The sequence below is a fragment of the Euphorbia lathyris genome, chromosome 9 (assembly GCF_963576675.1).
Source record: "Euphorbia lathyris chromosome 9, ddEupLath1.1, whole genome shotgun sequence".
In the NCBI taxonomy this organism is placed as follows: Eukaryota; Viridiplantae; Streptophyta; class Magnoliopsida; order Malpighiales; family Euphorbiaceae; genus Euphorbia; species Euphorbia lathyris.
The window spans coordinates 71,652,028-71,724,116 of NC_088918.1; the positions used below are offsets into that span (position 1 = coordinate 71,652,028).

Here is a 72,089-nt window from a genome sequence, read left to right on the forward strand (position 1 = left end):
ATTTTGTCATTTGACGTGAACCAAGAGATGCACATGATGTTGATGTTTACATTGGGTAAATTTGATATGTAATGTACAACATTTGTTTCATTTCATATTTTGACGTATAACCTTTAATTCACGTTTCACACTTTGGTAAATAGCATATAAAAATGACCGGTCAACATCATTAATAAAAATGGACCTATCATGTGCAATTACTAAAATATCTTTTTATGGGCTTCCTTTCTAAATAGAAAAGATATACTCTTTCCTTCATTTATTTTCTCCAAATATTCACTCTCTAACTTTCTCTTTCTCTTTCTAACTCCTGTCTCTAATAGACTCGAATTAGAAGCAACTCAAGTAGAAAAGATTTCACTGGACTTTTTTCTCTACGCAGCAATTTATAAAAATGAATTGAAGATCAAGCTCAATAGCCGCTAAGTTCCTAGAACTTTTATCACTAACTAGAAAATGAACTCAAAAGCTCATCGGTTTGTTTGTCTCTCATCAACCTTGCTGCACAGCTCGTATCGGTCACTATCATGCATAATCGGTATATCCATACCCAACCAATTGTTACAGGTGATCAATCCATTTCAACTGAAAAAAGAAAAAACCCAAATTGTAGCAAAAGAACATAAGTGTGGTAAATGGTTCACATTATCAGGGCTAATTACAAATCTAGCCCAATTAAAAGGGTTCATTTACATATCTAACCCACTTTGCTTCAATATCACCAAATTAGACACTTTCATCCACTTTGGATAAGAATACCCATATTTCTATTCGATCCATTCTTCTTCTTCGATCGATTCTTCTTCTTCTTCGATCGAATCTTCTTCTTCGTTCGATTCTTCTTCTTCTACTTTCTTCTTCGATTGGTTCTTCTTCTTCTTCTTCGGTTCATGTTCTTCAATTTCTGATACCAATCGTTAGTGATTATTGAAGTATTATGTTCAATTTCCCGTAGAAATGGTATGTTTTTAGCTTATATACATGTTTTTCTTGCTAGTCTTGCCTCTTTCTTCATCTGTAATGGTATTGTTTCAATTTCCTCTATTTTCCACAATTTTCCGTCAATTTCCTCCATTGTTGTCGCATTTATGACGAATTTGTCGCATTTCATCACAAATGCGACACCACTTCACAAATGCAACAATCGCTGTCGCATTTTGTTGCAAATGCGACAACTTGCTGTCGCATTCCGTCGCAAATGTGACAACCATTGTCGCAGATGTGACAAATCTTGTCGCATTTGCGACGAATTCGTCACAAATGCGACATCATAGCAGTTCAATTGTTAGATTTTTTTTCTTTCTTATTTTTTAAGATTTCCTTCCTAATCCTCTTCCGCAGACACTAGTTCTTCAAAGGTTGAACGAAACAAAATCTCTTCTCTCTATAAACCACCGTCTTTTCGTCCGTTTGGGATGACGAGAAAGACGTTCAAAGAAGATGAATTGAAATAAAGGTATTCTTGTCCAAAGTGGATGAAAGTGTCTAATTTGGTGATATTGAAGCAAAGTGAGTTAGATATGTAAATTGACCCTTTTAATTGGGCTAGATTTGTAATTAGCCCACATTATCATGATCATGAAGAGAAATCCAATCGCAGGAATTGAAAAAGCCAAATCATAGCAAAAAAAACACAAGTGTAGTAAATAGTTCACATTATCATGATCATGAAGAGGAATCGAATCGAAGGGAGAATCATCTTCTTCTTCGTCTTCTGCTACTAAATCTATCTTCTGCTACTAAATCTATCAGGAATTCCGATTTGTATGGAATTAATTGGATTTGTAATTTTTGTATTTATTAATCAACAAATTGTTATATAAATTCAATTAAAACATGTATTATACTACCTAAAATAATAATATAAAATTATTTAATATAGAAAAACACGTTTATTTATAACATATATCTTTAAAATGCCTAAACATCAACATTTAAACAACAACATCATTAAAACAACTCAAAAGTGAATTGTAATAAAGCAAAAAAATCACAATAAAAAACGTTTTTGCTCATCATCGCTTAAATGGCGCTTAAGCGACGTCTAAACGGCCTAGACAGAACACACAGTTAAAAATTGCATTGGGCCAAAAAAAAGTTTAAAAAGACTAATCGGAGAAATCAAGGCATATTCTCGATTTCGAACGCCTGGGAAGAGCCTTGGTGAACCAAATGGCCTTGTTTTTTAACAGTTGCAGAGTTCCTCTCCCCCGCTACTTCGGCACGAAGAGCATATCTCTTCATATTTCTTAAGAAGGGGTTTACTTGTCCTTCAAAGCTTCCACCTCACTCTTCTTCGTCTTCTCTTTGGTGGAATAAGACGCATTGAGTTTAGCTAGGGTACTTTTTAGGTCCTTCTAAAGGGTTGTAATGCTAGAATGGGCCACCTGAAGGAAGTGATCTTAAACGGACAAACTCTTTCGCTAGTCTAGGGAGCTGGTCCGGGGAGCATTGAGCAGCTTTCTGTAGTGCAAGGAAGGACTCATGGTGGCAGAAAAACCCTGAAAATTAACCAAATTATTAATAATCAACGATTTACCGATTATTAGAAATATTTTCGAAATGGTATAATAAGAAATATTTTCGAAATGGTATAATAAATGTTAGTCAACTCGTTTTGAGTATAAAACACTCAAAATGGTTAAATCACATCATTTCATAAAATCTTTTAATTCATTAGAATTCTTAGGTTACAATTATTTTGGAAAAACATTTATGTGGATACTTTGTTAGGTATAGTCAAAAGAACTCATGTGCTTTCATATTTTGTCAAATAAGTACCAATGGTTAGGGTTTTCGTTTTACTAAAAAATGAGGACCTTTTAGTGTTACACTATACAAAAAAACTGTTAACGATCTCAAAATGAAAAACTCCAAGAATTAAAGTTGTTTAAAACCATATTTACTATAGAACAAAAAAATTTATTTTCCAAAATCATCATTTTCAGAGCTTTTTCTTTCTAAACATTCACTTTCAACCTCCTTGCCAAATAACACCTAAATGGCCTCAAAATTAAACTAAGTTACTTGGAATATCATCAAGTCTTTGAATGTTTTCAATTTTGAGATCGTCAACGCTCATTTTAATTTTGAGATCCTTATTTTCAGCAAAGCGAAAAACCTCCGTCATCTCCTAATCACCAATCCTATATTTTTGGTACAACCAGTTATAATTTAAAACAATTCAAAACCTAATCCTATATTTATTTTCAAAACATCTCTTAATTTATCCTTTGCAATAAATAACTTAATAATCCAAATTAAATTTCTAATTCAATTTAATACCATTGAAATTATTATGTTGTTTACTACTTATATATGTATATAAGTAATCACTCAACTATACGCAACATATAATTAGCCATCATTTTACTATTTTTAAAGGTTTCTACTAACAATTAGAGATACCAAATAATTCGTCGGTCAACTCACATCTCATCTTCACAGCATATAATATAATACCAAGCAACACATGATACTTTTTTCCATTATAGTAGCAGTGGAAATTTACAAGTAGCCAAATAATCTAAAAGTTTAAGCTATTATTTTTGTTAGTAAAGCTTGGTAATGAAAAACAGAAGAAGGTTGACATCTCAACTAAGTTAGAACCCAGACCAAAAATTTATTAAAGAAGAATTGACAAAATAATATAAAGAGTTAAAAAAAACAAAAATAGTAAAACAAAACTAAGCAAACCGATATAAATCCTAGCCGTTAACATTATCGCTAGAATAAGAAGAACAAAAAGGTGGATGCGAGTCCCACCATTCCAAATTCGCGGCTAGTGGCGAATACATGATTGAGTTAGGGGGTGCGATTTTACACGTGGTGTGTAAAAAAATAAATTTGCTAAATCGAACTTGTTCAAATTTTTTTCGTATATATATGTATTATAATCTGAGTGGTCAAGAACCAATTTTTAAGTACAAATGTAAACTTCTCAAAAATTAAACTACATTGTCAAAAAAAAATTAAGCTACATTGTAAAAAAAATTGTGTCTAATAGAAAAAATCGGATTTAAAGAGGGCCTAATAGGCCAAAAAAATTTAGAAATTTGGATTTAAGAATAGCCTAACAGACAAAAAAAAATAGAATTTTGGATTTAAAACAGGACCAGAGCCAATTTGGGAGGTGCTATCCGATCTAAATTTCTTGGAGACAGGGGGATCGGAACCACCACAGCCTCAAATTTTGTGGAGACAGGGGGGTCGAAACTACTCATGGTCATGGTGGTTCCGGTGGCCGGAGGGGCCCGCCCCCGCCCCTGTTCGCACAGTACGGCCATAATTAACAAGAGCATCTGCAACTTGATTACCCTCTCTATAGATATGAGACACGACAAAGAAGGGAAGCAAAAAGCAGCAAACATTCCTGATAGACCAAGGCACCACCAGTTTCCGAGATTTAAGAAAATGAACGACATAGCTTGAATCACTTTCAATCCATAAGCTTCTCCAATCTCTATTAACAGCGGTATTTATCGCAAAAATAGCCGCAATTAGCTCTGCCAAATATGAAAAAGAAGAGATAAGAGGCAAGGCAAAAGCGCCCAGCGAAAGACCGCTTGAATTTCGGAAAATTCCACCACAACCAGTTGGACCCAGGCAGCCAATAACCGAAGCATCAGTATTAATCTTTACCCAACCGACCAGGGGAGTTTGCTAACGAAGTCTAATGATCTCACTTCTTAAGCTATTATTATCTCTTGACATCCCACATGCGAAATAGAGTTGCCAAGATTCGAACCCTGGACCAATTAGTCTAACAGGTTCTGAAACCATGTCAAAAAACCATTTGAACCATGGGATGAATACAAGATTGCTCAGTAGAACAGCTTTCACCAGTCATTTTTTTTGAGGCAGCCCAGTAGATTGCTTTGGCACCCCCAACCTCCCTTTTCCTGAGACAGGGGGGCCGAAACTACTCCTGGTAGGGGTGGTTCCGACAGTTGGGGTGCCGGACACCCCAGCCTCCTGTCTCCATCTCTAATTTGAACCAAAAGCTTAAATTGATAGATAAGGTCTACAAATAACTTTTATTATTATCTTTGAGATATATGAACTATTGTCTAAGAGATTTTATAATTAATTATTTCTATAAATTTCTCCACTTAAAATATAAACCCTAAAACCTATGAAGCACCGACTCGTGTGCGGGTGCGGATGCGGGTGCCACAAACAGAATTTTAAAAAAAAAATATAAGACACGAGTGCGGCGGGACACGACAAATTTTATATAATTAATTATATATATTACATATAAAAATATATAAAAAAAAAAACTTGATAAATCACAAATTACTTATAAACTATAACAGGATAACTCATTAATTCATCAAAAACAGCATCTAATACTTCAAATAAAATTAAAAATCAAACCAAAGTATTTTAGGTTTTTTGACAAAAATCCCAGGAAAAGAAAGAAGCCCTAAAATTTTAAAATCGCAATAACAGCAGGTGAGAATTTGATGTATTTTAGGCTTTATTGTCAAATTTTGTAATTGAACCATATGTTTAAAAAAAAATTAAAAAAACCCCTAAACTTTTACATTTTTTCACTATTAGCGTGTCCCTGAGTCCCGCAAGTCCGACACCGCCACGGCGACCCCGGGGAAGAGTCCGTGCTTCATAGCCTAAACCTTAAATTATAAATCATAAATTCTAAATTATAAGTCTAGAATCTAAAATATATGATGTGTCATCAAATTATTAGTCCAACATACTACATCATCTGTACGCCACATGTATACTAATTAAAATCACAATCCCTAGTAAATGGGATGGATCACTTTCTAATTGAATTAAGGGTCAAAATGGTCTTTAAAATTAGCAGTCAGGAACAATTTAGCACAAATTAAAGTTTGAGTACAACTCAACCCTCAAGTTGGCAAATTTGACAAATTAATCTAAATTTTATAAACTTTCGGTATTAAAACTGATTTTATCTTGAGCTAATTTGTTAAACTCTATGAAGCACGGACTCTTCCCCGGGGTCGCCGTGGCCGTGTCGGACTCGCCGGACTCGGGGACTCGCCGGGACACGGATGGGACTCGGCAGTGACACGGTAGGGACTCGACGGGACACGGCAGGGACTCGGTGGGACACGGTAGGGACTCGGCGGGACACGGCGGGGACTCGCTAGTGGTGAAAATATGTAAAAGTTTAGGGTTTTTTTTAAATCTTTTAAAACCTATGGTTCAATTACAAAATTTGACAAAAAAAACCTAAACTACATCTAATTCTCACCTGTGTATCGCGATTATAAACGCTTAGGGCTTCTTTCTCTTCTTTCTTCGATTTGTTTTGTGATTTAGCAAGTTTTTTATTTATTTTATATCTAATATATATATATATATAATTAATTATATAGAATTTATTTTATATCTAATATATATGATTTAGCAAGTTTTCTAAAAATGCCGTTTGCCGTGTCCGCATCCGTGTCCGCACCCGAGTCGGTGCCTCATAGGTTAAAATTTGTCAAACTTAAGAACTGAATTGATATCAAATTGATTCTGAATGCCAGATTCCTTTTCTTCTTTTTTTGGTTACATGCCAGATTCCTTTTCTTCTTTTTTTGGTTACATGCCAGATTCCTTTTCTTTTTTTGGTGTTACATGCCAGATTCCTTTCTAATTGGTGGAAAGACGGATCAAAGTCGGCTTTAAATTTAATTTTATCATTAATTTAGAATTGTTTTTTAATATTGTCGTAATCAACAAAAGTGAAAAAAGATAAAATTAATAGAAAATACGTTGTGTGTAAGCGGAAGCAACTTCTTCAAGCCATTTAATATACATATAATGAATTAAAATATCTACCTTATATGATTTTGTTCTATATAATTATGAAAGCAGTGTAATGGCTTCCATGTCAGTTCAATTGTCCAAAGAGAATGGATTCCAACAACATTAACAGTTGGTTTGCTTCATTTACTTTTCTCTTTTTGATCACTTTCTTTCTAGTTCTGAAAAAGAGGCAATCAACCAAGCAACAACCCCCAGGGCCACCAGGTTGGCCTCTCATTGGAAACATTTTTGATCTAGGAAGCAATCCGCATCGGAGTTTATACGAACTCCGATTCAAGTACGGAGATTTACTTTGGTTAAGACTCGGATGGAATAATACTCTTGTGATTCAGACAGCCAAGGCAGCCGAACAACTATTCAAAAATCATGATGCTTCTTTCTGTGATAGAAAAATTCCTCAATCTTCCACAGCTCATAACTACTACAAGGGATCCATTACTGTGGGTCGATATAACTCCTATTGGCGCATTCTTCGTCGTCTTGTAACATTGGGGCTTGTGACTAAAAAACAAATCCAAGAAACGGTGACCATCCGCCAGAAGTGCATCGACGACATGATACAATACATTCATGAGGATTCAGCAACAGCGCAACATCGAGGAGAATTAGGAGAAATAGAGTTATCTAAATATGTATTTACGATGACGTTTAACCTTATGGGAAACCTTGTTCTTTCTAGGGATCTTGTCAATTCTAAATCGAAAGAAGGAAATGATTTCTTCCATGCCATGGACAAGGCGATGGAGCTTGGTGGGAAGGCGAATTTTGCTGATTTCTTTCCGTTTCTGAAAAGGCTTGATGCACAGAGGATTAAGAAGGACATGGAAAAACATTTGGGACGAACTCTGAGTATTATTGAGAAGTTTGTGATGGAAAGAATTGAAGATCGTAAATTAATGAAGGAACGAGAAAGCAAAGACTTGTTAGATACATTCTTGGAATATAATGAATCAGGTGACGGTGGAAGAGAAGAACATGAAACAATTTCAACTCATAATATGCTCATAGTCATAGTGGTAAACAGATACCAAATTTTTGTTACTGAATTTCTGAGTCTAACATTTTACCATTTTCATTGATCTAAAAGTCTAATAATATTGTGTATTTGCACAGGAAACCTTTTTTGGTGGAACAGAAACTACGACTTCGACTACTGAATGGGTAATGACAGAACTATTCCAGAACCCGGAATCAATGAGAAAAGTTAAAGACGAACTGAATAGAGTTGTTGGACTAAAAAGGAAGGTCGCGGAGAGTGACATAGATCACCTCCCATATTTGCACGCAGTGATCAAAGAATCAATGAGATTACATCCTGTAGCCCCATTGTTAATTCCGCGGAATGCAATAGAAGATACAAATTTCATGGGATATATCATACCTAAAGACACAGAAATCTATGTAAACACATGGGCAATAGGACGAGATCCGGATGCTTGGGAAGATCCATTGAGTTTCAAACCTGAAAGGTTTTTAGGCTCAAATATTCAGTACAGAGGAAAAAACTTTGAGTTGCTTCCGTTTGGAGCTGGAAGAAGGATTTGTGTTGGATATCCATTGGCTCACCAAATACTTCATCTCACTGTTGCCTCTTTGCTTCACTATTTTGATTGGGAAATTGACAGTAAGTCCATCGCAGATGCAATGGACATGAGTGAAAGGTCAGGAATTACAGTTAGGAAGCTTATCCCTTTGAAAGCCATTCCAAGGAAGAAGATCATGGAAGAATAATGATCAATCATAAAGTTAAAAATCTAAATATTTGTTTAAGTTCGTTCGTTCGTTTCTTTTCTTTTTACTTTTGGCCAAACTGGACGTAAGATTGATGAAGCCAGTTTCTCTCAATTGTATAATGACCTTGAAAATTGTATGGAATAAAATAAGGGTTAAAAAAACATCCTTTGTGGTTTTGGCCGATTCAAATAGCTAGGTTACTCTGGAATTTTTGCAAAAAGAGGACTGTGTTTTGTACTGTTAACAAATCGGAGGAATTCTACCCAACACCAACACCAGCCAACACCATCACAAATGCTGAATCAACCCATTCAAATAGCTAGGTTACTGTGAATTTTTCCATTGCAAAACTAGGACTGTGGTTTAGGCAAATGGAGGAATTCTAGCAAACACCGTCACAAATGCTGACCTGACATATGACATCCCTTTTTTTTAAAATCAAAATAACTCATTCTATCTCTTATCTCTTCTTCTCCTCTCCCTCGTCTTCTCCCTCTCCCGTTCTTCTTCCATTGTAGCTATAAATTCAAGCCTATGTGTATATGTAATTCAAAATGAAATTTAAAACAACTTGTTCTTCAACTTCTATATAAAAAAGAATTGGAAAACCTACAACAATTCAAAGTATCCACCATCATAGGCAAGCAATATCCACCGCAACGAAAGATTATTCTATACATTTCAAATTCAACAACTACCCCTAACAAATCAGAAATTCACAGCTTAAACAAAACGCACAGGCAAAAACAGTATAGGTCTGGAGCATATAAAACTTACCAGGCTCAGTGATCATCTAGTCATTCCGTTTGGGCTCAGCATTCACAGGCCTCACGGCGCATCTCCGTCGAATAGATTCACCGCTCCCGCCCGATCCAGACGCCGAAATGAACCAAATTGCGGAACTGAAAACAAAAACTCTAAATACTATTACCAGATAAACCATCAAAAACGAAAGAAAAACATCATTTCCAAACTCAAAAGAATAAAAGAAGAAAAAAATTGAATAATTGATGAACTTATCTTTGAGCAGAAGGAGCTGTGCGAGAATAATTGGCAACAGAAATCTCAGTTGCAGAAGAAGAAGAAACGCTGAAAGCCATTACAGAATCTAAAATGAAAATCTTTTTTTTTTTTTTTATATGTTTGAATGAAGTAAAATGAACTACTAAATAAAAATCAAAAGTTATAATTTTCAGCGACAATTTTACCCTTAACTCGTGTAATTTTACTAGGGCCGAGTACGGTTCGTTAAAATCTCCAAAATTGTATGTCAACTTTACAACTTGGTTCAGTTCTAACGAAAAAGTCAATAGTTTAATCCGGATTTTTTTAGGTATTCGGTCCGGTTCTAGAATCTCCAACATATTTACTCAGTAATATTAAGTCAACGGTACAATTCAGTTCGGCCCTATAGAAGAAGTCAACGGTTCAATCCAATTCTAGATATTTTTTTCGGATATTCAGTCTGGTTCAAGAATCTCCGACATCCATGCTCAGCCCTAAATTTTACCCCTAACTTTGACAGCGAATTGGGTCAATTTCGGATATCATGGTTAAATATAGATATTTTGCTACTTATTCTGCATTACATGTGTGTTAGTTCTAAAAAAATCACATTTTTTTCTATTTTAGTGATAAAATTAAATATTAATATTTTTAAATTTGACGAAATATTTAAATTTTTCTATCAAACTCGTACAAAATCCAGTATGTTAGGAAGTCGGACTTGTTATACGAGGAGGATCGGCCTACGCTAGGAGCGGTCCCCTGAATACACTCCGACTGAACCATGTTGACAGTAGCTTCAAAAATGCACTGGAAATAGTTAATGTCTCATGCGTTTTCTGTTTCAACTTCGAAAAAACCATGAGCAGTCATCGGAAACCTTGAAATGTCTAGTTTAAGGATTCTATGGTCTCCATTTAAGATTCTGGTGTTTGATCCTTTGGGAAAATCACCAAAGTGACGAGCTGCACTTAGCTAAAAAGTAGAAACTAAATTCAACTTTGTAACTTCTTTTCTTTTTATTATTTTTCTATATTTCTGATTTGTTTTTCTTTTATATTTCAATTTCATTTTTATTTTATAAATAAAACTATATGATAAAAATTACCATCCCTTTTAATGGAGTTAAATGCACAATTGGTTACTGAATTTAAATGGTTGTCTCAAAATGTTCACTCGACTTCAATTTGTCTCAATAAAATCATTCAATTTTGAGTTTTGTCTCAATTATGTCACTCTACCGATTTTTGCAATTAAAAGGTATGACACGGTTGACACGTCAACATGAGTCAACTCAGATATCTGACCGAACGAAACGTGACAGCCACGTGTTAGTTATTTTAGTGAAAAAAAAAACAATTTTTTTATAAAAATAACTGACACGGGATAGCTAGGTGGCGCATACATGGATGTCATGTATGCTTCGGTCAGATGTCTAAGTTGACTCATGATGATGTGTCACCTATGTCATTATTCCGATGCTTTTTAATCACTGAAATCGTCAGAGTAACCTAATTGAGATAAAACTCAAAGTTGAATGATTTGATTGAGACAAATTGAAATTGAGTGATCATTTTGAGACAACCATATAAACTCAATGATCAATGGTGCATTTAGCCCGTTTTTAATGTGTATAAATTGAAAATTTAGAATCATCCCCCAATAAACAATTACAATTTTAATATCTTTATTAATCAAAATAACATATAAAACACGAGGGAATATGATAATAATTCTAAATATTCATATCGTTTTCGAGTTAGAGTGTAAACTCTATCCATCCTAAAAATCTATGTGTCAATTTCGTGTCATTATCTGCCAAACTGTAATAATGTATTGTATACTTGAGTCGTGTGTGATTTTGTTCCTCTTAATTCTATATTTTGGTTTCACCAGAAAGTTATATGAGAAATTCTATTATGGTCCTGGTCCATTGGACCTTGCCAATAAAAACGTGATAATTGTGCAATTTCTTTCCTTCCACCAATTATCTCTCAATGAGGTAACATGATTCTTTTTTTTATTGGTTGGGTTCATTGCACCCGGTCCATCGTAGAAATTCTCCAATTATAGTGGTTAGATTTTAACTGATAAATAAGTAATTTTAATGAGTTACTGCTAAAATGAAAAACAATAAAAATGTATTTCAAATCAATAAATAAAAATTGGAATGATAACTTTATAATAAATAAAAAATTAAATAAAATCATAAAAAAATGTAGTTAAAAAAAACCTTGATAACCATTTTTACTATTACAAAACTGTTTTTCTTAATAAAGCTAATTAGTGAAAACTGAAAAATACTCCGATTTCGAAACAAACATCCTTATAATATGTAAAAATGAAAAAAAAAATATGTTGTTTTCACGTATATCATCTTATTTATCTTTCATTCCATTTATGACACGTATTATATTTACCATATTTCACCCAATTAATATCTATATATAATATAAAACAGTAACGATGGAGCTGATGTGTCACTTCTTCATTTTTTACTGATAAAAAATATAATATAGAATATAATATATTAACTTTAGTTATATTATTATATTTATTTATAAAAAGATTATTTTATCCGTATTATATTTAAAAGTTCTACAGAATTTAAATTAATCCATAAAATCTCTCTAATTCTCTGCATATCTATATCTAAAAGTTCTACAGAATCTAAATTAATCCCTAAAATCTCTCTAATTCTCCGCATATCTATATATAATATAAAACAGTAACGATTGAGCTGAGGTGTCACTTCCTCCTTTTTACTGATAAAATATAAAATATAAAATATAATATATTAATTTTAATTATATTATTATATTTATCTATAAAAAGATTATTTAAACTAAATGTGAAAATAAAATAATAGTCCCTAAAATCTCTCTAATTCTCTGCATATCTATATCTAAAAGTTCTATAGAATCTAAACCAATCCCTGAAATCTCTCTAATTCTCTGCATATCTATATCTATATATAATATAAAACAGTAACGATGGAGCTGAGGTGTCACTTCCTCCTTTTTTACTGATAAAAAATATAATATAAAATATAATATATTAACTTTAGTTATATTATTATATTTATTTATAAAAAGATTATTTTATCCGTACTATATCTAAGAGTTCTACAGAATTTAAATTAATCCCTAAAATCTCTCTAATTCTCTGTATATCTATATCTAAAAGTTCTACATAATTTAAATTAATCCCTAAAATCTCTCTAATTCTCTGCATATCTATATATAATATAAAACAGTAACGATGGAGCTGAGGTGTCACTTCCTCCTTTTTTACTGATAAAAAATATAATATAAAATATAATATATTAACTTTAGTTATATTATTATATTTATTTATAAAAATATTATTTTATCCGTACTATATATAAGAGTTCTATAGAATTTAAATTAATCTATAAAATCTCTCTAATTCTATGCATATCTATATATTCTATATATAATAGAAAACAGTAACGAATGAGCTAAGGTGTCACTTCTTTTTTTACTGATAAAAACATAATATAAAATATAGTATATTAACTTTAGTTATATTATTATATTTATTTATAAAAAGATTATTTTATCCGTACTATATCTAAGAGTTCTATAGAATTTTTATTAGATTATATTTTTGTTAATATTTATATGGTAAGATGAATCCGTGCATCGCACGGGTCAAAAACTAATTGGTTAACTATAACTCTTAACCCTAATAATTTAGATTAAAGTATGATAAGTATGTCACATATCATGAATTGAGTGAGAGAGAAATAATGGGATTGTTTGTTTGAGGGGTTTGAGGAATGCGTAAGGGAAATATTAGATTTCATCCGTATTTGTTTTACTAATGCAATAATTCATTTTATCCTTTTTTTAAGTTTTTGGTTTACCTTAAATTCTTCTAATCTTATTGCCCCAACATCTCTCTAAGGTTTTCTATTTCCTTTTCCATTGATATCAGATGAATATAAGCATGTCTACATGACGCTTATAAAGTCTGAACCACCACCCGAAAAAGATGACATGTGCAGTTATTACAAAGAACCTATTCTCGCTATGATCCAGTCTTATAGTTTTGGCTCGGAAAGCCTCTATAGATACCATACAGAATCAGAGAGTTACAACAATCATACCTAATTCCGTGAATTACGGACCAAGTGGGTTTGAAGGATATTGAACCCCGATCCACGGGCACATGTTCACCTATCAAGGAATGACATGTAGCACGACCCGCTCCATAATTCATTAACCACCTTTCATAGTCTGATCACAGTATAAATAGAGTAAGACATTTTATAAGGTACAGTTCTTTATTCATTAAGCTTACATTATAGCTTTGAGTTACTGTTGTGATCATCCTCAAATCTCCTTACAAAGCTGACTTAGGCATCGAAGCGGGTTAGCCAAACTCTGACCCCTCCATTTGACCTTGTTTATGTCTTATCACATATTTAGGGCATGTTTGGTTCAGCTGTTAGCTAATAGCTGTTGCGGTTGTTGTTAGCTGTTTGCAGTTGCAGTAAGCTGTTAGCTGTTTGTTATTAACTGTTTAATTATTAGTGTTTGGTAAAATTATATTGAACTATTGCTGTTCGGATTTAAAATGTCTAAAATGGACATGTTATAAATTAATCAACGATGAAATTATAAAAAGGAAAAATATGAAAAAATGCCCATAACGTTTACAACTAGGAATAATTTACTCTTAATGTCTAAAATGGTGCAACTTTACCCATAATGTTAGCAGCTAAGAGCAATTTTACCCCTAACATTGGCAAGTTAGGCCAATTTCAGATATTATTAGAAAACATAGATATTTTATTTCTTATTATACACCAATTGCACATACCAGTGGTTCTAAAAAAGAGATTTCATATTTTTTTACGATTTAATAATAAAATTAAAAATTAATATTTATAAATTCGATGAAATATTGAATTTTTTTTGTCCAACTCGTATAAAAGACAATATATTTTTTTTATTTTCTTAAAAAAATTCACGTTTAATCATATGTTTGTGATCTGTTACTAACGATGATAAAATCGTGCACATGTGAAGTGTAGATGACAATATTCATGACCAAGAAGACAGTTTGATAAATTATTTCTCAAATTGACCCAACTTGTCAATGTTATAGGTAAAATTGTTTTTGGCTGCCAAAATTAGGGGTATAATTGCACCATTTTAGACGTTAGGGTAAAATTGCTCCTAGCTATAAATGCTAGGGCTATTTTTGCACCTTATTATATTATAAAATAAAAAATGTGTTACACAAATTAATAAAAATAATCTATATAAAAAATAAAAAATTTATTAAACGCAACAAAACCTTGGTTTTCCGATAATTATGTTCTAGAAATATAAATAATGTTAAAGAATAAACATATTTTGTGGAAATAAGAAGGATAATTCTGTCAATAATAGCTAACTACAAACAACTGTTTATGAAAAGCTCCAAAGATGAGCTTTTCGTGAAACGATCCAAAACGCTGCAGTTTCCAGAGAAAATGCTAAACGCTGTGGTTATATAAACCTAACCAAACGCTATATTTCCTACGGTTTGGAGTGAAACGCTAAACGCTCCTCCGAAAAGCTGAAACAAACGCCCTCTTACAAGAGAGTTACATGATTCAACCATACCAATCTTTTACTACCTTTCAACTCTATCGTCCTCATAAAAATTCTACTTTAGTTTCTATTTACTTTTTATTTTTCATTTGGTTCTTATACTTTTTTTACTTTTTTCTCGAAAAATAGTTTTGACCATTTTTTTATTTTATCTCCAATTTAGGTCTCGATAACGGAACGTGACACGTCGTTAAGTTCTGATTTCTCCCTCCACGTACAATTGATAGAATTTAACGGAGTAATATGAATGACGTGTCACGTTCCGTTATCGACACCTAAATTGATACATTTTTTAAACGTTAAACCTATATTTGTGTTGTTTTGTACGTGTAGGCTAAATTGATGCTTCTAAATTATTTGTTTTAAATATGATTTTTATGCATTTTTTTTATTAATTTTGTTAACCGTCTTTTGATTTTAATGGTTGAAGTAATTGATTTTAGGACAATTACAAAACTAGCACCTTTTTGGGGGTTAGTTTTCATTTCTAACACACTTTCAAAATCTCACCAAAACTAACACATTTCATTAACTAATTTCTAACCTTACCCTCATCTCTAACAGTCCGCTCCCGCTCTTCAATATTCGAACTTCCATAACTCTAACCTAACACCCCTCTATTCATCTCTCTAACTTTCCGGCGATTCATTGGCCGATTCTGTACATTTCATCCGGCGAATCTCTGTTACTTGGAGTTGACATGGTGAGAACACAAAGCTCAGACAACGAATCGAACTCAGAAGGAAGAACGAAAAAGAGGGTAAATAACTTGACTTTACATTTGCGTTTCTCTCTTCTATTGCATGTACATTTGTTGTGTTTGAGAAGGAATATTTCGTTTCGGTTCGTTTCGTTTACTGCTTCTGGTGTTAGGGTTTTTCCTGGGTTCGTCTGTTGTTAGGAAGTCATTCGGTTTGGTTGAAATTCGTCGATGTGTATGTTCATCGGCAACCTAATTGTAGATAGTACATATTCATAGACAGCCTAATGGCCGATAGAACATCCATAACGACGATATACTGCCGAGATAACATTAATATCGTCGATCAGTTTGCCGATAGAACATTGATATCGTCGATCAGTTTGTCGATAGAACATTCATATCGACAGTATATTGCCGATAGAACATGCATATCGACGTTATATTGCCGATAGAGCATTCATATCGACGTTATATTGCCGATAGAACATTCATATCGACCTAGCTCATCCTAGGTCCACGTTATAATTAGCTTGATTTTATGTTCCCTGATGATATGTCTACAACATTTTTCAGCATGATCGTGTAGACAAGAGGAAGAGAGATGAGCATGCCTCTCCGTCGAAGAAGAAAGCCAAGAAGAAACCTGCATATAAATACAAAAAAGCATTTGGAACGGAAAGCATCATCACGGTTAGGTGTAACCTAAAAGCAGCAGAACAGATAAAGGGGTTGTTAACATCAGACCAACTAAATCTCTTTAGGAAGAGTTGCTTCGGCCAGTATTTGGAAATGACCAATACAGTATTTGCAGGAGTCCTATGCCACACCGTTTTAACAAGGGAGATCATACGTGAAGACATCAAACCCAGGGAGCTTTGCTTCAGAGTTAGAGGTGTTGAGTTAAGATTTGGGGATTGGGAGTTTGGACTCCTAAGTGGGTTACGGTTTGGGGACATGGAAGCATTTCTGGAAAGGTTCAGTGGGATAAAGAAGCCATATAGATTTAGGAATAAGTTTTTTCCAGGCATCCCTACACCATCCTATAAAGACGTGGAAACAATTATGCTGCAAACTGTTTGGAAGGATCAGTCTGACCAGGATGCAGTTTCATTTGCTATGTTGTATTTTGCCATTGGCTGTGTGTTGGATAACACTCGTGAAAAAAAAGTTCTTCGTTGGGTGTTGGAACTTGCTGAATTTCCAAGATTGTTTAACGAGTTCCCGTGGGGTGTTTGTGGCTGGGATGTGACCTATAGGTCTCTTGTTAATGGAATAGATGGTGGAAAAGACCGAATTGATCAATTGATCGCTTATAGGCAGAATTTAAGGATTAACCGTGTCTCATACAACCTATATGGTTTTGCATACATATTTCAGGTATGATGTGTGTATATTCTTTATACTAGAAATGTTGGTCATAGGCATAAATAATGAATTGGACCTTTGTTGCAGGCTTGGTTGTTGGAAGTATGGGATGCCACCCGGATATGGTATGAGAAGAAAGGCAATCGCATCCTACGATGGCTACGATGGAAAAAGAACGCTATCGCTCAATTGCCCAAAGTCCTAACCATTTTTGAAGTAAGTTGACCAAGCATTGTGCCTACATGTGTCACTATTGTGTTATACATCTGACTGGTTTGTTTATTTGTACATTTGTATTGTATTTTTAGTCGGGTGTAAAACCAAATGCCACAAAACTTACAGCTGAAGACACCGAGAAAGAAAGCTCATGGTATGATCATCTAGTAAACCATGTGGATGGTCTGCATTGTAATTATGACCATGTCTTTGCCGATTTGGAAAAGGTGCAAGAGGAGGAAAAAGGGCAAGAGGTTGCAAAGGGGAAGGAGGTGGAAGAAGAGGGGAAAGAGGAACAAGAGGATGAAGGTATGGAAAAGGAGGAACATGAGGGATTGGGTACATATGAAGGCGGATATGTTGATGTAGAGGATGGCAGTGAATCTGATACTGATAATGATGAAAATGCCTTCATTGTCTCACCTAGAGTACCTGTCCAGAAGAAGAAACACTCTGGTATTGAACGAGTACTGAGGAGGATGTTTGATGAGCACGAGAAGAAGATGAATGCCAAGTTTGCTGAGCAGGAGAAGATGATAACTGAACACTTTGGTCAGCAAGATAGGAAACTGAATGCCCTTGTAAATAGATTGTCCGTTGTAGAACGTGATGTGCAGGAACTGAAGTCACAACGCGACGTTGATATGTATGATATGGGGATTGGAGGACAAGGTCTGGATGACCAAACTGTTCAGGAGGAGAGGGAGAATAGAGAAAATGAGGAGAAGTTAGACCAGGAGGAGAAGGAGAAGAAAGATCAGGAGGGGAAGGAGAAGAAAGAGTAGGAGGAGAGGGCTAAGAAAGAACAGATGGAAAAGGAGAAGAACCAGCAGGAGGAGAAGGAGAATAAAGATCAGGAGGAGAGGGCTAAAAAAGAACAGGAGGAAAGGGAGAAGAAGCAGCAGGAGGAGATGGAGAAGAAAAAGCAGGAGGAGAAAGAGAATAAAGATCAAGAGGAGAGGGCTAAAAAAGAACAGGAGGAAAGGGAGAAGAAGCAGCAGGAGGAGATGGAGAAGAAAAAGCAGGAGGAGAGGGCTAAAGAACAGGAGGAAAGGGAGAAGAAGCAGCAGGAGGAAAGGGCTAAAGAACAGGAGGAAAGGGAGAAGAAGCAGCAGGAGGAAAGGGAAATTGTTATAATGATTGATGTAAGTTTGTTTTTAACGTTTAAGGTGGTGCTTTTAACTGAATTCACAATGACATAATCTGTGTCTGTATTTGGTGTTTTAACAGGATGAGAGCCATGACGGCCATGATGCTGAGATCGATCATGGACAGCTTACTCTTCTGGTTAACCAAGTTGTCCAATCGTCTTTACCTATACGTGAAGACAAAGGTCCAATAGAAGATTTGACTATCGAGGTTAAACATGAGGAGGAAGGGCAGGGTAATAGAGGAGGAGGAAGAGGAGGAGGAGGAAGAGGAGGTGGAAGAGGAGGAGGGAGAGGGAGAGGAGGGGGGGTAAGGGATACAGGAGGAAGGGATGGAGTGGGAGGAAGAGGGACAAGAGGAGGAAAAGGGACAAGAGGAGGAAGAGGGAGAGGTAGAGGAAGGGATGTAAACATCAAGGAGGAAAAGGTGAAACCAAGACCCCAGCGACAAAAGAAACGTGGGAAAGACGTTCAGACACCATTCACTGATCCTCGGATGGGACATCACTTTGATGATGATGATGATGCAAAGTACCCCATGGAACAACATGATGGTCGCGATCGTATAAAAGGACACCTTCTAGAATCATATGACGACTGGAAGAGGAGTACCCCCCGCGATCAGCTGAGGACGTTAGGTGGAACCGATTGGGGTCAGACTGTATCATGGTTTGAAGAGGTAGAGATAACTGGAAAGTATATAGACAGTCAAGTAAGATATTGGTCACTTTCCAAGTTATTGGTTTATAACTGGAAAAAGACCGCTATCGCTCAATTGCCCAAAGTCCTAACCATTTTTGAAGTAAGCCCATGATTCATTACATTCATTTGGCCCAATTCCGAATGCAAGAGGGTAAATTTGATTATTACCATCCTTTCCAACTGCAACATATAGTACCCCGCCATACTTAACCTTTAAGTGTGTTCCATCTACACATATAACGGGGCGAATATGTGCCTTAAAACCCCGGATTGAAGCACCAATGGCCATGAAGAAGAATTTGAAATTATCTTCATCGTCCGTTTCAATATGTGTCACCGTACCTGGATTAACAAATTTCAGTGTCTCACAATAATCAGGTAACAACATGTACGATTCTTCAGGTGTACCACTCGTGCTATCTATCGCCCAACATCTTGCTCTCCAAGCTTGTATGTAAGATAGATTGATTGAAAATAATTTTTCAATCTCCCAAATGATGTGACTTAGACGGTACACCCGATTCTCCATGTCTAACTTCTCACTAAGTATGATACCTGCTACTCGTTTCCCCGCTTGTCTGTGATGTGGCAATAGTTGTCCACCCCTATCACAAGTGTGACTGTCCATACTGTCAATTCTCCGAAGTATGAACATATCTGAACCGAGTATGACTCCACCTCTAGCCCGCCACTTGCATGTGTCAACATGCTTGCATCGAACCTCAAACAAGGACTTAGTTGATCTGTGCACCTTCCATTCGAACATATTATCAATTGAATATCTCCCAAGTGCATCTTGTAGTTCTCGTTTGCTTTTGAACATATCATGCGCCTTCAACCCATCACCCCCGGAAGATCCTCTACATTTGATCGGAATGTCTACATCCTCTAGTACTTGTGGAACAAAACGAAATGGATCCGTTCTACTTCTCATTCTTGCATCATCAGCAATCTCATGCAAACTTGGTTGAACATTATCAATCGATGGTTCTGAAACGGATCTTTGGCGATGATCGTTATCATATACGTGATCATCATTGTCAAATCCATTGTAGTCGTTATCGTATCCATGGTCATCGTTATCACATCCATTACCATATCCTTGATCCAATGTAATATCGTCTAGCCCAAGAGGAGATTGGGTATATGGATTCATGACATGTTTTGCCGGACCACGAGTCTCAATTTCTATGTTAGGCACATAATAACTTATTCTGGTTGCCTCTGCTTCAGCAACATTTTGTGGAGTGAATTCACCAACAGTTGGTCGTCTTACTTCTGCACCAATTGGTCGTTTTACTTCCGCAACGTTTTGACGCCTCACTTCAGCAACCATTGGTCGCCTTACTTCCGCAACACGGATTCGAGAAGTCATAGTCACATATAATGGCATCACATCGGGTTTATTCCATCTACAAAACTCAACGAAACCAGCTATATCACTGTCATCCACAATTTGTGCTAATCGTCCAAAAAGTTTATTTGGACCGTATGTTGTGTGCATTGCCATTTGTATGTCAAAACAGGTTGCATCAACATTCAGGGAAGCGTGAATTCTATCTCTCAAAGTTTGGTAATCAGTTGGGGTTGAAAAATGGAGCACCTTAGATTGACCACCAACGTATATCATAGTGTCCATTGGCACCTCTTTTTTCCATTCTCCATCCCACGAAACCATACACAGACAAATATTCGGGGTGGACATATTTCTGCATTACCATAAATACATAAGTAAATAATATTAGTATATTATTGTAACTAAACGAAGAAAGTTAACGAAATAAGTATTGGTATTCACACTTCAAACTATGAGATATGCCGATATATGTCGATGCAACTTGCATAAAGACACATATCGGCGCATATACGTCGATATGGCTCATATATCGACGTATATCGACGGAATATGAATAGCCGTTTTTCTAGAATGATCTGTTAAGCGGTGCCTTAAATGCATGTAATGATGACTTTGACTATCAGGCTAAGCATTAAATACGTCGATATATGCCGATACAAAAGAGATTTCGACACCTATCGGCACGTATCTGCAAAGTATTGTCGGTATGAATGTCGATACAGCTTATATATCGACATATATCGACGGAATATGAATAGACGTTTTTCTGGAATACTCTATTATTGAGCATTAAATGCAGGTAATGATTAATTTGACTTTCACTCTTCTTCGAATGTCACTCTTATTCGAATATCACTTTATAGTCTGTTGAGATTCCCCATGCATATTACAATTCCTTCATCTATAAATAGACTCATTACCTGTTCATACTTTATTATTCATTCTAGTAAACTCTTCAGTTCTCAAGTTTATCTGTAAACAATGGCAGCGTCACCACCGGGATCACCACAGTCGCCACCACCACCACCACTACCTCATCCTATGCCTGAGTTCGAAGAACTCATGGCTTCTTTCGTCCTCTCCTTCCGTCACGGAGACACGGACGAAATCGTCAGGTTCATGAGGGGCATGGCACAAACCATGTATTGGGCTGCAGAAGAGACCTCTGACCTTCTGGAGTCAGTCATGGCCCAAAACAGGCGGCTCAGGAGGACAGTAAGGCGCCTCAAGCGGGACTTGGCGAAGGCCAAAAAGGACTACGCTGAGGTGTTAATGGGTACTGAGTACCAATAATTGTGTTTTTTTTTGTTTTTTTTTTGTTTTTTTGTTTTTTAATGTTTTATGTATTTCTTTCTTTCTTTTTAATATATAATATAAAAATTATCTTTATGTTTTATATGCTTTGTGTTTGAATTTTATGATTTAGAATGGAAAATCACACAGTCCTGTATGTCGATATGAATCTTGTATCGACATTCATATCGACATTATCGACATTCATATCGACAGTATCGACAATAATCGACACTGTCGAGAAAATCGCAGATTGAAGTTCCAAATCAAATGCATCTTCTTACATTGATGTCACTGATTTTAGGGTTTCGCACGAACAGTAATAGCATGAATAGACGACAACAACGATATACATTGGGTTTCAAAGAAACAAACCGATACATCAACAATGAATAGGACGAAGCTTTAAATATTGTAAATTCATGAAAAACTTACATGATTGTGTATAAAATCTTGAAGCACACACTATGGGTTGGATTGATTGTTGATCGTTAGCTGTAAATTGATCCCGTTCTTTAAAGAGAGAGAGAGACAGAGAGAGAGAGAGAGCGCGGGGGACGAAAAGAGAAAAATAGGGGGAAGACAACGTTATTAAAAGGTTAGAGATGAGGGTAAGGTTGGAAATTAGTTAATGAAATGTGTTAGTTTTGGTGAGATTTTGAAAGTGTGTTAGAAATGAAAACTAACCCCCAAAAAGGTGTTAGTTTTGTAATTGTCCCTTGATTTTAACTCCTATTTTTTTTTTTTTTTTTGGTAAGAAAGGAAAGGAAAAAAACAAAACCAACAAAAAACCTACACCGGGATCAGTCTAGGAAGGCTGACCCCAATCCTATCCTCTAGGAGAGAAGGCAAAAGAAAAGAAGGAGGAACAGAGAGGGTAGAAACACCTAACATTCTCCCATGCCCAGCAGCTGCTAAGCGATCCACCACGTGGTTTTGCTCCCTAAAAATATGGGAGAAATTAAGATACTCAAAGGCAGGACGAAGCCTCAAAATAGCTTTGATGAGATTCTGGCTCTTCAGACAAACAGCCTGGCTATCTGAAATCCTGTTAATAGCCTCCAGATTATCAGATTCCACCGAGAGCTTTTTAACACCCATGCGAATGGCGAGTTTAATACCTGACAAGATACCCCAGAGCTCCGCAGAAAAGGAGGAGCCCGTCCCCAAGTTATGGGTAAACCCCGCCATCCAATTGCCACCAGCATCCCGAAGAACTCCTCCAGCAGCAATTCTGCCATTGCTAAGGCAGGAGCCATCAGTATTCAACTTAGCAAACCCTTCTCTAGGCTTACTCCAGCCAACTAGCAGGATCTCTTTATCCGGGGAGGGGCGAACAAGGGAATCTCTTTCAAAGCTTTGAGTAATAACAAAGAGCTTCTTCGAGAAGAAAAACAGTAAATCAGGAATAAGGACAACCTTACCCGCAAATAATTCTTCATTCCTCCACTTCCAGATTTGGTGACAAGTAATAGCAAAGAGGATGGCACCGTGCTCCATGTTGGCCAACAAGTTCCCCTTGGCTCCTTGAGAGAACCAGTCCCTTTCAGAAAAGGCCATGAAGGAAGGGAGGATGTGATGAGGGAGGATCCCTTCCCAGATCTTCTTACTATTTGGGCAATCCCTCAAGGCATGGCACAAGGTTTCCACATTGCCTCTGCATCTACTACAGGCACTAGACTCAGTCAAGTGCCTTCTGTGCCTATCCGCATTCGTAAGGAGCATGTCTTTGATACCCAGCCAAAGGAAGCTCCTGATACGGTAAGGGATCTTGAGGGACCATATGGACTTCCAAATCTCCAAGGGAGGATCAGCCCTATTAGGGGTAAAAGCTTCATAGGCCGATTTACAAGAATAAGTACCATTATTCGTCAAGGCCTAGTAATGTCTATCCTTATCCTCCTCTTGATTGCTAATCTTCACTCCTCTAATGTTAAGAAGGGTCTCCAGACTAAAGAAAGAGTCGAACTTTGACCAGATCCAGTCTCCCCCCGAGTCCACCACATCAGCAATTTTCCAGGAAAGGAGATCAGCCGACGGAGGGGCATTACACACATCAATCAGCGGTTTATCACCAATCTAGGTGTCATACCAAAAGCTAATAGATCTACCATTACCCACCTCCAGGCCAATCCCCGTACAGAATTCAGCAAACACGGCCCTGAGCCCTTTCCAGAGGAAGGAACAGCTAACAACCCTCTCCTTCGGGCCACCAAAGATTCTATCTTTCCGATACTTCCCGCACAAGAGACGGACCCAAAGGGAGGAGGGGCATTGCCACATTCTCAAAAGAAGTTTCATTAACAGGACTTTATTATTGTCCTTTGCCTGCCTAATACCAAGACCCCTCCTGTTTTTAGGCTGGCAAGCTTCCTTCCACGGGACCAGGTGAACCTTTCTCCCATCTCCAGACTCACCCCACAGGAAACGCCGATTTATCTTATCCAGGTCACTAAGGACAGGCTCAGGAAGCTTACAGGCCTGCATGATGTGGTTCGGAGCAGCGCAGTTAACTGACTGGATCAAGGTAAGGCGACCTGCAAGGGAAAGAGAATTAGCTTTCCAACTAGCACACAAACTATTAGTTTTGTCCAAAATATCCTTGAAAGAGGCTTTGGAAACCCTGTCACTGTGAAGAGGAACCCCAAGATACTTCCCCAAAGAGTTCGTCAGAGGTATGCCAGAGAGCTCACTCAGTCTTCTGCACAAGCTATTGTCCATATTTTTGGAACAAAGCATACGGGACTTTTGGATGTTAACCTTCTGGCCAGAAGCCTCGCAAAAACAATCAAGGATATCCATAACTGTTTTAATTTGCTCCTCATTACCCTTAACGAAAAGCATGACATCATCAGCAAAGAGTAAATGGGTAATAGGGGGCAATGTCTGTTGATAGAAACAGGGTGGAGAGTCCCTTTGCACACCGCCTCTTGGATCAGGTGAGACAGTCTTTCCATGGCAATAACAAAGAGGAAGGGACTCATAGGATCTCCTTGACGAATTCCTCTGGAGGGAGAAAACTCATCCGACATGTCCCCATTGATCATGACCTGGAAAACAGGAGAGGAGATACACTTCTCAATCAAAATCCTCCGGTTCTCCGGGATGCCAGCTTTGGCTAAACTATCTAGAAGAAAGCTCCAGTTCAATCTATCATAGGCTTTCTCCAGATCCAGTTTGAGGGCCACAATCCCTTTCTTACCTTTCTTAATCTTCATAGAATGGACAACCTCCTGGGCAATAACAACGTTATCCATCAATTGTCTACCAGGAACAAAGCTCCCTTGGTTCTGGCTAATTATATCTGGAAGGATCTTCCGGATTCTATTAGCCACAATCTTAGTAATAGCTTTATACAAAACATTACAAAGACTGATGGGTCTCATCTGGAGGAAGGAGGAAGGCTTAACAACCTTAGGAATCAAGATAATGAGGGTTTTATTAACCGACCTGATATCGTTAGAGCCACCAAAAACACCTAACACAAAACTGTATATGCCCTCCTTAACAGTATCCCAGTGTTTATGATAGAAACTAGCGGGGATACCATCAATCCCAGGAGCCTTAGTGGACCCTATGCTAGAGAAGGCCAGATCAATCTCTTCAAGGTCAATAGGATGGAAAGCATCTTTAATAGCCTCCTCCCCCAAACGAGGAAAGGAAATACCAGAGTGGGCACTCTCCAAGTCCACAGCTTCCTCTCTAAACAGGTCCTTGTAGAAATCAAGGGCTGAGCGACGAATGTCTTCCTCCTCAAAAATCCACTCGCCACTAGCGTCCTTGATAGCATCAATCCTATTCCTCTGTCTCCTAATGATCGTAGAGAGATGAAAAAACCTGGTATTTCGATCCCCGTCTTGAATCCAGGCCTTCCTAGACTTCTGGAACCAAAGAAGCTCTTCCTGTCTAAGCACAGCTTCCAACTCGTTCTGGAGAGCTCTAAGGTGACCATTTAAGCTATGGTCGAAACGAGCCTCCAAGCAACACTGAACGCCTTCCATCCTCCTCAAGAGTTTATTCTTCCTCCTGATAATATGGCCAAAGATGTCTTTATTCCAAACAACCACCTTCCTTCTGAATTCCTCAGCAGCGAGGAGAACATCAGAGTGGGGATGCCAATTGGTTTTCACGAAATTCCTAAAGTCGGGATGAGAATCCCAAGCCACAAGATATCTAAAGGGTCTGTTACCTTTCAGCCGGTTACTTTTGACCAAATTAATGAGGATAGGGCAATGGTCAGAGTGACGGAAGGGGAGATTCAGCATCTTGACCTCAGGAAACCTACAGATAGCCGCAACATTAGCATACACCTTATCCAACCTCACAAACAAGCTATTTCTTTTCCAGGTAAATTTGTGGCCAGCAGCACCCAGGTCTGAAAGCCCACACAGATCCATACTACGCTTGTGGTTAAGGCACCGGTTCACATAATGATTACCCCCTCCTCTCTGATCACTTAAAAGGGCAATATCATTAAAATCCCCGGCCACCAGCCAAGCCTCTACCATGTTAGAGCTAATAGAATGAAGGATCTCCCACAACCTTGTACGATTAGAAAGAACAGGATCGACATAAACAAAGGTAACAAAGAAAGGTTTATTACCAGGGTAGCACACCTTACTATGAATGAACTGACAGTCCATACTAACAATATCAATATTAACAAGACCTGGCTTCCAAAAGAGCCAAATCCCCCCAGCCCGGCCAGTAGCCTCCGATCTGACACAATTCCAATTCTTAAACTTTCTAACCACCTCGTCTGCTTTGGCTCCACTGACCTTGGTCTCTAGAAGAACAAAACAGGAGGGGTTAAACTGTTTAATAAGATCATTAACATGAATGCGGGTTGCCTTGCTCGCCGCACCTCTAATATTCCAAACAAAGAAATCCATCAGAAAGGAAGACTACTAACACAAGCCCAAACCCTAGATCAGGTATTTATTCGGGGCTCCTGAGAGCCTAGAGGAAGTCCCAGAAGGTCCCCTTTTAGCCCAAGAGTCTAACCCATTAAGGTTCTTCTTAGGTTTCACTTTAAGTTTCTTCATGTTCATCTTACTCACTCCTATAGCTTTTCCAATAGGAGCATCCACAGGAGGATTCAGAGAAACAGCCTTACTACTCGACCCTTCCCCTGTAGAAAGGTGAGACTGGAAGCTCCCTTTATCCTTAGCATCAGAGACAAAGAGGGGATTAATAGATTTACCCCGACTAGAAATAGGCTCGACCGATTCCAGACCAGGCATGCTCAAATCAATCTGTTCATTGAAAGGGTCCGATTCCCGACCTTCCTCCAGGGACAAGACACCGAACCTAGACCCCGAGCCAGAAGCTGAGACCACACCAGCCTCACTCCTCTTCTTGATATCCGGGGGTCTGACCTTGATCTCAGGGGCAATCTGGAGCGTAGTCATCTTCCGACTAATATCTGGCGGATGAATAGAACTAACATTAGCACTTGGCTTCCTTCTCACTGACCTCTTGGCCAGCATCCATGGCCCAAAACTCCTTTCTTCCCCTTGACTTTTCTCAGCTCCACCTATGATAGGTTGCATCAACTCATCCACCTCCTTCCTCTTCTTAGGACATCCCTCAAATGTATGGCCAAACATACCACATTCAAAACAGATATTATGTATACCTTCATATTCAATATGAAAAACCTTATTCTGAATACAGAATTGAGAAAGAAGAGGCTTAGCAAGATCAATATCAATACAGACCCTGGCAAACTTGCCTCTTACTGCCCCAATGGTAGTCTTATCGACATGGTGGACCTTACCAACCAGGCTACCAATCTTGTTCAGGAATCTATCACTATAGTATTCAAGAGGAATGCCTGGGAACCTAACCCAAGTAAGGATTCTGTTAACAGAGCAGTCATGGGGGTCAAAATTTGGGACCCAAGGTCTCAGAGCCAAAACATGATTGGAGATAATATACGGTCCACCATTGACCACCGCATTGTAATCCTCAGCCCTTGTGAATCTAATGACATAATAGTCATTATCAAGGTCAGTGATGGTAACCTTCCCTTTCTTAGCCCATTGAGCCTGAATCCTTTGGGCAAAGTAGTTGAAACTGATTCTTTTCCCCAAAATAGTGACAATTAATGCCAATTTCCACTTGGATCTCATGACCCGCTTGTCTTCTGAGGAAAGACGGATCCTAGGACACAAAGGGTTCTCAGGCTGACCATCCTCAGAATCGGAATCGGAGAGAAAATCCCCATCATCGTTCTCAAAAGTATCCTCCTCCATCATGGGTTCCTCCTCCACCACCCCTAACAACTTATCCCTCCAAGAGGGAGCTCCCCCATCCTTTTGATAACATTGGGCATGCTGGCCCTGAGTAACTCGAGTGCCTGGGGATGAAATACCTTCCATAGTTTGTCCCGAAAGTAAAAGACTTAAGTCCCCCGGCACAAATGCCTGCGCGGCTTGCGCGGCCTGCGCTGCCTACGTGGCCTGCGCGGCCAGCGCGGCCTGCGCAAGCCGCAAAGAATACCCTGCTTGTGCGGCCGGCACTCCCAGAGCACCAAGCGCAGGACGCGTCCCCCCCATCACAACGTTCTGCTCAACCACACGGTCCACAGCCGAAAACATCGGACCTTCTCCTTCCCCAACGCCAGACGCGGCAGCCGCAGAACCCTCCCTTCCTTGATCCAGATCGGCCACCCCAACCACCGAAACAGGCACCGAATTAACCAGATCTGCCTCCCCACCATCAGCCCACTCCGATCTACTACGATCCCTGGACCGATTCCTCGGTCTTTCGTTACTCCGCCGTCTACCCCGAGGAGATCCTTCTGATCTCCCATCATCAGCCGCCCAAGCCTCCTCCTGTACCAGATCTGCACCCAGCCCGCGCCCCGCAATCGGACTCGCCAGATCCAACACCGGCCTTCCGCCCGCCTTCACCGACCAATCCACCCTTCCCTTCGCAGTCGCCTTCGTCATCGCCACACAGAGAGAGAGAGAGAGAGAGAGAGAGAGAAAAGGAAAAAGACTCGTATTTGGAGGAGTCTATTTTATTAGATATAACTAATTGAGAGAGAGAGAGAAAAAAAAATTGAGTTATAAAATTGATCCTGTGTTTTAGAGAGAGAAGAGAGATCTGAAAGAGAGGAGATAGATCTAAAAGAGAGAAAAAGATCTAAAAGAGAGAAATAGATCTGAGAGAGAGAATATAGATCTCAAAATTCTCCATCTTCATAAAAATTCTTCACCATGACAACAGATCTGAGAGAGAGAAGATAGATCTGAAAAAGAGAAGATAGATCTAAAAGAGAGAGAAAGATCTAAAAGAGAAGAGATAGATCTCAAAACTCTCAATCTTCATAAAAATTCTTCACCATGACAACAGATCTGAGAGATCTGAAAGAGAGGAGATTGTTACATGTGATTTTAACTCCTATAGTTACATGTGATTAATTTATTAATGCAATACATATATATTAAATTAATTTATTAATGTAATAACATTTAAGTATACAAATTGGTGTTAAACAAAATCAACAACTTTAATTGATTGTTAGTTAAACCAAACAATCACAAAAAGAATTAGAGTTATACAATTCTTGTTCTGAAACCGAAACAATTATCTCTATGCAAACCAAACACTTCCCGTAAAGAGATAGAGAATTAGAAACATCTCTAAATAGTACATAGATTAATAAATAAATTATCAATATAAACTGTAATATGTAAAAATATATGTCCTAATAAATAATTTATTAAGACAAACTATAAAATTGGGTTCAACTTGATAATAAATTGCTTGTTTATATAGAGAATAGACAAAAAGAGAAAAAAAAATCGGAAAAGAGATGTTTTTTCAACACACAATATATAAAATAAAATAAAAATCTAAATCCCTTCCTTTCCTCCTTTTTCCCTTTCCTTTTCTCTTTTGCAATTTGCAATTCGGGTGGGAAGAGGAGAGAGATAAGGCCCCAGGGAGAGGCTACAACGGAATACGCAAAGACCTCTATCTCTCTCTATTACCATGATTCAATTTGCCTCTTGACACCTCCGCCTTCTCTTCCCTTTTTCTCTCTGTAGGGAAGACGAAGAGACTTTGCAGAGAGAATTATTTTTGCAATCCTTGAATTTCTTTTTCTTTTTTCTTTTTCTAGAGAAACGGAGGTATCTATAATCATGGACTCCACACAAGTCGCACCAATCAATGATAAGGAGTCAATGGTCGATCCTTTCTTGGTTGAAGCTCTTCAAAACCCTCGTCATCGTCTCACCAGTAAGATTTCGTATTCATTATTTGTTTTTCTCGATCTGTTTTTGTTTTTGGGTTTTTCGTATTATAGCGTTTTGGGGATTTTATTGGTGATTTTGAGTTTCTATTTTGTTGTTTAGGGATTGGGGTGTAGGGTTAGGGTTTGGTTGATTCATTGGAATGGAATGGAATGGAAATTGATTGCTGAAAACTCTGTTTATTTTATATCAGATCTAGGTTTTATTTGTGCGAATTTTGTAATTTTTGGTTGCTAGTCAATGGTTAGGGCAAGGAAGGTTAGATTTGATTGTCTCTATTGTGAAATTATTTGCCATAGTCGAACTAATTGAACTTTTTATGATTTTTCTAAGCCACCTGCAAAAACGTAGGATTGTTTGGGTTTCACCTCTTTCCCCATTCCTTTAACTGTTTGTTATTGCTGGTTACAATTTGATTATTAATGCAGTATGGATTTGGAGCTTCCTAGTGTCTAGTGTTTTTCAATTGATATAGATGTTTTGATTTTTGCTGCTGACATAATTGCATGTGCTTATTTTAACTTTGCTGCTGAGTAATAAAAGCAATTGTGTAATTTTCTGTTTCTGATAGAATTGTGTACCTTTAGGCATGGTACGTAATTGATTCTAAGTTTTTGGAGGTTTTTATGCCATAGACTTCAGGTTGCTTTGAATATATGTATTCATCCAAGGGATAGTTTTACTTTGAGGTTGAGGCAAGCATTAATGGAAGTGTATGCTTTGTTTTGAAGGGTTTCTGAACCTCTCATAATCCAAACTGGCTCTTCATAGACTTTACAGTTACGTAGTTCGAATAGGTAGTACATGTGCTTGCGGCATTGCTGTTCCGCAGCTTCTCAAGGGGACAAATAGTTATTCAGTACATAATAGGATTGAAAAGTGAACCTTTTTTCTTATTTGTGGGCTTTGAATTGGAAGCTGCAGCAGTTGGATAGAATTTCTTACATTAGGTAATGAAGGGAAACAGCCAAACTGCTGTAGCTAAAGACAGGTTTTTAACACCTTATTTTGTTTAATGAGTGGGAGAGTGGAGACCCTTTGCCAGCAATTCTAATTGAACTATGGGTTTGTTCATCAGTTATTTCTTTGTGGTACATGCAACCCCTAAATTTTGCAAACTTAGGCACTAATTTATTATTATTTTTTTGCTTACTAGATTTATTTTCCTTTTATTCTCCGTACAAGTTCTGCATCTGTCTGTTTATTTACATTTATCTTGGTTTGTATATCGAGCTAAGTCCATTTGTATTAGACAATTTGAGTATATTTTAAGATGAGCTTGGCCTTATATTTCCATTCGTGATCCTATTTCTTCAATGAATTAAGAATTAAATTAAAATGAAAAATTTGTACTTCTATAAGTTTGCTACTTTTACCTTTAAGGACTTGTCCCTTCCAAGGAAGTGGAGATAACTGATTATTCCTTCTTACAAGATAATAACCAAAAAATTTCTTGCAAAATCGGTACATTGTTTTCCTCTGCTAATGGCCTATTGTGTACATAGGCATTAGATTTAGAGACTGTTGAAATGAGTAATATTATACTAGTGATGATAGCACAACAGTGTTTTCCCATGCTTACAGGTGTTTCAAACCTATTAGAGAAGAAGTGTTCTTAGACGCTTGGATGATGGCTGTCATAGTAGCTATTATTTGATAGCAATTTGACAGGCTAATGATCATTATTAGCTACATAGTGTTCTAAGGAGTATGGATGATGGCTGTTATTGCTATTGTTTAGAAATTTTTACAAGCTTACTGTCTATTATTGATTGAAAGACTCCTTTGTAAAGCTTCCATCTGTCTGTTAGCTGTGATAATGACATCCTAATGGTCATAAGCTTTCTTTTCGAGAAAGAAACACAGTGAATTAGTGTGTGTTATGCCAACATTACTGCTTTGCTAGCTTGGAACTTTATAGACCAAGGGTTTGGATCTGCATGGATGGGCTTATAAAACATCCTAATTCTCTCTCTATATTTTTTTGAAGTTCTTAGAATGAATATAAAACAACCATCGAATACTGGTTAGTATTTCATCTCTGTTAACAAACTTCATCATAGGCTCATAGTTACATTTTATGAGAAGGTGGCTTTGTAGCGTTATTCATGGAGTCTTAGAAATTTGAAATGTTTAAAGGCTCGTTATTGTTGAAGTTTTGTTGCTTTAGTATTTATACAAAAGTTAGGTAGTATGCCTTAGATTTTGTGCATCTGGAATTTTTTTACATAACTAAATATCTTTTCTCAAGCATATGAATTATGAGGTTGTGGACGTAGCAGATATCATAGGTTGCCTGATAGCTGGGCCAAGCAAGTTAGAGTTATTTATGGAAGTATTGTAGAAAAAATTTAGGTGTGTGCAACTATAATTTTAAAATTTGAGACATCATGGTTTCTTGTAAAAGTTGATCTTTGCATGATATTGGGTAGTGGGGAACCAGGAAATAGCACACAACTCGGCAAACTGAAGACGATTCCTTGTTTATGTTTCTCTGCCTTCAGTAAAACCATATTTTTTTTGAAGAATATTGGATTGTTGGACTGAACATATCAAGTTACTGTTTTCTTTTAAAACCTCCCAGTATTGGGTGAGGAGGATTGTTGCCTTCGAAGATACAGAATTCATGTAACCCTTGAGGTCAATTTTTTTTTTCCCAGTGAATATTCTATTTGCAGTGATCTTCAATGGAAACATCAATTAACCCTTAATTTAACGGTTGAGTCTTAGCTGCACATGTGACCATTTGGATTGATGTATGTATTGAATCATCATTCACATAGTAAAGTAAACAAGCTCCTAACAGGCGTTTGAAATTAGACAAATCTACCAAGGCATTTGAAGTTAAAAATTTCTGCAAACACAATCTAGTTTATGACTAATATGTAGAAACAGATACATGTATAGTAAAACAATTAATCTCATATTTTTTCAGATATTGACTAGTTCTGAGTTAATTTCTGGGAATGGCTTTAGATTAAAGTCTGGTGGTGGGTCATTTGCATTGCTGAGTCATTTATTAGAGTTAGATTTTCCTGTTTTAATATTGCAAGTATGTTTTAGCCTTGAGATTAGCTGAAGTCCCTGTGGCTTGCGATTGCATAAGTTCTTTTCTGGTTGGTTTTGTTGGTGTGACAGTCATTTCATTGTTCTCCTTCAGGGCTAAAAAGATTCACTTTTTTTTTTTTTTCCTTTTCAGTTCTGCGGATGGAACTTGATATCCGGAGGTTTTTACAGAACCCAGACCAACAACAATTTGAATTCCAGCATTTCGCTACATCCTACCTTAGACTTGCAGCGCACCGTGTGGCTCAACATTATGGGTTGCTAACCATGGTACAGGATAATGGCATAGATGGCATGGTAAATAAGATTCTGGTGAAAAAAACAGCAGAAAGCAAATATCCTGCAGTGTGCTTATCTGATATTCCTGCTAAGCAGTTAGAAAATGATAAGCCAGATCAAGTTAAGATTGTTATTAGGCCTCGGCCTAATAAAGGGTCTATGAATGGATCTAATGAATTTGGATCGAAACGAAATCCAGTAAGAAGTGTAGAAGAGAGGAAGGAGGAGTACGATAAAGCACGGGCTCGCATCTTCAGTGGTCCTGGCAGTCCCAGCTCGGAGGATTCTGTATCTCAAGTTCCCATGGACAGAAAAAGCTTTAGTCCAATCAAGGATGAGTTTGAAGGTTACAGGAACCCTGCAAGTGAGCTAGACAGAAATATTTTCACCAGGGATGTAGGTTCATCTCGAGTTGCCATTTTCAGAGATAGGGAGAAGGACCGTATTGATCCAGATTACGATAGGAGCTATGACAGGTCAAGATTTTTTTTTAAATTAAGGGTTTTTATATGGGTTTATATCTTGGGCACCATTGTGGTTAATTTGTGATGTGTTATTTATTGAAGAAATTAATCTTTCTTGGTCAAACTAAATAACCACTTTTGCAATTGATATAGGTATGTCAGGAGCCTTCCGACAAATCAGAACTTCGCCATGGCACCATATAATATGCAGAAGGTTCAAGTTCCATTCGTGCAGTATGATACTGGTATTCCTCAGTTTGGTCACATGCCAAGGACTCAAACCTCTATCAACTATGTGCCTCAAGCAACCCCGGTTATGAGTCCCTTTTGCGCTGTGGGATCAAATCAAACTGCAAGAGACGCTGCTGCATACGTGCAATGGCCAAGTGCTGCAATGATGTATGCGCATTCATACGACCAATTTAGACATGCTGTTTTCCAGGTAGATATCAATTTTAACCTGTACCCTATTTCCTGAATCCTTTTTAAATTCAATCGTAGCAACAAATTTGATCATTGAGATTCTAATATTTTCTTGTTTGTTTTATGGCAAACTGGTTTCGTATGTTAGCTCTAACACTGTCTTGGTTACGTGCAGGCTCCATTCTGTCAGCAACCGCTAAGTTTTGATTACTCACAGAACCATTAAATATCATGAGCTAGATGGGAAGTGTATTACTTGCAGAATTCTGTATACTTGTAGGAAATTCCTTGTTGGTAGAATTGCTCCAGACTCATATTTTTCAGAACTACTTGTCCCATTTATAGATTTGAATTTGCCTTTTTAATTTGTGGATGTTACCTTAAGTTTGTGTAATGATATTACTAGTGTTTTGCTGCCTGCTATACAGACTAGTGATTGGTTGGGCAGAATGAACTGCCAATATTACTATTTATTATAGGGTTAATGTATAATTACACATTTAAACTTGTTAATTTTGGGTTTATGGGTTGACAAGTAAAATAGATAGATAGGGTCACATGGGGGTGATGTCAGAAAATTAGGTTAGCAGAATCTTTGCCAGCTCTTTAGATGATGATAACTTGATCACTACCTTAAAAGTTAATTAATAATTTATAATGTATGGATTGGATGTGATCTTTGTTAATGGTTTCTAGCTGTTGTAATGTGAAACTTGATCTGTCAACGTGTTCTCTTACCAACCAACATTTTACAAAAGTATGTGTTTTCATGTTGAGATCAGATCAGATTTTTCTATGTATTTTGTGTTACCAAATTAATGTTGGTTAGTGCCACATGATGCTTTTATGTTATGGGTAAATAATTTATTATCTCTCTAGTTTTTTTTATTTAACATACTATTTAGTCGTTTTATTTTGAAAAATACTCAATCCGTTTCATATTACAAAAGTTGCATAGAAATTAAGGATATTAAAGAAAATACATTATTGTCCCTTATTTATTGATTCCACTATTTATTTATTCTATAATAAGTCTATTTTAATTAATTTTCATAAATCAGCGTTTTATAGCAGGAAAAAAGATGACTAAACATATGAAATGACATGTATAATGAAACAAAAAAAAAGCCTCTAGAAAAACATGTAATATGAAATGAAAGTAATATATTATAAGCGTTTCTATCCTTTATCACGGTTAAAAAAAACAATAATCACTCATTTTGTATTGCTTTATAACTATTCTAAAAGCTAAATATGTAGTAAATTATTTACCCTTCTTTTATTAGAAATTTGGTGTATTTTTGTATTTCTAAAAAATTTCTATGCTCTAAAAAAAAGTACTATTTGGCTCAATTCTTAACAATTATTTTTCAGTTCTAACTAAACATTTTATTTTCAATTTTAACCAGTCTATATTTTTTTTCAATTTTAACAAGTCTATAATTTTCTACGACAGCAAAAAAAACCTACAGTAATAATTTTCAGTTCTTAGACAGTAAATAAAGTGATTTGCTTCATACCGCCCCTTATTTCCCACATACCGCCCCCAAGTTACAATTTTGCCCTTTCCCTTTATATTTGAAAAATTAAGTTCAAATTTTTTTTTTTTAGTTTTCTGTCCCGAAAATCGGGACATTGTTTATTGAACAAATTTACTCATGGCGGGTCCTGGACCCGCCATGAGTGAGAGCATGGCGGGTCTAGGATCCGCCGTGCTACTAACAATGGCGGGACCTGGACCCGCCCCGCTTATACTCATGGCGGGTCCTGGACCCGCCATGCTCTTATTGTCGGCGGGTCCTGGACCCGCCATTGTCTAAATGACGGCGGGTCCTGGACCCGTCCCGCTACGAATTTTGGTATTCTGTCCCGATTTTCGGGATAGACAACTTAAAACTAAAAAAAAAAATAAGTAGTTAGCATATTGTTTTTTGAATTTTAGCATGTTGTTTGTAGAAATATTTAGTGTAATTTTAGCGTGTTGTTTATGAATTTTAGCATGTTGTTTGTAGAAATATTTAGCGTAATTTAGATTTGTCGCAAAACGGGTGCTTGGACCTCCTGCACATAGGCAGGCGGGGCCAGGACCCGCCAACATGTAAAAGGAGGCGGGTCCAGAACCCGCCTCCCTTTAGACAGGGGCGGGTTCAGGATCCGCCCCGCTTCAGACGAGGGCGGGTCCAGGACCCGTCTTCATCTGAAGCGGGGCGGGTCCGTCTGAAGCGGGGCGGGTCCGTGACCCGCCCCTGACAAAATTAAAAAAAAAACAGAAATTAAAATACATTAAATTTAAAAATATATTAGATTATTATCTCGTCTTCAGAGTTTTCGTGTTCCGACGTTCTCGGATCCATAATTTTTGGTTATGTGCTTTGGGAGAGAGAGAGAGAATAGGAGGGTGATTTCAAATTTTTTTTAAAAATAATGCAAAGGGTATAATGGGTATGTAAGGGGGCGGGGGCTGTAAAAAGAGGGCGGTGTACGGTAACACCCTAAATAAAACTACAAAAAAAGGTAGAGCTGTACAAATTAGGCCGCCGATTATTTTTTTTTTTTTTTGGAATAAAGTATAAATTTTACCGTTTTCAAACAAAATCAACTTTAACCCTAACTAGCAAAAAATTTATATTTGACTCATTATTTAATTATCTATTTATTTTGTTCCTAACACATTTACAAACCATCTACAAAAATGCCAATATTGAAGTCTACCAGATAACAAGTATGAACAACTTGCCAAATATACGAATATACTCTTCATCGAAAAATTTATTTAAAAAATCCAATATGGCAATTGATTAACCATCAACCCGTTCAATTTTTTTATTAGGTAGGGATAGGTAAAATTGCATCATTTCATTCGACACTTCCCACAAAAACTATAGAATCAAATCTGACCCTTATCCCTATTTCTTTTCTTTAAATAGATCCTCAGCATTTTGAAATTATTCAATCTAATCTACTTTAAGTAATGGCTAAATTTATAAAATTATAAATTAATATATTTTGTCGCAATGAAGAACTAAATAATTATATGCTTAGTATTGTAGGAGATTTATGATTGCATTTCCCCTATTTCAAGTAAAGACACAGGATTCTCACATGGCCAGGCTCACCAAACTGAAAGGATAACATCAGACCTTTCTTTTTTTAATCCACAACGTGATCTATAAATAATTTGTGATTAGCCAAACAATAAACATGCTTAGTTGCCCTTAATCATTATTGCAGCTTATGAGCAGACCATATTAACTTAATCCTCTATTATTTTATTGACTTAATCTCCCCCAATAATTGAATACATAAACAAGATTCTTTCCCACAAAACAACATAAATATAGAACCAATAGATACTCTCTCTGCATCAACCAAAATATCATCCAAATCGCGGTAAGGAAACCAGCGCGGTTCAAATCGAAAACCGAAACCGAAAAGGCATGTTATATTGCTTTTCAGTCACATTGCAAACAAGAACCAATTTGCATAAAACAATCATATCTCAGAAATGCAGCAGCAAATGAAGACTCCAGGCTGATACGGAACGGTTTAAACTATATCGAACATATAGATAATACGACGCCATAACGTGAATTGACACCTCTAACTCAAGCAAGTTCTAAGATAAAACACATTCTCCACCAATATATTTCACAACATCTGATATCAAGTTCAAAATTCAGCCGGAAACAGTACGAAAACTTAATGCGAGTAACTGAAACATCAAGACACAGTCATGGTTAATATGCGCAGTTGCAGTTTCTACATGATAATTCAACATGTGAAATTAAAAATAAAACAAGAAGAAAGTTAACGAACAAGTCGGGTACTTGAATGTTCATGGAGCATTAAATTAAATTGAACCGTCGAATAACATGAGGATTTTTCTCAACCCTTTTACATTGGTCTTTAGTCTTCTATGAAGTCATACAATGTACAACAAGTACAACTCATCTCTACATCACATTGGACTAATAAACAGAAAAAAAGAGACTCGAATGCCTAATAGATTTGGACCGATCGAGCTGAGAAACTCAATACCAAATGTGCCAATAGTACCAACCCGATAATTAGATCCTAGAGAAGATAAATTGCACTTGCCAGCATTATTTATTCTCATCTGCAAGTACAATACTCAGATAATTGCTGTTCCATTCACCCCGTCATGAACACAGAATAAGTAAAATCCCCTGACTACATTGCAAGACTGAGCCGGTTAAAGCAAACCCTCTACAAAATTCAGACTGGTAATTGATTGCCAAATAAGCGAAGAAGACCGGAGAAACATTTTTGTCTGGTCAATGGTCATCACCAAGACTGCTACAACAACTTAATTACACAAGTAGAAGCCTGTGACATTGATGAAAACCATAGGAGACACCTAAAATATAACTAGAAGCTTTTCGGGTTTGGAGATTGAAGGCGAAGGCGAAGACGAAGATGAATTCTACATTGAAGATTAACAACAACAACAACAACTAACATATCTGCCATAACCAAAGGCCTAACTTATAATCTAACAGAGCTACACCAATTTAACAAGTACCCATTTTAGCTAAATGAAAAGCAGAGAAAAACAAAAGATCAATTAAGAAGTCAACAATTACCCCAATTTCATTCATCTCCTGTAGGAAAAAGTGTGAGAACTTTCCTCCCTCCATTCCCACTTGCAGATTCCAAATCTTCCACATATGTTGGAACTGAATTGTGCACTGGAGCTCCCATTCTATGCACAGGTTGTTGTGATTGTCTAGACAAAAATGGATGCTCATATTGCCCATTTGGGGGTGACCCAAAATGCCCCAATTGCCTATGGTACTGATTCTGCAACTGGGGATGTGCCACCGCGGCAGCGGCTGCAGCCATCTGCTGCTGATGGTGGTGGTGTTGAAGTGCAGCCACAGGAACAAAGGGTAAGAAGTGTTCCGAATTAGGCCTCCCCGGATGTAAGAAATGAGCAGGCACTGGAGAACTAGCAAATAAATGATCAGTAGCTGAATCTGAGCTAGCAGCCACTCCACCACCATTAACACCACCACCACCACCACCAGATGAAAGCCCCTGCATCCTTTTCAGATACAATCTATACTTCTGCAAGTGACTAGCTACGTTTTCTCTGGTTAACCCATCTACACTCATAAGCTGCATTATAGTTTTAGGAACAGCATTTTTAATCCCTAAATGTGCCACAGCATCAACAAACCTCTTATGCAGCTGTGGAGTCCAAACAAGGCGAGGCCTTTTAAGCGTTCTCGCCGGCTCATCCCCGGCAGCACCAGAACCTAAGTCAGCTGAATCAGCAGCGTACTCAGCCGAATTGGGTTGTGAAACCGCCAATTGATGGTTCGGGGAAGGAGTGGTGGCAGTGGGCGGAGGTGGAGGCGGAGGAGGCGGCTGATTTTGTTGAAGTGAACCCTTATTGGCGGCGATATTAGTATGATTTCTGATATCAAAAGCAACAGCAAGATCAGGAGTAATTAGGGTTTGAGATAAAGGCATAAGCTCATCAGGTGATGGAAGCTCTTCTTCCCATCTTGAAAACCAATTAGAATCATCATCCCTCATATCTCTCTCTTTCCCTAAATTTGACCCAGAAACCCAATCCCAATTTTCCCTTATTTGGGTTCTGTAAAAAAGAGACCTTTTTGGGGATATGGGTATTCAATGCACCAATACAATACAAAAGGTACAGACAGAGAGTGAGATAGATAGATAGATATCACATGGAATTTTGAAGAGAAAGACAGAAACTTTATCAGTGACTAGGAATAGAAAATTGATGAGGAGGAAAGGGGAGGCGGAGGAGGTGGCGGAGAAGTGGTGGTGGAGGAGAATTTGTCAGAGGAGGAGGAAGGGGGTGGGGGGGAGAGAGGTTCGAGGTGGATCTTGTTTTTCTTGTTTTCAGGTTATAATAAGGGTACTATTTGCTGCTGATGCTTTTTCCTTATGATTTCTATGGTAACTCAGTAGTTGTTATTTGTTTTTCCGGGATTTGGGGGTTTTCTCTCTCTTAACACTTTGAGAGATTTAGAGAGAGAAAGAGTTGAGAGTGAGTGTTCCAATTCCAATCTATTTTCCTTTTTCTTACAAAATCTCTATTTTAATTAGATTTTCAATAATCTATTCTTAAATAATAATAATAGTAACTCTAGGAAGTGGATTTCACGCGCCACCACCAAATGATAAATAGTTAGATCAAAAAATAATATTAATAATAATAGAATATGGTTCAAATTTGTCGATTGTGGTGTTTGAGAAGTTCAAATTTAGTTTTAACGTATGAAACGGCTGATTCTATTTCTTACATTTTCAATAAGATCAATTTTATTTCTAACATTTTCAAATAAAATTGATATTATAAAAAAATCAATAATCTGGAATAATAATTTCGTGAATTCTTACCGATTGTTTTCTAAATGTATTAATGACATTGATCAATATAAAATCGTTTTAATGGAACATTTGGCAGTCATACGTGGTTTTGACTCAGCTGAGTCATCAGAGTTATCAATTAATTTAGTATTAGAGTAACGTTTATCTTTTCAAGCAAGATACCAATTTTCTGCCAATCACCTACTCTCTCCATCGAAAGCTAGCTGTACAAATCCTTTTACAAATCAAATTTAATTTATTTCCATAAAAAGGATGCTCATCCTTCTTCTCTTTTATTTTCACCAACTTTCCAAAACCCTTGCATGTGAAGATGTAATAAAATTTGACTAAGTGCCTATATGATATATCCCACTTATACTTATTAGTGTCCCACAAAGGGTAAAAGAAACGTTAAAAATCTAACTTAGGAAACTTATCATTTGTTAAGAGAAGGAAAGGGAAGACGAGGTGGCAGAAATAATAATAATAATAGTAATAATAATAATAGAATACGGTTCAACTTTATCGATTGTGGTGTTCGAGAAGTGCAAATTTAGTTTTAACGTATGAAACGGTTGATTCTATTTTTTACATTTTCAACTAAGATCAATTTTATTTCTAAGGTTTTCAAATAAAATTAATTTTACTCCTTTCCATATTATAAAAAAAATCAATAAACTGAAATTGATTGTTTTCTAAATGTATTAATGACATTGATTAGTATAAAATCATTTTAATGGAACATTTGACATTCATATGTGGTTTTGACTCAGCTGAGTCATCAGAATTATCAATTACTTTAGTATTAGAGTAACGTTTATCTTTTCAAGCAAGACACCAATTTTCTCAGCCAACCACCTACTCTTTCCATCGAAAGCTAGTTGTACAAATCCTTTTACAGCTCAAATTTAACTTATTTCCATAAAAAGGATGCTCATCCTTCTTCTCTTTTATTTTCACCAACTTTCCAAAACCCTTGCATGTGAATATGTGACAAAATTTGACTAAGTGCCTATATCCCACTTACACTTATTAGTGTCTCACAAAGGGCAAAAGAAACGTTAAAAATCTAACTTATAACTTAGGAAACTTATCATTTATTAAGAGAAGGAAAGGGGAAGCGAGGTGGCGGAAATAATAATAATAATAATAATAGAATATGGTTCAAATTTGTCGATTGTGGTGTTCGGGAAGTGCAAATTTAGTTTTAACGTATGAAACGGTTGATTCTATTTCTTACATTTTCAACTAAGATCAATTTTATTTCTAAGGTTTTCAAATAAAATTAATTTTACCCTTTTCGATATTATAAAAAAATCGATGAACTGAAATAATTTCGTAAATTCTTACTGATTGTTTTCTAAATGTATTAATGATATTGATCAATATAAAATCGTTTTAATGGAACATTATGTTAGACAAACGATTACGTCTGTCTTAAAAATGTTAGATGTGATTAACCAAAAAACAAATCTAACACATAAAAATATATAAACAGTAAAACTGGAAATTAAAAGGAAAGAGATAGACAAATCTGAGGCATGTATTAGCAGTTCCCTTAAGACAGATGTCGTCGCTATTGACGATCGTCTCCCAGGATACAACAGATTATGCAAACGAACTCAAACCGTGTGTAGCCTAGTTATCACCGGAGTATGAAAACAAGAACAATGTGAACAGACAGAGAGCAGGAAGAATCCCAGAGAATATTTTCTCCAACAGTTTCAGCAACTTGTGAATTTTGACAATCCATTCTATATAAATAGAACTCGAAAGGATATGTCATTTCACGAACAAACACGACTGTACACGGACAGCACGACTGTTTATGTACAAACACGACTGTTCACGAAGGACACGACTATTCATGGAAGGAGGTGTTTGTTGGTATTAAAATTAATAAATAATTTTATTCAAATTTTTCCAACAATCCCCCACATGAATAAAATTAAAAACAAGAGGATTAGGATGTGGTGATAACTTTCTACAGAAGATATCTGCATAGGATAGGTAGCTAATGTGCCTTGAACCTTCCCTTGTGAAAGTATATTTACTTTACTGGCTGACTAGTAGACGCGATGTCTTTGAACTATTCTGCCGTTTGTGTAAACGATGATATACCCCACATAGATACCAACATAACACGGTATGGTTCCCATGGTTATGTTCGTTATGGTCATGAACATCGTCTGGTTCTGCGAGAGTTTAAGATAACTAGGCCCCACACTAGTCTCCATCGAAGCGACCCCACTTCACTCTGACATAGGTGATTTATTTGCTCAGAATACTGACGCACAATGTATCATTAAAAGCATATAGCTTAACCTTTTTCCGTTGGTGTCACTGTTTACATCTAGGAATGGACGAGGGTTTAACCCCCATAGTGAACGCGCAAGGTTTATGCAATTAGGTTGTCCCTTTGAACCTAGATCTTGGGATCTCCAGTCAACTAGGTAGGGTTTTCCTTCACATAACGCCTCTTCTCTATGGGCTTTAGTCTCATTCCTTTCGATGGATTTTCAAGTTGATCTCGGTTTAACCTCTAGGTTAGCGGATCCGCTGTGTTATCCTTTGATTCTACAAAATCAACAAGGATGACACTCGTTGAGATCAATTGACTAACGGTGTTATCACACGGAAGCTTTTTTACCTGTAACTCATCATACAGAAGCTTTTTATACCGTATATTCATCGACTGATATGATATTTTTCTTCAATTTCATCATTGTAACGTACTTATTTTAAGGCGATTTGATTTCTACATTTTTAGTGACTTTCATAAATTAAATCTAGCCAACTAATGTTCATCTACCAGCGTCTAACTCGGCTAGATAACATCACTGCTCAGATTTGTCAATTTATGACATTTCACATTTCTAATGTAAATCCATCATTACGCGCGAGAATATCAAATATGGAATTTTCGCATATCATAATCATCTCTAAAGAAAACATATTTTCTTTTGTCAATAAGTCTTAAAATTCATGCCAATGAATTTTCTAGACTTTCATTGTGGCTTATACGTTGCCACTGGTACAAGTAGGTTTACTGCCTCTGAAGTGACTGTGTTCTTAAAACCGGATCCATCTTCAATTAATGTACATGTACCAACACATGCCAAAAAGCAATTAATTTGTTTATACAAACAAAAACAAGACAATCATTAAGAACAAAAATATATCGTTTATATATTTCTTTTATCGTCCAATTTGTCACAATATAATTTCCATTCAAAAAGTATGAAATTATATATTATGTTCGTCAAGATAATCTATCTAATTTTTCTTGTACATCTCTTTGGAAAAATTACTCTGTTAGTTCAAAAAGACAACCGAAACAGAAACAATAATAATAACATTATAAAATTATTAGTACCATGAAAATTACATAATTAACACTAAATTATGAAAAACCTGAATTCACGAATGGAATAATTTGATACTTGTCATGCATCATTTTCTCCTCTTGTAATCACTCAACATCCATTTTTGTAACACATTTATCACCCAAATTGTGATGCTCGAGTTGCTGCTCTTTTTAAAATATTCGTTGTTGAAATAATCAGCATATGATACTTGGAGTAACTATACTCAGCATTGCAAAATAGATGGAAGGTATCTGTCTTAAATTTGTTCTTAGCTTTGTTAACATATTCTGTCTTTACTGATCATATTACATCCGTTTCAAATGAATAACTATCCTTACTTCTTTTTCGTGTGTATTTCTGGAAATCACAAAAACAATAGATCTATCTTAAGAATGTTAGACAAACGATTACGTCTGTCTTAAAAATGTTAGATGTGATTAACCAAAAAACAAATCTAACACATAAAAATATATAAACTGGAAAACTGGAAATTAAAAGGAAAGAGAACGACAAATCCGAGGCCTGTATTAGTAGTTTCCTTAAGACAAATGTCGTCGCTATTGACGATCGTCTCCCAGGATACAACAGATTACGCAAGCGAACTCAAACCGTGTGTAGCCTAGTTATCACCGGAGTATGAAAACAAGAACAATGTGAACATACAGAGAGCAGGAAGAATCCCAGAGAATATTTTCTCCAACAGTTTCAGCAACTTGTGAATTTTGACAATCCATTCTATATAAATAGAACTCGAAAGGATATGTCATTTCACGAACAAACACGACTGTACACGGACAACACGACTGTTTATGTACAAACACGACTGTTCACGAAGGACACGACTATTCATGGAAGGAGGTGTTTGTTGGTATTAAAATTAATAAATAATTTTATTCAAATTTTTCCAACACATTTGACATTCATACGTGGTTTTGACTCAGCTGAGTCATCAGAGTTATCAATTACTTTAGTATTAGAGTAACGTTTATCTTTTCAAGTAAGACACCAGTTTTCTCTACCAACCACCTACTCTCGCCATCGGAAGCAGTATAAATCTTTTTACAACTCAAATTTAACTTATTTCCATAAAAAGGATGCTTATCCTTCTTCTTTTTTATTTTCACCAACTTTCCAAAACCCTTACATGTGAAGATATGATAAAATTTGACTAAGTGCCTATATCCCACTTATATTTATTAGAGTCCCACAAGGGGTAAAAGAAACGTTAAAAATCTAACTTAGGAAACTTATCATTTGTTAAGAGAAGGAAAGGGAAGGCGAGGTGGCGGAAATAATAATAATAATAATAGAATACGGTTCAAATTTGTCGATTGTGGTGTTCGGGAAGTGCAAATTTAGTTTTAACATATGAAACGGTTGATTCTATTTCTTACATTTTCAACTAAGATCAATTTTATTTCTAACGTTTTCAAATAAAATTAATTTTAATCCTTTCGATATTATAAAAAAAACCAATAAACTGAAATAATATCGTGAATTGTTATTGATTGTTTTCTAAACGTATTAATGACATTGATTAATATAAAATCATTTTAATGGAACACTTGGCATTCATACGTGGTTTTGACTCAAATCAACTGAGTCATCAGAGTTATCAATTACTTTAATATTAGAGTAACGTTTATCTTTTCAAACAAGACACCAATTTTCTCTACCAACTACCTACTCTCTCTCTCTCCATAAGCTGTACAAATCCTTTTACAACTCAAATTTAACTTATTTCCATAAAAAGAATGTTCATCCTTTTATTTTTACCAACTTTCCAAAACCCTTGCATGTGAATTTATATTAGGCTTAGCACTTCTGTAAATTTAGAGATGCGATAAAATTTGACTAAGTGCCTATATCCCACTTATACTTATTAGAGTCCCACAAGGGGTAAAAAAAACGTTAAAAATCTCACTTAGGAAACTTATCATTTGTTAATAAAAGGAAAGGGAAGGCGAGATGACGGAAATAATAATAATAATAATAATAATAATAGAAATGGTTCAAATTTGTTGTTGTTGTATGTTTTTGGAGAAGTGCAAATTTACATGTAACGTACAAAATGGTCCCACTGTATCTCTTACATTTTCAACTAAAATCAATGTTATTCCTAACGCTTTAAAATAAAATCAATTTTATTTCTGCTAAATAATTTTTTCGATATTATAAAAAAAATCGATAAACTGAAATAATTTCGTAAATTCTTGCTGGTTGTTTGTAAATGTATTAATATCATTAACCAATATAAAATTGTTTTCATGGGACGCTTGACATTCATGCGTAGTTTTAATCAAATCAATTGAGTCGTTAGAGTAACGTTTATTTGTTCAAAATGAGCACTGGTTTTCTTTGCCAACCACCTACTCTCTCCAGCGAAAGCTGTTAGAATAGAAATCCTTTTCCAACTCAAATTTGACTTATTTCCATAAAAAGGATGCTCACCCTTCTTCTCTTTTATTTTCCACCAACTTTCCAAAAACGTTATGGATTAATTTATATTAGGCTTAGCATTTTTGTGAATTTATAAAAATATTGTGTTGGATTTGATCCAAAATTGAGATGTGATAAAATTTGACTAAGTGCCTATAGCTCACTTATATACTTAATAAAGTCCCACAAGGGATAAAACGAATATGTAAGAAACTTATCATTTGTAAAAAGAGTTTATAAGTTGGTGCCTCATACTCTTGGGGTGTGTTTCAAGAAGTATCTATTTTTGTAAAAGAGATAGAACCAATATGATGTGTGTTTAGCCTTTTGATCAACATACGACATCAGGCATGTCTCTCCACCATCCGGTACATGCAGTCATGTTACCGACAGAACTATAGAGTTGATGATGTAATGCAAAATGGTAAACACATTAGCAATATGCATGTAGTACATGTATATTTTAAACTAGTCTCTTGCTTTGAATTTTTTGTATGAGCTCGGGTTTTCGAAAAAAGTGACAGTATTTCTTCATATTTCTAAATTAGGAGTTCTGCCCGAAATTGGTGCCCGATCGGGTACACAGTTACCGATCGGAAACCGATTTCATCGGCTACCGATCAAAACTTATCGGCTACGTCCTAGACAATCTACTGCTTTCGCTATGGAGTCACCAATCGGACACAGATTGGTGACCGATCAGCAACACCATCACCGATCGGAGACTAGCATAGTAAAAGACGTCTCCGATTGGAGACCATCGAGTAGTAGCAGAGAAACTAAATGCTTTGTGTTATTATTACTAAAATGGGCTAACCCCGGACATGCAGAACATGCATTCTTCCAAAAAAAAATTATCCTAGACATGTTTCTACCCCTAGTTCAAACATGTAATATCCCGAAAACCCGAGTTCATAGTAATCTAATTGTTTTAACTTAGTTTCAGTGAAGAAAACTCACATGTAGCTTGGAGGAGTGTGTCTCCCGAGACAACACATCGATACTGGTGCCTCCATAGGCAGTGTGCCTGAATATAGGGTCATCACAATAGGATGCCCATTGACCCCAGCGAGCAATGGTAATAGATATGCGAGTGAGGGAATAACTCCGAATCCCTAGATCGCTGCTCAAATAGCATAGGAGCGGCTCTCTCGCTCAAGTCTGAACTCGAGGCACTGAAAGCTCGATGTCTAACACGACTTTGGTTTTCCATTGCTAAAATCTGAGGTATTATATATTGAGGAATGCCAAAAGTTGGTTAGTAATTTGTAACCAACAATGACACTCTCCTACTTTATTTATAGGTTGCCTGTCCGCAAGGATCACTGATCAATGATCCATGCAACTGATCGACGACCTAACCGCTGATTGGTTTCCAAATCTTTATATTTAGAATATGAATTTGATGGGACACCTATTCAAATGCATTTAATCAAATTAAAGCACATTGAATACAATCATTCAATTATTTTAACGTCAATTTTACATTTATTCATATGCATTAATTACATTAAAATGTCATAAATTCAATCATATGGTTATTTTTGACATCTTTAACCCCAAAGAAAGGAAATTTCCTGCATTTCTCAGTGCAGGTTTTTCTGATTATCAAATATTTTGCTAAGTGTAATCATTCCAATTTAGCTCATAACTTCAAACCATCAACACGGGTTGTTATGAAGAATCTCTCGGATGAGGTCAAACAGGTCTAAATTATCAGTAGCATCAGACCGTTAGTGCGGATCATTACAATATTCCAACTTAAACGTTTGGACGGGACACATATCCAAACCAGTTCTCATCACCTCCGGGGCGAGGTATTATAAAAGTCCAACTAGTTTTCAGCACCTCCGAGATGAGGTATTATAAAAGTCCAACCAATTTTCAACACCTCCTAGACGAGGTATTATAAAAGTCTGACCTTTATCCACTTCCCGCCATAGGAGGCGTAGAGGGCATTCGGCCATGCTCTTTTTTACTTAATTTCACTATAAGTAAGCTCAGTTGAGTATAAGTTCAGTTGAGTTTTTTTTAATCTAACAAACTTTATATCAATTTAAATCAGAACGAAGAACATCAAGCAGAAAAGTGGGAGGACTGTCCCACTCACTACGTACAAACATAGACCTGACTGCCCTAGCTAGTGTATGAGCGGCCTGGTTTGCTGAACGTATAACAAAAGAAATAACTATAGAATCTAAATCTTGCATAATAGAAAGACAATCATGAATAATATCATATAAATAAGAAAATTGCACTGATGGTTGTGTGATTGCCATTTCGACTGATAAAAGTTCAGTTGAGTTAAGTTAAGTTGAATTCAATTAATTTAATTTCAGTTCAGTAATTTATCATTATTTATTATAATTATATTTATTATAATTTATATATAATTTATAATTTAGTATTATTTATATATAATTCATCATTATTTATTATAATTATAATTATTTATATATAATTTATAATTTATAATTGATATATAATTTAATAATTTAGTATTATTTATATATAATTCATCATTATTTATTATCATTATAACTATTTATATATAATTTATAATTTAACTATTATAATTTATATATAATTCATCTTTATTTTATTATTATAATTACTTATATATAATTTATAATTTATTATATATATAATTAATTATTTTATTATAATTATAATTATAATTTTTTTATATAATATATCATTTATCATTATATATATATATATATATAATTTATCATTATTTATTGTAATTATAATTATTTATATATATAATTATATATATATATATAATTTATTATAATTATAAGGTGTAGGCTATCCTCACTCTGTTGAAAAACAAAGTAAAAATTACTTTGCTGGATCTGCCTTTCATTGCGATTATGCTTAATCTAAACCATTCAATTTATTGTAAAGATTTTCCAGATATTTAACCTGTTAACTTATTCTCCCGGTTTCCACTTTTTATTCGCCATCGAACATCGAGATCGTCTTCATCAACTCGGCACTCTTGCTGTTTATTAACTCTTTCCGTAATTCATGGACTCTTGGTCTTCATCACTGGTCTCGATCGACTCAACTGAGATTTTTCTTTCTACCTGTAATTCATCGACTCTGTCTTCTAAATTTTGAAATTTATATTTGAAAGCAGATTGTATTGATTCGATATTGTGGAGTGTTGGGAGTGTCAGGCGGAGGTGAGCTTCTTTTCTCTTCTATCCCTGTTACTCGTCCTTTCTTGCAATTTCTCTGCTTCTGCTTCACTTTAGCCCTTGAAAAGAGGTTTAAAATCGAATTAGTTTTAAAGCATCAATCGTGATAGTGTTCGCTACCAAGTTTCATTAATTTCAAGTTGTGTGTATGTTTTTCTAAATTCTGTTTTGGGTTTTTTTTTATTAATTTCAAGTTGTGTGTATGTTTTTCTAAATTCAGTTTAGGGTTTTACTTCCTTATCACTGGATTCGTTCTCGGTTTCTATTTTTATTATTTTTGGGCATAGGATTGATTTGGTTTTGCAGTTTTAGTCTTTCTTCACATTGTTTTTTTTTTGAAGGTGAAGGGTTCAAATACCTGCTAAATCATATGTTAGACATATCAAAATTGATGTTTTGATTCTGGTCTTTCCTATTACGTAATGGAATTAGTCTTGAACTTTTGACAGGAATTAGCCAAGACTGCTCATCTTAATCAGTTTTACATCTACTAGGTAGGACAATGAATTCAATCTTATTGCCTTGTTCTCCCATTCCTCAACCTCATCATCATTTACAACCTTCCACTAGTAGAATCTATCATCATGTTCCATTCTTCTCTTCTCGTTCTGGTTCTCCTTCATTTTCATCCAGCTTACACTGTCACCAGTCATCAATTGCTCCTAATGACATATCCTTAATAGCATTTGAAGATTTTGTTGAAAAAGATTGGTCATTTCTAGATTTCAATGACTTAAAATCCAAAGAAGAGCATAAGAAAAAGATGAGTCAGATAATTTGTGCTAAGAAGATTGAAGAGAGTTCAAAGGTTATGGTTTCAATTGGGTCAGAAGAATTTGTAGATGAGTTGGTTGAAACATTACCTTGCTTGCAGTCTTTTGCTGGTTGTTCATGATTCACTTTTTATATTAGCTTGCTTAAAGGAAAAATATGAGAAAGTAAAATGTTGGCAAGGAGATGTGAATGACCTGCCAAAAAACTGGGGTCTTTTGGATATTGTATTTATATATTTTGTGCCAGCTTTGCCCTTTGAACTGGATGAGGTGTTTGGGAAACTTGCAAAACATTGCTTGAAGAAAGGTATGTCATTGTTTGTCAAATTGGTATTATGAATGCAAATTTTTGTGTGTCTGAATTGACTAATAATAATAATAGGTGGAAGAGTGGTGATTAGCCAGACAGAAGGAAGAGAAGTATTAGAGCAGCAAAGGAAAGAATACGGAGATGTTATTGTTTCTGAATTGCCTGATAAAACGAGCCTGCTCAACATTGCTGCTCATAATTCTTTCCAACTAACTCACTATGTGGATGAGCCTGGATTCTATCTTGCTATCTTCCACTTTTCTGGCTCTGGCTCTGCCTCTTCTGCTTAATCTTTGAACACAAGAAGAGAGTAATGAAATTTTCATGCTTTTTTATTCTGCAATCAATCTCTTCATTACTTGCTTTCCTCCAATATTACTCACACAAAAATATCACTTAAATAAATCTAAAACCCTTATTACATCTTTATACTTTCGCAAACTATCAGATTAGATTAAATTATTCTCAACGTGATCAGAGTACCGAGAGGAGATGTTCCCATCGCTGGCAGTTTCCATTGTCTCCTGATTTAGTGTATTGAGATGATAGAAGAGGAATTCCCACTATATAATGAAAGAGAAGCGATAGCCGCTCAAATGCACATCTGAGACCTGCATTTCATAATTCTGGTTAGTTTGGATTAAGATGCCTTTACTTTCCCATTGAAAACTGAATTCGATCATTCATGATTGAAATTCTTCTTCTGCTCATATTGTATTGGTTTTAGCTTTAGTAAAGAATCCTTTGATGGAATTGTTTGGCCTTTTCATAATTCTGGAAGTTTTCAATCCCTTTATCTAATTAAGATACAAAATAATGAACCTTCTTGATTGATTGGTAGTTATAAGTATTTATTTTTTCTGAACGCTCAGACGTATCAAACTGAACATTACTGCAATTCTGAGGCTATGCTAATTAGTTGTTCAATGATTTTTTATGTATTGAGATATTGTTGTTGAGTGTCACAATAAAAGGCTTTCATGGTAAATGTTATTTGTGTTGTGAAAATAGAATTCTGGAATCAAAATTCCTCTGCTAGTTTTTAAATCATTGTTATGAAATCATATTTATTGAACACCCCTTTCTCTAACTCTTATTGTAAGAGATTTTAATCTTTTCTATTATTATACTATATTTATACTATATGTTATATTTGCATGAATTTGAGTGAAAACTGAAATTTGAACTCTTGATTTGAAACGGGAGATAAAGAGTATATCAATACTGAATGGCACTAGGAGTATGTTAGACTGTAAAATGCTTTGGTGAAAACTTCGCTAGATTGTTAATGGCCCTGATGTCCCGAGTAAGTTTGTTGGTGAAACTGAAAAAAAATGTCAGAGACCTGTTTGCTGATGCTGAAAATGATCAAAAGATGAGCTGTGAGGACCTTCATGATTTGATTCTAGGCCTTTTTTATCTTAGTTCCATAACTATAATGGCATCATATCCTTTTATTTTTCAGGTGATCAAAGGAGCTCACCAGTACGTGTCTACACTTACAAGGTAACTGGTTAATGTTTCTGCTGCAAATATGAACTGTTAATTTATTGTGTGCCTTCTAGTCAAGGTTCAAGATTGTAATATAATGTGTAGAGAATTCCATGTAGCTCTTTTAATCAGAACATGAAGAATCATTTCATGGTTATTTAACTGACCCACCTGATAATCTCTTTGTTGGGATGATAGTTTGACTATCTCTGCTGTGTTTGTTCTGCTTTAGATCCTTGAAGCCGATCTATCACAAGTGGCAATGGTGATGGAACTTGAGGATGAGATAGAAGTGACTGATGATATCGAAACAGCAAATGCGATTTTAGCGTATAGATCACAAACAATATGAGGTTGATCCTGATTAGGTTGATGATATTGTTTATGTTATTTTGGATTTTGTTATTTTCAGTTTTAATTATGACGACTTTGGTGCCAAGATGAGGCTAATTGTACTGATATTGTTTTTGAATGAAATTTATGTATGTTTTATCTTCTTTTTGCTGCCTTGGATCTCCCAAATTAGGAATTTGCGGACAGAAAATTCGTCGTAAAATTATAAAGCTGGTAAAAATCTTTTAGCTACGGACGGATTAATATGAAGTACCGACAGATTGGCCACCGTAATGCTTTCTTTTTTAAGTGTGTAAACCATTGTAGAGGCGGTTTAAACTATGGCTAGAAAGCGTCGCTACTAAAAACCCTACCCCGACGTCCTATAAAACGTCGGTGACAGTAGCAACGGCAGCATTAACTACACATATCCCACGGTTTTAACCGTCACTAAAGCAGAAAATTCTGTCGCTAAAGGACTTTTTTTTGTAGTGTCCTCTTGATCAAAGTTTTCACTTTTTTTATGGCAACACTGGTGAAGTATTATTTTGAATTAATTTTTATGATTTGCATAACCTATCTGGAATTTCCATAGAAGTCTCTCATTTCAATTGATGGAAGCACAACTTACGAACTAAATGATAAGTTTAAAGTGAGATTAAATTTACGTAAATCTTTTGTTTTTAGACATAATTTACGTTTTTATAACTTTATAAGAAAAAATCCACAAACCTTGTGTCAAAATAGAGTTTTACGTAAAACCTTTAAATTTTATGTAATTACCTAAATCTTTTATTTTTGGGCATAATTTACGTAAAATTGAACTAAATTTACGTAACTTTGTTATTTTATAAGAAAAAATCCACAAACCTTTTGAAAAATAGAGTTTTACGTAAAACCTTTGAACTTTACGTAAATCTTTTATTTTTAGACATAATTTACATAAGGTTTGACTAAATTTATGTAACCTTGTTATTTTAGAAGAAAAAATCCACAAACCTTGTGAAAATTAGAGTTTTACGTAAAACCTTTGAACTTTACGTAAATCTTTTATTTTTAGACATAATTTACGTATAGTTTGACTAAATTTAGGTAACCTTTTTATTTTAGAAGAAAAATCACAAACCTTGTGAAAATAGAGTTTTACGTAAAACCTATGAATTTTACGTAAATTTTTTATTTTTAGACATAATTTACGTAAGGTTTGATTAAATTTACGTAACCTTTTACTTTAGGAGAAAAATCCACAAACATTTTGAAAATTATAAGTTTACGTAAAACCTTTGAACTTTACGTAATTATTTTATTTTTCGATATAATTTACGTATAGTTTGACTAAATTTACGTAACCTTTTTATTTTAGGAGAAAAAAATTCACAAACATTGTGAAAATAGAGTTTTATGTAAAACATATGAATTTTACGTAAATCTTTTATTTTTAGACATAATTTACGTAACTAAGTTTACGTAACCCTTTTACTTTAGGAGAAAAATCCACAAACATTGAAAAATTAGAGTTTTACGTAAAACCTTTGAACTTTACGTAAATCTTTTATTTTTAGACATAATTTACGTATAGTTTGACTAAATTTACGTAACCTTTCTATTTTAGGAGAAAAAAAATCACAAACCTTGTGAAAATAGAGTTTTACGTAAAACCTATGAATTTTACGTAAATCTTTTATTTTTAGACATAATTTACGTAAGGTTTGACTAAATTTAAGTAACCCTTTTACTTTAGGAGAAAAATACACAAACCTTGTGAAAATTAGAGTTTTACGTAAAACCTTTGAACGTTACGTAAATATTTTATTTTTAGATATAATTTACGTATAGTTTGACTAGATTTACATAACCTTTTTATTTTAGGAGAAAAAAATTCACAAACCTTGTGAAAATAGAGTTTTACGTAAAACCTATGAATTTTACGTAAATCTTTTATTTTTAGACATAATTTACGTAAGGTTTGGCTAAGTTTACGTAACCCTTTTACTTTAGGAGAAAAATCCACAAACATTGTGAAAATTAGAGTTTTACGTAAAACCTTTGAACTTTACGTAAATATTTTATTTTTAGAGATAATATACGTATAGTTTGACTAAATTTACGTAACATTTTTATTTTAGGACAAAAAAATTCAAAAACCTTGTGAAAATAGAGTTTTACGTAAAATCTATAATTTTTCGTAAATCTTTTATTTTTAGACATAATTTACGTAAGGTTTGACTAAGTTTACGTAACCTTTTTATTTTAGGAGAAAAATCAACAAAATTTGTGAAAATTAGAGTTTTACGTAAAACCTTTAAACTTTACGTAAATATTTTATTTTTAGATATAATTTACGTATAGTTTGACTAAATTTATGTAATATTTTTATTTTAGGAGAAAAATCCACAAACCTTGTGAAAATAGAGTTTTACGTAAAACCTATGAATTTTACGTAAATCTTTTATTTTTAGACATAATTTACGTAAGGTTTGACTACGTAAGCCTTTCACTTTAGGAGAAAAATCCACAAACCTTGTGAAAATTAGAGTTTTACGTAAAACCTTTGCTTTACGTAAATATTTTATTTTTAGATATAATTTAACGTATAGTTTGACTAAATTTACGTAATCTTTTTATTTTAGAAGAAAAAAAATTCACAAACCTTGTGAAAATAGAGTTTTACGTAAAACCTATGAATTTTACGTAAATCTTTTATTTTTAGACATAATTTACGTAAGGTTTAACTAAATTTACGTAACCCTTTTATTTTAGGAGAAAAATCCACAAACATTGTGAAAATTAGAGTTTTATGTAAAACCTTTGAACTTTACGTAAATATTATATTTTTAGATATAATTTACGTATAGTTTGACTAGATTTATGTAACCTTTTTATTTTAGGAGAGAAGAATTCACAAACCTTGTGAAAATAGAGTTTTACGTAAAACCTATAAATTTTACGTAAATCTTTTATTTTTAGACATAATTTACGTAAGGTTTGACTAAGTTTACGTACCCCTTTTACTTTAGGAGAAAAATCAACAAACATTGTGAAAATTAGAGTTTTACGTAAAACCTTTGAACTTTACGTAAATATTTTATTTTTAGATATAATATACGTATAGTTTGACTAAATTTACGTAACGTTTTTATTTTAGGAGAAAAAAATTCAAAAACCTTGTGAAAATAGAGTTTTACGTAAAACCTATAATTTTTCGTAAATCTTTTATTTTTAGACATAATTTACGTATGGTTTGACTAAATTTACGTAACCCTTTTATTTTAGGAGAAAAATTCACAAAAATTGTGAAAATTAGAGTTTTACGTAAAACTTTTGAACTTTACGTAAATATTTTATTTTTAGATATAATTTACGTATAGTTTGACTAAATTTACGTAACCTTTTTATTTTAGGAAAAAAAATTCACAAACCTTGTGAAAATAGAGTTTTACGTAAAACCTATGAATTTTACGTAATCTTTTATTTTTAGATTTAATTTACATAAGGTTTGATTAAATTTACGTAAGCCTTTTACTTTAGAAGAAAAATCCACAAACCTTGGAAAATTAGGGTTTTACGTAAAACCTTTGAACTTTACGTAAATATTTTATTTTTAGATATAATTTAACGTATAGTTTGACTAAATTTACGTAACTTTTTTATTTTAAGAGAAAAAAATTCACAAACCTTGTGAAAATAGAGTTTTACGTAAAACCTATGAATTTTACGTAAATCTTTTATTTTTAGACATAATTTACGTATAATTTGACTAAATTTACGTAACCTTTTTATTTTAGGAGAAAAAAATTCACAAACCTTGTGAAAATAGAGTTTTACGTAAATCTTTTATTTTATCAGTCCCTATATTAAATATCTAACATATTGTTTAGTTCTCGTATTTTAATAATATATTGTTTAGTTCTTATTTTTTATTTTGATCAACAGTTTTGTCACTTAAATTTTTAAATTATTGAACAAATTGATGCTTTTATAAGAGACTAAACTGTTGAATTGAGCTAAAATTAAGGACTAAATAGTGTATTATTAACATATAATGATTAAATAGTGATTAGATTAAAATATAGGGACTCATATATTATTTATTTTGTAATTAATAATTTTTAAAATTTTCATAATTAAATATTACCTGATATAGCAGGTTACCTTTTTTTTATTAATTTTAATTAACTTTATTTTTATTAACACATGTCCAATTACTATTGGATACTAAAATAAAGTATAACTACTTTGTTTTCCAACAAAGTAATCATAGAATTTACCTAATTATAATTATTTGGTGCAGTTAAATTAAGTTAAGTTAATTTTAGTTAAGTTAATTTAATTTAATTTCAGTAAAAAAGAACAAGGTCTTAGTCACCACCCCATCATTCTCAATCAGGAGGTAAAAATATTTTTGCTAGTCAAAATTCGATTGAGAAACGACGAGGGTAGTATAGAGAATGTTCTACGAAAAGACAAGTCAACTGCTCAGGTATGATTTTCTTTTCTCTCTCACAGCGCTCTTTTCGATTAAGCAATTTTTACACTGAGGTTTTAATTGACGCATTAGCTTCAAAATGACACTTAATCAGGAGGCAGCCTGTGAGCACAGACTTTTCCGACCCTATTGATGAGTCTATATTACTTGCTTGCGGGGTTTTGTAGGTGGACTTCATGTCACGTTGCACGGGAACACGAGCTAAGACCCGGACCCCGTCTTCTTCTTTTAAGCTGCTTTTCATCCAAAAAACCCTTAAGTTGATATTATTTCCTAGTTATAAATTCCTTACCTACCACATCAGTAACCGATCGGGTACAGGATCCCCAATCGGGGTTTATTCTCACCCGATCGGTGACCATGGATGATTTTCAGGCAGTTTTATTCAAATTTAGGCAGTTTTTATCCCCAAAACTGTACTTACAGGCCATAAACTGCTAAAAAATAGGGGACATAAATAGAAAGTGGGATAGAGTGGTTAAGAAAATTAGTATTTAGTGAAAAAGAGAGAAACTTAGTGAAAAATAAAAAGAAAGTGAGTGAAACTTAGTGAAAATCTACTTGAAACTAAGTGAAAGTGAGTGAACACATAGGTTTTCCACCAATTCAATCATATTTGAGAGCATAAACACCCAACCAATAATTATTTTATTAGTTTATGTAGGTGAAATTAGGTTTCCTACAGCCTATTTCACTATATTTTGATTCTTAAAGTCACTAAACTTCTAAGAATCACCATATTGGGTTACCTTTCAATATTATTGCAATTCGGTTCTAAAATTATCTGAAGCCCTCTTTTCGGATCTTTCAAAGTCACTAATCTTTAGGTTCGGGTTGCTAATCCAAGTTCACATCTCGTGTTCATCGGCCTATACCATGCACAACAAACTAGAAAAACGCTCAAAAGGTAACTTCTGAAGAGTTTTAAAAGCCTTTCTTCCTTAAAGTGCAATCTGTTTGTTTTATTTTACTTGTTTTACTCATTTCGGGTTTTAAGAAGGAAATCTGCTACATGTAATTGGTCCCATATCAAAGATGTATTCCCTGATCAGAGACCCTATCACCGATCGGGCACCTTGTGTCAGATCGGTGATAACCAACAGATAAACATAATTCCGTCTTAAGTCGGGTAATTTTAGGATTTGTTTATTTTGGTAAATTTATGTTTTATTGTATATTTGTATGTTTTTAGTATAGCATTGAGATGGAATAAAACTGAATATGGGGTAAAAGGGTATTTTAGTCTTTTTAAAGATATTAAATCGGATAGAACGATAAACTAGGATGTGGATTAAATTACATGCTATGTGTTAGATCTATAGGCTTAATTGAGTCCTATATGATCGAGTCCGGTGTCGTAGTTAAATCCGAAAGACGAGTCCTAATGTCCCGCGGCTAACTTATTGTCTTGCAGGTTTAATAGATTTATTTTATAGGGCAAGAACCGATGTAATAGGGCTCTTGCGCCATGTGTATCGTGATGTAATATTTTTTTTTTATCATTTCAGTATTTATTTATCGCTTTTGAAAGTAAATCGATATTTTAAATGAAATTTGATTAGAATATTATTCGATTGGGTTCTTTTATCCCAAAGGCGTCCGACTTGTAGACTTCTTATACATTCTTGAGGCAGTGCTGTAAATGACTTAAAAAGAGCGATCCCATCCGCGACTCATCCTAAAAATTCCATGTTCGATATTTCGTTCTTCTACTAACTGCACAACAACAATTTTAAAGGATTTTGGGGTCGTCTTTTTCTTAACATTTGGGAGATTTTGAGAGAGAAAGAGAGAGCGACTGTACCAATTAATCAAATTTCTTTTTCCTTCAAAAATCTCAATTTTGATGAGATTTTCAATAATCTATTCTTAATAAAAAAAAATAACTCTAGGAAGTGAATTTCACGCACGACTACCAAATGATCAACATAGAACATGATTCAAATTTGCTCCCCACGATTTTAGAGAAGTATAAAATTATCTTTAACATATAAAACTGTTCAATTGTATTCTTTATGTTTCCAATCAATATCATAACTCTACCGTTTTCAAACAAGATCGATTTTACTCCTATTAAATAATATTTTTGATAAATTGAAACAATTTTGTACATTTTTGCAAGTTGTTTGTATGTGTATCAATGATATTGACCAATATAAAACCATTTTCATAGGACAATTGGCATTCATGCGTAGCTTTGACTCAAACCAATTGAGTCACTAAAGTGATCAATTACTCTACTCAAACCGGACACTAGTTTCTCCGTGAACCACCCACTCTCTTCGCCAACCACCAACTCAAATTCGATTTATTTCCATAAAAGGAAGCTCACCCTTTTGCTGTTTTACTATTTACTAACTTTCCAAAAACCTTAGAGATCAATTTCTACCAAGCTTAGACATTTTATGTATTTATAAAAGTATTGTGTTCGGCTTGGTCCAAAATTGAGATGTGATTGAATTTGATTAAATGCTTATATCCCACTTATATAGCTATGAAAATCCCACAACGGATAAAACAAGTGTTAAGAATCTCATATAGGAAACTTATCACTTATTAGGGTGCACTCCAAGAAGTAGTCACTTTGTTAGAAGAGATAGGAGCTACATGATGTTTATTTGACCTTTGACCATCACATGTGTGAGTGTGTCGCTGCTATCACCCATCCAATCTAATTGAGTTGGTATGGTGTGGGCACTTATATTTTTTGAGAAATTATATTTCATTAAATAATTTTTTATTACTTTATTTGTATTATTTAATTAAGGTATTTTTAATTTGTAAATAATTATCTCTGAATTAGACTTCAGAAAACATTTTTCTTTTTGAATAGGTCTCAACACTAATTAAATCTTCTCAGCACATTATGTTCTTCTCAATCCATATTTAAAATAGAAAATCAGTAGATAATACATACCTTTTCTGAATTTTGAAAAACGATTGAGCAATTATTTTTCTTCTCCCCGAGTATAAAATTTGAGCAATTTCATATAGTGCAAATCAAAATTGTATTTACAGTTACTTGACTGTGGCTTTTTTATCTTAGAGGTGACCGACTGATAGTCTACTTTCACATTCTCGGGGAAGTACCACGAGCAACTTAAAGAGAGCGACATCATCCACGACCCATCCCAAAAATTTCATGTTCGATATTTTGATTCTTGTACTCATAGTTATTAAAGGCGCAAGGCGCACTAAGGCACAAGGAGAGTCTTGGAGCCTTGGCGCAAGGCGCAACTTAAGGCACGCGCCCGAGCGACTCGAGGTGCACCAAAAAAATTCAAAAATCCATAATACTAGTCATAAATAATCACAAATAATCAAATACCAACAATAAAACCATAAAATGCACGAGTTAAGTTCTAGTTAACTTCAAAGGCTACATCATCTTTGATTGCATCATCACCCAAAGTTTCTACATCCTCAAAGTCCATAAATGCATCTCTTTGATTTTGAAGAATGAATCTTTCAGTCTTTTTCTTCACATCTTTTTCTTCACCATATAGGATTCAATCTCATTATACACATATTGTGGACAATACTTACACTTATTCGCATTTCTAAACCTCCTACAATGTGTTGTTTGATTCGACTAATCCCACCTCTGAATGTAATAGCACAGAAATTACAATTCAAACCAATCTTATTCTTTGCCTCCAACATTTTACAATATTTCCACCCCGGATCTTTCAAAGTAACAGTACAATCAATTGTAGAACTATTAGGCTTATCAGTCCCGGAAGCCGAAGCCATTGCAATTCACCTACACATAATAAGATAAAACTTAAACATTTATAATCAACATATTCGAATAGCATATTCTGAAATTGAAATGAAACATAAACATAAGCATATAACCATATTCGAATAACATAATCTGAAACATAAACATAAGCATATAAAATATTCGAAATGAAACAGATACTAACATATATTCATAAACTGAAAAAACAACAACAGAAACACAAACAAAAAAAACATAAATTCAGAAACACAGATAGTGTCATAAATTCAGAAACTGAAAAAAAGAAACACAAACAGAAACTGAAAAAAACAGACACTAACATAAATTCAGAAAAAAAGAAGAATAGAGGAAGAATCAGAGAAACAAAACAAAGAGGAAGAAACAGAGAAGATAGAAAGAATGGAAAAAGAAGAGAGCAAGAAGAGAGAAATAATAGAAAAAGAGTAGAAGACAAAAAGAAGAGGAAAACAGAGTGCAGGAAGAAGGAACAAGAGAGAAGGAAGAGTACAGGAAGAAGAAAGGAGAGAGAAAGAAGAACGACATATCTAATAGATGGAAGCACCGTTGATGGACGGAGGAGAGCAAAATGTTTGTTGCTGCGATATGTGCGATATCTGTCTGATGCGATATGTGCGATGTCTGCTTTTCTTTTCTGAACTTAGAAAACCCTAAAATACCCTCAAACCCTAATATACCCTCAACCCAACCCTAAAATACCCTAAGGTAGAAAAGGCGCGTGCCTAGCGCCTGGCTTGAGGCGCACAAAGGCGCAACAAGGCGCGCGCCTGCCTTTGGGCTCCAGAGGCGCTAAGACTGGAGCCTTAGCCAAGGCGCGCCTTTAATAACTATGCTTGTACTAACTGTGCAACAACGATTTTAAGATGATTCAATTGTATTCCCTACGTTTCCAGTGAAGATTAATTCTATTCAAAAACGTTTTCAAACAAAATTAAATTCACACCTGCTAAATAAATTTTTTAATAAAAAAAGGGCGGCCCGGTCGCATTACGCGTCCCCGCTGAGCGAGGGTCCGGGGAGGGGTCCCACCACAAGGGTGTATTGGGGGCAAGCCTTCCCTTGCCAATTTAATTGGCAAGAGACCGCTCCTAAGACTCGAACCCGTGACCTCTGGTCACACGACAACAACGTTTTACCGTTGCGCCAAGGCTCGTCCTCTAAATAAATTTTTTAATAAATTGAAAAAATTTCGTGCACTTTTTCACGTTGATTGTAAGTGTATTAACAAAATAACCAATATAAAACCATTTACATGTGACATTTGGCATGCATACATAGTGTTGAGACTCAAATCTTGAGTCATTGATTACCCTACCCTTAGAGTAACAGTTATCTTTTCAAATCGGCCACAAGTTTTCTTTGCCAACCACTCACTCTCTCCACCAACATTAATTTTATAGCGATTACAAATCATTTTCCAACTCAAATTTGATTTATTTCCATAAAAGAATTCTTCTGATCTTTTACTTTCCACCAACTTTCCAAAAATCTCACCGATCAATTTATGTTGGGCTTAGCCCTTTTGTGAATTTATAAGAGTTGAGCTTGGCCCAAAATTAAGATGTGATAAAATTTCGCTAAGTGCACATAGTCCACTTATATACCTATTAGAGTCCCACAATGATAAAAGAAGTGTTAAGAATCTCACATAGAAAAGTTATCACTTGTAAGAATAAGGTAGTGATATATTTATTCTACTTAAAAATATTATGGGTAACATGAATCATTTCGTAAGTTAAGGGTAAATACGTGCTTCCTGAAAAATAATAGTAGAAAATTTGGACCTTATTCCAATAATAGTTAATAAAAACTCTACTACACAATTGCTAACACGATTGGTTCTCAAATAAATTTAGTGGGTGAGTATTTTATCGGTTAGTATTTTATTAAAGAGGTAAGAGGCCCTTTTTACATTAACACGTAAATTTTTGGATTAGGATTAACATACTAACTTGTAAATTATACAAATATTTTAAATTATTATTATATTTTCTTATACGTTTACATGTCACCAAATAAAATTATAATTACTATTCACGAAGACGATTCAAAACCTTCCATACATGCTACCTTTAATAGATATAATAAAATTACATGTGACGTGTAAACACACTACACGAATTCAACATGATATTATTGAGTTAAGGTTTTGTTAAATAGATTTAAGGTCAAATCTTTGGATGATCAAGATTAAATTGTTAATCAAAAAATCACACAAATATTTAAAAATATTATTATATTCTCTTAGGTTTATTATTATCACAATTCACATATATAGTAAAATTTCATGTAACCTCAACACACGAGATGAAGGTGACATTAATTTCATTGGATTAACATGACCATAACACGATGTGTCTTATTAGATTCGATTAAGGTGGATGATGCATGTCAAATATATCTAGGACAGATACGTCATGTCACAAACAATTAATGAAATGAAAGTAAAAATCCATCCCACTGAGTAATTCAAGTACCAACTCTACTAATTTTATATTATTTAAAAAATCCTAAATCAATATGTTTGTTTTAAGATTTGGATCCTCTCTTGTTTAGGTAAAACAGAAGAGATCATGTTAAACTGATTTTCACCATTGATTGAATTTGAAGGGCTAGGATTGAATATATTATGTATTAATTAATTTATATTGTTAAAAAAGTTTAATTTTCTACCTTCTCTCACTATTTTCCCACGATCCCACCACCAACTTACCCCTTTTCTATTCCCAGTGTCTTAGTTTAACCTTCTCTCCTACTTCATTCTTCAATTTCATAAATGGCTTTGCTCTTACATGTAATTATGGATCTCTAATAAATTTTGATTTGAGAATTAATTAAGCGGTAGAATACTGCTATAGTACACAAGAGGGGAAATGAGATTCTACAAATTAAAAGGCTTTTTTTTCTCTGATTACTTGTTAATTCTGTAAATTGAAGTCCTGCTATAATTTTATACTCGGTTGAAACGATGAATAAATTGAAACCTGTAAACTGTTTGATAAAATACCTAAAAAAAGAATCGTTATTGGTGTAAAGAGAATTGATTTTACTTACAATCAAATGGATTTGATAATTGATTTGTTCAATTCCTGCATATAAAATATGTAATTTATTCAATTTTCAATTTGTTTATCATCGATTGCATACTTAGTCAATATACTTGTTTTATTTAGGATTCTATTATAGTATTTTTTAGGCTCTAAATCACTGGTTTAATCATTCATCTTCATGGTCTTAGTCTTGTTAGAACAAGAGGGAACAGAAAAAGCTTGAGTTTCTCAAACACAAACAAACCTCAAGAATAATTCCTTTTTAATAAAAAAAGAGATGGTCTCGTGTGTGACGAAAGAAGATTTCTTTTTACCAACCCAGAAAAATATGGTATTGTGTGAAAAGAGAGAAGTACATATAGAGCAAAGATAGAGACTACACATATATTTATGTTTGCGGAAGCTTCTAAAATTTTAATCCCAATTAATATGTTTTAAATGGTAATATTTTAATGAAAAATATTTAGATGTTATCCTAACCCTTAATAGTGATTGAAGGGATAGGGTGAATTCAACAGGACCTCTCCAGTTTTAGTAGAACAGGAGAGGATCTGAATCCTTGTTTTAAAATAAAAGAACAATCAAATAAAAAAAAACTTCTGATTCTTTTCAATGGTGAATGGGAACTAAGGCAAAGCTCACTTGGTTAACTTGCATGAAATAATAAATTCAAACGATAAGTTTCGATTATATTTATTAATTAAAAAAACAATGATTTTTTCTTTAGAAGGTAATAATTTAATCAAGATTTATTGACTCTATTTTCGAATTTAAAACTTTCTTGTGTCAGATCTCAAGTGATTAAGTTAAAAACCATTACTCTTTATGAAAAATCTTGGTAAACCCAACAACCCGCACTAGTCGGGTTAGGATCTAGGTTTAGTAAAACAAATTCCGTTGATTAATTACTTATTTGGTCTCATAACCAACTATCATCACTTATTAGATTATCTTTCTCAATAAGGCATTAAGCATGTTTAATGAATCTATTATTAATATATATGACACATATACATTAACTTTGAAATTTCATGTTTGTTAAATCAAGTTTGTCTTGATCCTAGTTAAGAAGATTTAGTTCATTTCTAAACTAAAACATGATTTATAAAGATAGGTAAGAGAGTTCATTATAATAAAAATAAGAGTAAAATTTAGAACAAACCGAATTAATATTGATGGAAGAACAAAACCTCATAGCTTTGAATGAACACTTTTTTTATAGGCAAAGATCACACAACGAACCAAAACTCAAGTCTATTGATGTCTCCTAACTCCCTCTGCCAAAATAAGTTTTAAAGAGGGTTGACATCGAACTTTGATGAATTAACTGTTGGTCCCGTGTAATTAGTTCCAGGGGGGTTAGGAACTAATGTAACTTTTTCGCTTAATTATGCTGACTTAATCAATTCTTTAAATTACTTAACTCAGTTCTGGTCAGCACGACCGAGAGAGATGTAAGACAGCTTTAGTCAGAGGCTGACTAGAACCGTTTTACTTGTGAGTTGGGAATTAACACTTAGGTCTACTTCCAACTCAGCACTCTGATTACTCAGTGTCAGCTTATACAATAGAAATCCCCTTTCTCCCACTTCACACCTCGGAACGCACCGTTATATCATGAGTAATTTAAGCAAACAACACATACATATATATATATATCGAGAGGAAGAGTTAGAAATTACTCAGCAGACTTATCCTGGTTCGGCCTCACCGCCTACGTCCAGTCCCTAGAATCCTTCCGGGCTTTTTCAATCCAATACTGAGCTCTTTAAAGGTAGAGCACAAACTATTTACAAAGCAGTTGAGTATGCAAGAGTACCTTCCTCTATTCGTCTACTCAACCCTACTAAGTGCTATAACCAAACACTCAGATTTTCTCTATCGCTGAGTATGAAGAACACTTTAGATGAATACAAATTCAATCTAGACTTTTACACAGAAATATGAATTGGGTGTAAGTATTTGCTTTTTCTTGTTTGTATGTGCTTGTATGTATGCTTTTCTCTTTTGTACTTCGGCAAAGGATCCAAGTGAAGAACTTGTCCTTTTATAGTGAATTCTGAGGCTGCAATCATTTGAATTCGGATGTATCCATTGAATTCAAACGGTCTTCTTACGTCATTCACTGGTCAGCATACAGTTTTGCAGGCCAATCATGTCGTCTGATTTTAGCAGGCGTCAGGCTTGTCTTCTTCCGTCAGGTTCGTCTTCTAGCTCCAGTTTCGTCTTTTAGCCAAAGGCCAGTTGACCCATGCATCTCGAAACTGTCTCCGTGCGTAATTCCAAAGCTTCTGAATTGGCGCAGATCTCTGTCGGATCTTGTCTTTTAGTAAATGGATCATTGGTGCTGTCTGTTGGTCCCTTATAACGTAACAAGTTAGTTCCAAAGGGGGGGATAGGAACTATTTAAAATTTAAGTACGTTAAGGCTGACTTCTTTTTCTTTGAAAAAGGATTACACAGCGCGCTGAGTAAATAAGACACTAGCTTAGTCAACTGGTGACTAAGTCAGCTTCTTTCGTTGAGTCAGGAGATAGCACTTTGAGTCTATTCCTGAACTCAGATACTCAATACACACAACTCAGCGTGACCTCTTTACTTGGTCAGTTTTGTTTAAGCAAGCAATATATATATTAAGGAGTTTAAGGTTAGAAAGATGTTACTCAGCAGATTTATCCAGGTTCGGCCTCTGAGCCTACGTCCTGTCCCCGGAACACGTTCCGAGCTTTCGAATTCTCTACTGAGCTCTTTAACGGTAGAGCATCAAACCTTTTACAACTTAGAAGCTGAGTATAACAAGAGTACCTTCCTCTATACCTCTACTCACTCCTATTCTCATGCTGAGTACTATAACCGAGTACTCAGTCTCTCCTTTCTAATCTCTAGAAATGATAAAGATTTGTCCTAAACAACAATTGCTAAGACACTTTAGATGATTGAATAATCACTCTAGACTTTTACATGAAAGATATAGAATTTGGTGTAAGTATTTGCTTTGCTTTTTCTCGCAGAACTTTGAGTAGAATTTTGGTCAGCGTAATGGTTTGATAAAGTTCTGTGTTGAATGAAGCATTGAAAGGCCCTATTTATAGAGACGTTTGAGACATCGGTCATTTCGAATTTCGAAATAACCGTTGGAGGGAAACGGCTTCCTGTCGTTGTCACTCAGTCTTGCTCAGAGCTCTCGACCAATCAGATTTGAGTATCTTCTGTCCTCGGTCAGTGTTGAGCAGCTTTTAGTCAGCTCGACAGAATGTCTCTCCATTTATGGTAAGGTCAAATAGACAGCGTTTTGTGTCTTCTGAACTTTACCCAAAGTGGAAACACTTTGTCTGGAAGTTGTTCTTGCTCAGCTGCTGTCTTGTACTCTTTGTCGATTCAACCCAGCAGCTTCGTTCCGAAGTTGTTCAATGAAGGTCTTCTCGATCCTTCTTCCACTGAGCTGTGTTTTGTACATAACGACAGCGTTTTGCATACGCAGGCCGAGTTGTCTTGATCTGTTTGACTTGGGCTTTGACTTCCGTATTGGGCTTTAGGCCTCTTAGTCTTTATGTCTTATAAACAATTTAACTCAACATTGAACAAACACATTAGTTAAATAAATCAAAGCATTTAAACTTAGTGTGTTTAGAATATATTTAATTTTACTTAAATAATTTTGTCAAATCAAAATCATGTGGAAAGGTGTCTCAACAAACTCCCCCATTTTGATGTTGGCAAAACTATTCAGCGAGGAACTCAGTGTTGAGCTCCCCCATGATAGTTGACCTATTATTACTTAGCAAACTCCCCCGTAAGGGTTGAGCTACTGACTTAGTTTTAACACTAAACATTTTAAGGTTTAATCGAGTAAGTCTAAGGTCAGTTTTCAGATATAGGTCAGCTCATGGAACATACTCTATTTTACTCAGTATTAAGCGGAAGGTGTTCAGAGAGCACTGAGTAATCATTTTGTTCAATGGGTCTTATGAGACAGTGTTTTATAAACATACAAGACAATGTCAAACATATTATCAGCATTGGATACAATCAACAAGTATTATAAGCATTAAACATAGTTGATATATTTGAAGATACATAATAACATAATACTCAGCATCGTATGAAATAACTCAAGTTTGGATAAAAGATGCAAGTATTGTATTGAAGTAAAGTAGTCAGCATACATAGCAAAAGATGAGCATAAAAGAACATAGAGACTACAGACTAAGTAAAAAGCTAAGCCTAGCCTATTTCTACTTCTTCTTCTTTTGCTTAGACTGACTACTTCTAGGAGCCTCCTGCTGAGTTCTAGCTTGTTCTTTCTCCTCCGTTTTGTCAGCATCGGGAGGAGGAGGAATTCTAAAAGAGTCGGTTAAGACTGCGGCGGTTAGCACAGCGGACAGCTCCTTAAGTTTGTCGGCACTTTCATTAATGTCGTCAAAGACAATAACGCCTTCATTCAAGACCTCTTTTGGTATGCCGATTTCAGCGGCGCTGAGCAGGCTCAGTATGTAAGCTTGAGACTTACCTACCCAAGTAATTAAATCTGTCAGTGCAGCAAAAACTTGATGAAAGGTCTTCAGCAAGGCTGAGTCATAATATTGACGCTGGAGATTGTTATGACGAACATGTGTGAAGATCCTTTGGGAGTTGACCAAGATCTCATTTTGCTTCATTTGGTCAGTGTCCATCTCTTGCTTATTCAAGTTCAGTAGACGATCTGCTTCACTAATTTGCTCCACCGAGCATTGAGAGTAGGAAGCCAGTTGATGGTTGGTCTTGGTTTGCTCAGTGTGAAGCTGGGCAAAGAGCATCTTAACTTTATCAGAAGTTGCATACTGAGTGTTCGCAGCTGACAAGGTCTGGAATTGGCCTTGAAGGGTGTTAAGATGTTGAACTGTTGTCAGTTGGAGCTCAGCCAGATTTGATATTGAGTCCTGTCTGGGCTGATGTGATTGAATTGTGATCATATCACTTAGCAAATCCTTCAGTCCCTTAACTTCATTTAGAAGCAGAGTGACTTGGGACAGCTGAGCTGATGTAGTATTAGTAGACCCAGCAGAAGGTTCAGCGTGTTGATGAAAATCCTTGATTAATGACTGCACCGAATTGATGAGTTGTCTACCAGACTCGGTGGCATGCAGATAGCTGAGTGATCCTTCATCATGTTGCCTAGTTTCCACAGTTTGACCAATTGGTGGAGGAGTCGGAGTGATGACATGGTCAGTGACTGGAAGAGGGTTATCAATCTGCACTTGGTTTTCTGGAAGAGATGATTGATCGACAGTAGTGATGGTCGGTGAAGTAGTAATCCTAATGTTGTCAGTGCTGATAGGGGCAGGAATGTTCTGAGTCAGCACAGTGCTTGGAGCAGCAGTATTGACGAGAACTTGCTCGATTTGGCTTGTTGAGTTAGCGGAAGCATTTAAGTCGGCTTGTTCCTTTTGTGAAGAAACAGAGGCTTGCTTTCCAAGAGAAGCTTGTTGAGTTGAAGGGGTTTGCTTACTGAAAAACTTAAACTTAAGTGAGGAAGGATCTTTGGTCAGCTTTTGAATCGGTAGGTCAATGATAGTTTTCTGACTTGCCGTCACTAATCTTCTTCTGCGAGGAGGAGTGTCAGCTTGGATAGACTCTCCTGAGTGAGAAGGAGAAGTCTTTTCTTGATCAGCATTAAGCTGGTCAGCTTGTTCTTGTTCTTTATCTGCACCCAACTCAGTATTAGTTGGGTCAGCAGCTTCCTCTTCACAGGCTGTCTCCTCAGTGTCATCCTAACCACTGTCTTCTTCTTCTTTTTCTTCCTCAGCATCCTGATCTTCGTTATCTAGTTCTTCTTCCACCTGAGTGATGAAGTGATCATCTAGTTCCACATCATCTTCTTGATGCTCAGCTTCAATTCCCTGACACTGTGTGAAGTGAGAATCACCAGGAACAATGATGTCAGTAGGGATAACATCAATAGGGGTCAGCTCTGAAGACTTCTTCTTCTTCAGAGGTTGCTCATCAGCATCTGTTCTTTCCTCTATTTCAGGCTCATCTTGCCTGCTTCTCTTCTCGGCTGACTTAGGTCTCTCCTGACCTTTTTGAGACGCTGACTTTAGCTTCTTGGCCTGAGGCTCAGCCTTCTTTGAAGGAGTCCCAACAGCTTTCCTTTTTCGGGCAGCTGGAGCCTTTGTCCTTTTGCCCTTCTTTGGGAGAGTTGTCTCCTCATCAGCCTCATCAGCATTTTTGCCTTTCTTAATCGGTTGGTCATACTTCAGGGCACGCAGCGTAGCAGCTGTGATCTCAGAGCCTTGGGCCTCAGTTTCCTCGAACAGGTCAATCTGATGGTCTTTGAGGATTCTGGTTATGAGTGAGCCCAGCCTAAGAGTTCCAGTGCTCCTCTAGAAGCCAGAAATTAAGAAAATTGGCATGTTGATGGGTTTGAAGGTCAGCATATGCCATATGAAGCATTGCTCGAAATTTGTCGCTGAGCTAGTGCAATTAATCTTAGGGTAGATGTAATTGGTCAGCAGGTAGTGTGCCATCTTTTGGTGCTGGCCCATGGATGAACTTGAGATTTCTCCAGAATGGCCAGGGGGTTTGCAGAAGGTGGCTACATACCCAGTTCCTTCATGATCACCAGTTCTCCTCATCTTGGTTCCCTCATTCTTCAATTTCAGCAAATTGGCAAGGTAGGTAGGGTTGATGAAGATTGTTTTCTCCTTTACCACGGTTACTAGGTAGTCCTGGTTATCGTTAGCAACCCGTAAGTTGTGGTAGAATTCCCTTACTAGGTCAGGGTAAGTGGGATCTCTAATGGAGAACAGCTCGGTCCAGCCATTCTTCGATATCCATTCACAGAATGGTTGCTCAGTTGTTACGAAGGCCTCAGAGAACCATCGTGAGAAGTCTATCTTGCACTCTCTAACGTCTTCGAAAACCTTAGTGTAGGTTCTAACTTTGGTTGGCTTCTCTTTAGAGGAGGTGACTTGACCAGCTTTTCCTTTGCTCGGTGTGGTGACCTTGGTCGTTTTAGACGGAGTAGTTTGCCTGGAAGGTTCATCGAAACTCGTCTTAGGGTGACCGGCACCGGAGATGTTAACGGAAACCTTAGTCATAGTTTCAGAGAAAGACTTGGAAGTTTTGAGAATTTTAGAGAGAGAATGCTTATACCAGAGAATTCAGTAAGTGTAAAGAGATAAACATGGGGATTTGCCCATTATTTATAGCGGTGAAAAGTGGATCTTATCGAATCCATGTGTTAGTTTTGCCTTGGGATTGTCAACCGACAATGATCCTGGCTTTCATGACATATTCGGCGCATACGTCATCCTAGGTGGCTATTCGCGTGCTCTAGCATTAAATGCAACGGATCTTATACTCAGCGTATAGAATACTAAGCGTTTTATATTCTGAGTGGTCAGTTTTATACAAACGGATGATTTCTCAGTTTGAGATACCTACTCGGTGCCAATGTTTGCTCAGTATGTGATATTCATTCATTTTGCATTAAACACTCAGCACACATCTATTCACTCAGCAAATAATGGATCATTCAGCATGTTAATTCACTCAGCATGAATCTATATTAAGAGCTGGAATTTACTGAAGAGGATTAAACATACCAATGGCTTCTCTCAGTATGCTGAACTGCTCACGAGCCAGTGCCTTTGTGAAGATATCCGCAAGCTGCTCATCCGTTAGGACGTAGGTCAGCTTTATCTCACCCTTGAGTACATGGTCTCTAATGAAGTGATGTCTTATGCTGACATGCTTCATCCTGCTGTGTTGAATTGGGTTCTTGGATAGATCAATTCACTTTTGTTGTCACATTTGACCTCAATTGTCTTTATTTGAACACCATAGTCTTCAAGCTGTTGCTTAATCCATAGGACTTGATCAACACAGTGTCCAGCAGCAATGTACTCAGCTTCAGTGGTAGACAAGGCTACTGACGCCTGCTTCTTGCTGAACCAGGATACAAGACAGCTTCCTAAGAAATGACATCCTTCAGAGGTGCTTTTCCGTTCTAGCTTGTCTCGTCCATAGTCAGCGTCAGTGTATCCAACGAGTGTAAAACCA

The 72,089-nt window shown here is 35.5% G+C and overlaps 3 protein-coding genes, 1 long non-coding RNA gene and 1 pseudogene across 4 annotated transcripts; 3 read left to right on the forward strand and 2 right to left on the reverse strand.

Moving 5' to 3' along the window:
- Positions 1-1,869: 1,869 nt before the first annotated feature.
- Positions 1,870-9,660, reverse strand: LOC136207190 (uncharacterized). Its single transcript, XR_010676607.1, has 2 exons — positions 9,322-9,660; positions 1,870-2,501 (listed from the first exon to the last, which is right to left on the reverse strand). It is a non-coding gene; the product is annotated as an uncharacterized lncRNA (long non-coding RNA).
- Positions 6,850-8,636, forward strand: LOC136207189 (iridoid oxidase-like). The gene is made up of 2 exons (XM_065998495.1): positions 6,850-7,826; positions 7,924-8,636. The coding sequence occupies exons 1-2, from the start codon at positions 6,897-6,899 to the stop codon at positions 8,539-8,541; spliced, it is 1,548 nt and encodes a 515-aa protein (XP_065854567.1). The 5' UTR covers positions 6,850-6,896; the 3' UTR covers positions 8,542-8,636.
- Positions 9,661-29,835: 20,175 nt separating the features above from the next.
- Positions 29,836-34,882, forward strand: LOC136205918 (uncharacterized). Its single transcript, XM_065996768.1, has 4 exons — positions 29,836-30,213; positions 33,427-34,048; positions 34,190-34,478; positions 34,635-34,882. The coding sequence occupies exons 1-4, from the start codon at positions 30,117-30,119 to the stop codon at positions 34,683-34,685; spliced, it is 1,059 nt and encodes a 352-aa protein (XP_065852840.1). The 5' UTR covers positions 29,836-30,116; the 3' UTR covers positions 34,686-34,882.
- Positions 34,883-38,283: 3,401 nt separating this feature from the next.
- Positions 38,284-40,517, reverse strand: LOC136206291 (transcription factor MYBC1-like). Its single transcript, XM_065997292.1, has one exon. The coding sequence runs from the start codon at positions 40,019-40,021 to the stop codon at positions 39,071-39,073; it is 951 nt and encodes a 316-aa protein (XP_065853364.1). The 5' UTR covers positions 40,022-40,517; the 3' UTR covers positions 38,284-39,070.
- A 9,826-nt stretch (positions 40,518-50,343) lies between these two features.
- On the forward strand, positions 50,344-51,214 carry LOC136207420 (uncharacterized; annotated as a pseudogene).
- The last annotated feature ends 20,875 nt before the right edge of the window (positions 51,215-72,089 follow it).

Excerpts from the sequence above, each read along its gene's own strand:
- LOC136207189 (XM_065998495.1), top strand. The coding sequence starts at position 6,897 with ATGGATTCCAACAACATTAACAGTTGGTTTGCTTCATTTACTTTTCTC. Across the intron at positions 7,827-7,923 it reads ATATGCTCATAGTCATAGTG|GAAACCTTTTTTGGTGGAAC; the intron begins GTAAACAGATAC and ends GTATTTGCACAG.
- LOC136205918 (XM_065996768.1), top strand. The coding sequence starts at position 30,117 with ATGGACTCCACACAAGTCGCACCAATCAATGATAAGGAGTCAATGGTC. Across the intron at positions 30,214-33,426 it reads CCCTCGTCATCGTCTCACCA|TTCTGCGGATGGAACTTGAT; the intron begins GTAAGATTTCGT and ends TTTCCTTTTCAG. Across the intron at positions 34,049-34,189 it reads TACGATAGGAGCTATGACAG|GTATGTCAGGAGCCTTCCGA; the intron begins GTCAAGATTTTT and ends CAATTGATATAG.
- LOC136206291 (XM_065997292.1), bottom strand. The coding sequence starts at position 40,021 with ATGAGGGATGATGATTCTAATTGGTTTTCAAGATGGGAAGAAGAGCTT.